The sequence below is a fragment of the Gorilla gorilla genome, chromosome 11 (assembly GCF_029281585.2).
Source record: "Gorilla gorilla gorilla isolate KB3781 chromosome 11, NHGRI_mGorGor1-v2.1_pri, whole genome shotgun sequence".
NCBI lineage: Eukaryota > Metazoa > Chordata > Mammalia > Primates > Hominidae > Gorilla > Gorilla gorilla.
This window is the reverse complement of record NC_073235.2, coordinates 141,399,403-141,471,491: the sequence shown is the minus strand read 5'-3', so window position 1 is coordinate 141,471,491 and position 72,089 is coordinate 141,399,403. Positions and strand designations below refer to the sequence as shown.

At 44.6% G+C, this 72,089-nt stretch overlaps 1 long non-coding RNA gene across 1 annotated transcript; it reads right to left on the bottom strand.

Annotated features, from left to right (window-relative positions):
- Window positions 1-40,566: 40,566 nt before the first annotated feature.
- Window positions 40,567-61,232, bottom strand: LOC134756690 (uncharacterized). Its single transcript, XR_010129733.1, has 2 exons — window positions 61,106-61,232; window positions 40,567-44,963 (listed from the first exon to the last, which is right to left on the bottom strand). It is a non-coding gene; the product is annotated as an uncharacterized lncRNA (long non-coding RNA).
- Between the last annotated feature and the right edge of the window lie 10,857 nt (window positions 61,233-72,089).

The following is a 72,089-nucleotide window of genomic DNA, read 5'->3' as shown; positions in this document are numbered from 1 at the left end:
TTCATCACCCAGGTAATGAGCACAGTACCCAATAGGTAATTTCATGATCCTCTCTCTCCTCTCACCCTCCACCCTCAAGCAGGCCCTGGTGTCTCTTGTTCTCCTCTTTGTGTTCATGTGTCCTCGTTGTTTCGCTGCCACTTATAAGTGAGAACATGGTATTTGGTTTTCTGTTCCTGCGTGAATTTGCTTAGGATCATGGCCTCCAGCTCCATCAATGTTGCTGCAAAGGACAAGATTTCATTCTTTTTTATGGCTGCATAGTATTCTATGGTGTATGTTTTCTTTATCCAGTCTACCATTGTGGGGCATTTAGGTTGATCCACCTCTTTGCTATTGTGAATAGTGCTGCAACAAACATACGCATGCATGTGCCTTTATGGTGTTTTTTTAAGTGAAAATTGTATCAGTGAGATATGGAACAACTTCAAGTGGCCTAATATATGTGTAATTGAAGTCCCTGAAGGAGAGGAGAGAAAGTGGGATAGAAAATAAATTTGAAGCAGTAATGGTCAAAAAATTTTCCAAATTTGATGAAAACTATAAACTGATAGACCCAATAAGCTCAATGAGCCTTAATCTTCAGGAAACTACGTGAAGAAAACCACACCAAAGGCAGATCATAATCAAATGGCTCAAAGCCAGTGATGGACAGGACAATCTTAAGAGTGACCAGAGAAAAGTGGCATTTTGCATGCAGGGGAAGGATGATAAGATGAGAGCAGATTTCTCATCAGAAACAATACGGGCAAGAAGATGGTGGAGTAACACATTTAAATTACAAAAACGAAAATGCCGTGAACCTAAAACTCTACACCTGTCTCCATTACCTTCCAAAAATAAAGGTCAAACAGAGTCTTTCTTTTTTCAGAGGAACTCAAGCTGAAAGCATTTTTCACCAGCAGACACACTACAAGAAATGTTCAAGAAAGTCCCATCAGAAGAAAAATGACACCCAACGGAAATTCGGATCTACACAGAGGAATGAAGAGTACCAGAAACAGTAACTATGTGAGTAAATATATTGATAGCTTTCTTATTATACAGAATCTCTTTAAAATAAAATTGACCATTTAAACAAAAATAATAACAGAGCATGAGGTTCCTAACATATGTATAAGTAAAATGAATGGCAACCTTAGCATCAAGGCTGGGAGTGAAGATGTGAAAGTATACTATTGTAAGGTTTTTATACTATACCTAAAGTCGTGTATTACTTCAAGACAGACCGTCATAACTTAGAGGTGCATATAGACCCTAAGGCAATCACTGAAATAACAAAAGAAAGAATTATAGGGCTGGGCGTGGTGGCTCACGCCTGTAATCGCAGCACTTTGGGAGGCCGAGGTGGGTGGATCACGAGGTCAGGAGATTGAGACCATCCTGGCTAACACGGTGAAACCCCATCTCTACTAAAAATACAAAAAATTAGCTGGGCGTGGTGGCAGGTGCCTGTAATCCCAGCTACTCTGGAGGCTGAGGCAGGAAAATGGCATGAACCCAGGAGGCGGAGCTTGCAGTGAGCCGAGATTGTGCCACTGGACTCCAGCCTGGGTGACAGAGCGAGACTGTCTCAAAAAAAAAAAAAAAAGAAAGAAAGAATTATAGCTAATAAGCTATATGAGTGGATAAAATGGAATCATAGAAACTATTCAATTAATCTAAAAGCGGGCTAAAAGGGGAACAAAAAACAGATGAGACAAATAGATGATAGGCTTAAGCTGAACCATATCAATCATCATATGAAATCTACACTGTCTAAATGCCTCAATTAAAAGGCAGATGTCAGCTTTGATGAAAAGCAAGTCTATGATGCTTACAAGAAACCCACTTTATATAGAAAGACAAAAAATATTAAATGTAAAAGGATGGAAAAAGATACACCATGCTAAGACTAATCAACCATAAATCTGGAGCGTTTACTCATCAAAGTGGACTTCAAAGCAAAGAATATCACCAGGGATAAAGAAATGAATGATCATTTCATAATGATAAAGGGATCAATTCATCAAGAGGACATAACAATCCTAAATGTTCATTTATCTTATTATAGCGCTTCAAAATACACGAAGCGAAATCTGATAGAACCACAACAAGAACTAGACAAATCCATAATTGTCAACAGAGATTCCAGTATCGTCAATAATTGATAGAACATATGGACAGAAAATCAATAATGATATAGAAGAGTTGAACAGCACCTGCTGCCAGGTCTGTCCACCCAGATCGTGGAACCAGCTCCTCCTGGCTTGGCACACAGCCACAAAAGACCTGTCGCCAGGACCGCCTGCAACCGGTTTCCATCATCCCCCAGCACATGAGGTGTATTTCCACTTCCTTCTTCTTGTATAGGACATTTCTGCCTGCAGCGGCCTCCTGACTAGTGTCCAGATTTCCAGGAATTCAAAGACCCAGTTTGTCCTCCCAACCCTTAGTGGGCAATTAGTCTTCATTAGTGGACAATTAGTCCCGACTGAGGTTTGGGATCTGACTCGGGCCACACAGCTGCATAGCTGGGGCCAGCGTCCAAGCTCAGGGGCCTCTGCCTGTGTCTTGTACCCTAAGTCCTGGTGTCCCTGCTGTCCCTGGGTGCAGCTGTTCAGTTCCTTGGGAAAGGGTAGGACCAATATTCAGGACCCACAACCATGGGGCTTATACCCCTTTGGGAAGGGCATTATACCTCTTGGGGAAGGGCATTATCTCTCCACCTGCCTGACCTCTGGCCCTTCATGGCACCATGGCAGGTGCCACATCAGTGTTTGCAAATGAGTGAGGCTTTGGCTCTGAGCTGGTCTTGGGCTCAATGTAAAACTAGAATTCAGTTCTTTTCAGGGTCCTATGCCAGAACCATGACTATGCTGAGCCTGGACCCCTGGGTGGCCCAGTGGGGTACCCTGAAAAGCCTGCCCCAGCTTCCCAGCTGGAGAGGTGGGGCCCCTGGACCGAACAGGTGCTTCCTCTGCTCTCTGCTGTGAGACGTAACAGCGCATCGGGCCAGGGTGGTGGGCGCATATCTCTGGACCCATCTGAGGCATGTGAAGCTTTCCTCAGAGTGCAGAAAGCGTAGAGGGTCCCAGGCACAGCCATGAGGGTGGAGAATTGCCAGCTCAGCCATGCTCTGTCTTCTGAGGAGCCCCCTCCCATGGGTTTGTGCCAATCTGCAGCTCCCTCCCCTCACATGGAAGCTTCCGGAGCTCCTCGCTCTGCTCCATTTAGCAAAACTACCCATCAGTTCTCAAACAGAGCTGCCCCATGTGGTCCCTGCACAGTGGAGGACTCAGTCTTCCTCCCTGGGCAGCCTCGTGGTGAGGCCGGGGCTACTGCTTCAATGTCCCCCAAGGGCCGGCTGTGTGGGCCCAGGGAAGGTGGAGCGACTCGGGCTCATTTGTCCTGGCAGGAAACCACACTGGCCGGAAACACAGGCATGTTCTTCATCAGCCATGCGGGGCCTCGAGGGCCTGGCGGGATCTTACGTGCACTTTTCCACGTTCCCACCTGCTCTCTTCTGCACAAAGTCGCTGGTGAGATGAACCCTTTCCTAAAAGAAAGCAATCTGCTGACACGTAACTGCAAAAAGAGGAAACATTCCCACTGCCTGAGAGAGAAAAGGGCAGACAGATTATGTCTCTGGAATGTTCCACGCTACCTAAAGGAAGGTTCAGGCTTCAACTGGCCCTGGCCACCCTTCAGCCAGGAGTGGCAGACCAGGCTCTGGAGTTGGGCAGGCCCATTTGCCTGGCAAAGGGAAACTGGGCCCTGGAGACCTGTCCTCAGAGGGACAGTGGGGGTCTGCCTCAGAGACTGTGGGGTGACCACACCCCAAGACCACCTCAGAGCTGGTGAGCAGGAAGTCAGGCCTCACATCCAGGGCTTCTGGGTCTCTGGGCCTCCGGGTCTCTGGACCTCCGGATATTCAGGGGTTCCCGCGCAAGCCTGCCCCCGACTTAGTGCTGGGAGCCCAGAGACACAGGCACAGAACCCAGGCCTGCTGGCCTCAGGAATTAGACCACGCTCTGGGATCATGAGCCTCATGGGAGAACAGAGACGTGGAGGAGCTTTCCACAGCCTTCGGGAGCTTCAAGGCACTTCCATGCTGAGTGACTTCTCTGACAAACGTCCTTCCCCTTTCCATGCTGAGTGACTTCTCTGACAAACGTCCTTCCTCTTTCCATGCTCAGTGACTTCTCTGACAAACGTCCTTCGTCTTTCCATGCTGAGTGACCTGACAAACGTCCTTCCTCTTTCCACGCTGAGTGACCTGACAAACGTCCTTCCTCTTTCCACGCTGAGTGACTTCTCTGACAAACGTCCTTCCTCTTTCCATGCTCAGTGACTTCTCTGACAAACGTCCTTCCTCTTTCCATGCTCAGTGACTTCTCAGACAAACGTCCTTCCTCTTTCTATGCTGGGATTTTTCCTCTTAGCACCTGAACCTACCCAGGTTTACAGGAATTGGGAGCAAAGTTGGGAACGGACTCCAGCCTCCAGGTGAGGAGAAGCAGGCTGCAGGTGTGGCTCTCTGGGCGGCTGCAGAGAGGTGTGCACCCTGGAGAAAGGCTCGTTTGTATTGAGAGGTGTTCCATGACTTTTAACAGTGACTTGAGTCAGCCGACATCTCCCCTTCCCCACTGCATCCGGGCCCCCTACCTGCTGTCTGTCCCCACCGCACCCAGGCTCCCCGCCCTGCTCTCTGGCCACTCCCCTTCTCATGAGCAGCCGCCTTCCTCAGGGCTTACTCGACAGGCCCCAGGTAACTCAGGGTTGCCCAGCTTGCCACCTGCTGCATCCCTCTGTTGCTTTGGCATTTCCACTTGCATTGCCTCTCGCTCTCGATGTGCCTGTGACTGCACCACTCCAGGTCCACACGCCATCCAGCTGCTCAGAACAGGAACTGGGAAGGCAGCCGAGTTATCCTTCTTTCTCATGCCTACCTCCAGCCGTTGCCCAGTCCTGCCCATTTCCCCTCCAGATATCTCGAGTCCCACTGCTTCTCTCCACACCAAGCACACTTGCTCCCATCCAGCCTGTCCAATCCGGCCTCTGGGGGGCAACTAAACTGCTGCTGATCCTCCTGCTACAGAGCTTGCTCCACACCCATTGCAACGGGGGTGACCCCCAAAACTCAACCAGGATTGCGCCACTCCTGTGTTCAAGACCCTCCACCGGTGTCCCACCACGCTGTGAGTATAGCTGCATTCTTTTCCTACAACGGGAGTTCGTAAAACCCAGCTCCCGCTCACTCCATCCCCTCTCTCTGGACTCCAGCCCTGACTCAGGGCCTGGCTCTCCCTGGGCCACACTGCCACCTCCCACCCTGGGGGTCTCTGCTGTGAGTTACCCTGCAGATGCCACCCCACAACCACCTGTCTCAGGAAGATCTCCCACCCCAGTGTTCCAGGTCCCAAGGCCTCGGTGCCTCACAACTTATTCCGACTGGCTACTTATTAACCTGCCTACAGTCTCTTTTCACAAGGCATGGACTCCACAAGGCTAGGGCTGTTCTGTTTCCTCTGTCCCAGCACTGACATCGTGCCCTGCCTGCCCTCAGCACTAACGAAGACTTACTGATCAAAAGGAATGAATTCTTGAAACAGCCTGGAGATGTCTGGTACCCTGCTATTTGGCTCATGTTTGTTCAAATCTCTTCCCATATTTTTCTGCCCATTGGAATCCTTCTCATGGATTGCCTCCTCCAGGAAGTCTTCCAGGACGTGCCCTGGTCCTCTTTTGCTCTCTCAGTCACTTTCCCTGCTCTTCTGTTGAGCCCTGGAACAGGAACTCATGGCTTTCCAGCTCCTACTAGAGATGCAGCACCTTGAGATGGGAAATCCAATGTCTGCTTCTCAGACCCTGGTGGCCAGAGGGGACCATGGCAGAGGTTCCTGCGGGCCTTTGGTGGGCTGTGGCCGATTTGGTTGTTGAGTGGTCAAATTGTCTTGAGGAAACAGGGCAACACTAGCTTTCTTGAGAGCCGATGGAGTGTGTGCAGTCCACACCTTGTGGAAACACACTCCAAGGGGCCCAGGCATGAAAGATCCATGACACAGAGTCAGGGCCTCAGGAAGGCAGGTGATATGGTTTGGCTGTGTCCCCATTAAATCTCAACTTAAATTGTATCTCCCAGAATTCCCATGAGTTGTGGGAGGGACCCAGGGGGAGGTAATTGAATCATGAGGGCTGGTCTTTCCTGTGCAATTCTTGTGATAGCGAGTAAGTCTCACAAGATCTGATGGGTTTATTGGGGTTTCCGCTTTTGCCTCTTCCTCATTTTCTCTTGCTACTGCCATGTAAGACGTGCCTTTCCCCTCCCACCGTGATTCTGAGGCCTCCCCAGCCATGTGGAACTGTAAGTCCAGTTAAACCTCTTTTTCTTCCCAGTCTTGGATATGTCTTTATCAGCAGCATGAAAACGGACTAATACAGCAGGGAACCCCTGCAGCATCTGGCCAGGCCGCCACATCCGGGACAGAGTTTGGAGGGCGGATGGCTGTTCTAGGCATTCGCGTGTGAAGCTTTTAACCCAAGGGCTCTGCAGATGGCTTCTTGATTGGCTGTGATTTCTTCTGAAAACATTTATGATCTTTTGAAGTGTTCATAAGTGTAAAGGGGTCTGGGGCGGGAACTCCCCTTTGGCGGTGGTTAGCTGTTTCTGCGACTGAAGTTAGAATTTGGCAAGATAGCCATGGTGGGTGGAGCTGAAGGTCAGAGGTGAAATTCCTCTTATTCTGTAATGAGCATTAATGAAGTGATGGGGCCTGCATTACTGGAGGAAATAGCGGGCTTGGAGGCAGGGCCTCGGCCAGCAGAGGTTGAGTGACAGGTACTGTGTGCAAGCAGGTGACAGGAGCATGAGTCTCCTCCCTGGAACGAGGTGCGAGGTCATTCGTCATATTCACTTTCTCAGGAGCTAATAGGCAGCTTGTGGAAATCATGAAGCAAATAAGTCTGTTTGTAAAAGCAAGTGAAAATCCCCTGCTTGCTGGCCTTTCTCTAAAGAGATTACGTGCTAGGAGGATAACTTGAGGCAAAAACGTCACAAAACAGCCTGGTTTCTACAGAGGGAAAGTGGTGCTGATGCAGCGTCGATGACAGAGGGGGAAGGATAGGAACACCTGAATGCCCCTCACGGCCACCCTGGCCTGCTACCTGCAGCCCGTGTCCCCACCCGCTCTGCAGGGAGAGCCAGGTGGCTCCCTCGGGATGGCGGCAGTGGACCAGGCAGCGAGGGTGGAGGAAGGGGCTGGATACAGGTTTCTGTGGCAGGAGGACAGGAAAGATGAAAAAGCTTCAGCAGCTTGTTCCCAGGCCGGAAACGCCACCTGTCATGTGTTGAATTGTGTCCCCTGCCAAGTTCCTATGTCGAAGTCCTAACCCCAGTATCTCAGGATGTGGCCTTATTTGGAAATGAGGTTTGCAGATGTCATTGGTTGAGATGAGGTCATACTGGAGGACAGTGGGCCCTGGCCCCCTGTGCCTGGTGTCTGTGTGAGAAGATGGCCCCATGGAGAGACATGCAGGTGGGAACCACGGGACGATGAAGGAGCCAAAGGCCTCAGCGAGCCCCGGATGCTCAGGAGGCCTGAACAGATTCTCCCTCATGGCCTTAGAAGGACTCGCCCTGCAGATAGCTTGATCTTGGACTTGCAGCCTCCGGAACTGCAGGGCAATGTGTCTCTGTGTCGGCCACCCAGGCCGTGGCCATTTTCTTAGAGTGGCCACAGGACTGACCCACCGCCTGCAGAGAGTGGTCTCTGTGTCCAAGACAGAGCTGCTCTTCCGGGTCTCCTGCACTGGCTGGGAGGTTGGGGCCAAGCATGGGCTGCCCAGGGTGGGAGAAGGGCCAGGAGAAGTGGCAGAAGTGGCCGACCCTTCTGGCTGGGGTCCCTCCCATCCCCAGGAGACAGGAGGAGCAGTGTGGTCCCGGAGGGGCGAGCTCCCTGGAGGGAAGTTTCATCCCCTGAGCTGACGGGGTCAGTGATGTCACCTGCTGCCCCTCCTTTCCAGACCCGCTAGTCCTCCCTGGCCATTGCATGTGCCCCGAGGGTCCTGCACAAGCCAACAGTGCCCATGAGCCAGCCGGAGACGGAGCTGCCATGACACACACTCCCACCCTACGGATCTGCCTGGTGTGCAGGTGGTGGGGCTGTCCCCTCGACGGACAGGTCTTGGGCCTCCGTGCCTGTGGGGACCCTGTGAGAGGCGCCTCTTTCAGGGGAGGTGTGTGGCTCCCACATCGGCTTTCTCATTGAGTCTGAGGCTGGGGCCAGGCCACCCAAATTCCCACAGGGCTTAAGCCCTCTGTGGTCTAACGGGGGTCCTAGCCTATCTTTCCTGCCCCCACGATCCTCCTCCCATCTCCACCTTCCCATCAAGCGCCCAACTCCTGTCCTTCCAGCCAGGTCTTTGCCTGCACCCACAAATCCATCTTTCACCCCAGCCCACGACACACCCCAACCAGAGGCTCATCCTCCTCAGAGCATCACAGCGCCCTGTCCTTCCCTCCCTGAGTCCTTCTCACATGTTGCTGACTCTGCCTAAAGATGTCCGAGTTCTTCCGCTGAACAGGAGCACCTTTAGGGCAGCAACAGTGCCCAGCTGTCTTTGTGTCAACCCCAGCTTTCTGCCCACTGAACGCTTCACAGGAGAGGGGCATTTCTGGATTTGGAATTAATCCCGAGACGGGACCCACTATTGTGCCCAGTACCTGCTCCCCCAGTCCCCTGGGAGCTATGCTGAGGGGGAGAGTGGAAGGGATTTTTACTCTGAGAAGTTCTCCTTCCTCTCGCTCTGTTTATTTTGTGATTTAAAAATAGTTTGTCTGTTGAGAGCCCGTTTGTTGCTGTGACCCTTCTGCTATTTAAACAGAGCCCCTGCCCCATCCCCCAACACCCTCAGTTTTCCAGGCAGAACATTCCACACGGTTGCAACCTCCCCCGCCCAGCGAGGCTTTCGCACTCACTCCCCTCCGACACACCTGCGGGCAGCTTCTTTTTCACAGTGAGGACCTGGAACTCAGCGCAGGCTCTGTGTGAGGCCAGAGGAAGGGACACGAAGCGCGCTGAGCTGTCGCTCTCCTTCCCTTCCGGACCTCACACTTCTGCTGGTGCCGTGAGCTTTTTCTTGGCAGCACCTTCTCATTACGAATTCAGATGAAGCCTGAATCAGCTGCGACCCCTGAGCATTCTCTTCCAGAGATGGGTGTTGCTCCTGAGCCGTGAGCACACACAAGCCTGGGCAGCTGTTGCTTTTTTCTTTTAAGCACAAAGTAGAGTATTTCATAGGGAAAACTTGTAGGGCTTCAGCTTTACAATGACAAAAAAACTTAGCGTAACAAAACAGTCCAATGGTTATTGCAGAGCAGAACTGTCCTGAATTAAAGGGAATCCTTCCCTTAAGGCTGATGCTATTCCAGGGTGCGGACGAACCACGTGTTGCTTATCCAGTCATCTGTCAGAGAACTCTCGGGCTGCCTCCCCCTTTTGGCGATTATGAAGAATACTGCTGCCAACAAGGATGTACAAATACCCCTTTGAGTCCCTGCTTTCTGTTCCTTTGGGTATAAATCAAGAAGTGGGGTTGCTGGACTATCTGGTAATTGTGTGCTTGATTTTTTGAGGAGCCACTGGTGTTTTCCATAGCAGCTGCCCCATTTCATCATCATCTTAATTCTTCATTTATACCTTGATCACACCATCATTCTGCTGGAATATTACAATTAAGCAATTCATGCAAACATTTTTAAGATGTGAGGTCTTTATGTCACCCATTTTGATTTAATTGCTAACAAATTAATTTTTATAAATATTAATAGCCCAGCCAAAAGTAATTATTTATAAACCTGGAGTGCATGTTGATTTATACATTATTCTTCCTAACCAGTTCTAATTCTAATGTTTTAGTAAGACATGTTTCCAATTTTCTTTACCCCCAAACTAATTTTATAGCCCTGTTTTTATATGTTAAGGTTTATTTACTATAAAATGTGATTTATCTTGATCACAATAAACATATCCTAATCACTGTGCTGTTATTACTTTCTAAACTTGATTCCGTGTATAATTTTGAGATGCTTGCTTCTCAGGACTTCCTTCAAGTTGTTATCTGTAATCCCAAGGGTTCTAAGGTCAAATCCATAGAAATTAAAACAGTAGGACAGATTTCTGCTTCTAGCCAAGGTGAAGTAAGAGGGACTTTATTTATTCTCTTGCATGAAATAAAATATCAGACAAAATATGTGAAAAAATGACTTTCAAAACATTTAACATCAGGCAACAAAGGATAGGGACCCCTGAGAGATGGGAAATCAATGAATCAAGCCACATAATTGTCTTAGGTTATGGCCTGGAGAGAATTTACAGGCCGTGCTCCAGAAGGAGCCCAGTGGTCTCTCTGAATTGAGGAGATGGGGCTGAGAGCCTGAGAAGCCCAAGGTGCTAACCTGTGTGGGGCAGGTTCTGTGGAGGAGAGAGCTTTGGAAGAGAGAGAGCGCACATGCCCTGGAGATCCGCAGTGGGTCCCCCTTAAAACCCATTTATGCCTAGTGTTCCATTATTGGAATGCTAAACATGTGGGACTTATTTATATCCTACTCCTCAAGGTCATTGCCAAGGTCTGATTGCAAAAATTCAAAGCATTGCAACCTCAGGCATAAATGGGTTAAGTCTTTCACTAATCACCATATGCATGAGAAGGCAGGTTTAGAGAAACCATTATCTGAAAAGTTTGGAGAACAACAACAACAAAAAAAATATGTGGTGCTCCTACAGAGCCGGAAACAGTTTCTATTACCAGCAGCCAAAGTGGGAAAAAGAAAAATCAAAGTTCACAGGGAATCAGAGGGAGTCCTCAGAAGGGGTATGTCTCCAAAGTGGGAGAAAATTAGCCTCCAACTAAACATTGATCAGGTCCCGTCTCACAAAGCTCAAACATCAGACCCAAATGGAGCAATCTGCTTCCAAATAACTTACCTATGTGTCATAAAAAAAATAACATTTACAGAAACACACAAGGTGAAATGTACAATGGGTGGCATCCAGTCAAAAATGACCAAGCAGGTAAAGAAGCAGGAAAACATGTCCCATAATAAGCAGAAAAATCAACCAATCAAAACCAGATTAGAAATAACACAGGCTGCCAGGCATGGTGGCTCACGCCTGTAATCCCAGCAGTTTGGGATGCCGAGGCAGGTGGATCACTTGAGGTCAGGAGTTCGAGACCAGCCTGGCCAAAGGGTGAAACCCTGTCTCTACTAAAATACAAAAATTAGCCGGTGTGGTGGTGCGTGCCTACAATCCCAGCTACTTGGGAGGCTGAGTCAGGAGAAATGCCTGAACCTGGGAGGTGGAAGTTGCAGTGAGCGAGGTTGCACCACTGCACTCGAGCCTGGGCAACAGAGTGAGACTCTGTCTCAAAGAAAAAAAGAAAGAAAGAAGAAAAGAAAAAAGAAAGAGAAAGAAAGAAAGGAAGAAAGAAAGAAAGACAGAGAGAGAGAGAAAGAAAGAAAGAAAAAGAAAGAGAAAGAAAGAAAGAAAGAAAGAAAAGGGAAGAGAAGGGAAGGGAAGAGAGAGAGAGAAAGAAAGAGGAAAGAAAGAGGGAGGGAGGGAAAGAGAAAGAAGAAAGAAAGAGAGAACGAGAAAGAAAGCAAAGAAAGAACAAAGAAAGAAAGAAAGAGAAAGAAAAGTTATATAATGACTAGACAAGGACATGAGAGGCTATGAGAACTGTGTTCCATATATTCAAGAAGCTAAAGGAAAGATTGAATATGCTAAGCAGAGATGTGGAGGACATAGAAGGGATAAAAATTGAACTTCTAGATGTAAAAACCACAATTTCTGAGATGAAGATTGCACTGGATGGGACGAAGAGCAGATTAGCCATTGTGGAAAGGAAGATTTGGGAAACCTGAAGATACAGCATGAGACACAGAAAGACAAAGGATTCAAAATAGACACAGGGCATCACTGGGCTATGGGGAACCCTCATGCAGCCTAATAAACATGTGACTAGAGACCCTCAGAAAAGAGGACTCAGAAAGGCAGATAGAAAAAAGGTGAGAAGAAATCGTGGCCAAACTTTTTCCAAATTCGATGAAAACTCCAAACCCATAGATGTAAGAAATTCAGTGGGTTGCAAGCATAAGAAACATGAAGAAAACTAAAAATTGCTTAAAACTAGAGAAAAGAGGAAATCTGCAACTCAGCCAGAGAGAAGACACAGAAGATGCAGAGGGGGAAACAAAAGAATGCCAGTATGCTTCTCATCAGGAAAAATGCAAGCCAGACACACTCAAAGAGAGGAGCAATCAATGAGCACCTATGTAACAGACAAGAACTCACTGAAACGGAAGCAGTCAATGTGTACCTATGTAATAGACGAGAACTCACTGAAACAGAGGAGTAATCAATGTGCACCTGCGTAATAGACAAGAACTCACTGAAACAGAGGAGTAATCAATGTGCACCTGCGTAATAGACAAGAACTCACTGAAACAGAGGAGTAATCAATGCACACCTGTGTAATAGACAAGAACTCACTGAAACAGAGAAGCACTCAATGTGTACCTGTCTAATAGACAAGAACTCACTGAAACAGAAGCAGTCGATGTGTACCTATGTAATAGACGAGAACTCACTGAAACAGGGGAGCAATCAATGTGTACCTGCGTAATAGACAAGAACTCACTGAAACAGGGGAGTAATCAATGTGTACCTGCGTAATAGACAACAACTCACCGAAACAGGGGAGGAATCAATGCACACCTGTGTAATAGACAAGAACTCACTGAAACACAGGAGCAAGCAATGTGTACCTGTGTAATAGACGAGAACTCACTGAAACAGAGGAGTAATCGATGTGTACCTGTGTAATAGAGAAGAACTCACTGCAACAGAGGAATAATCAATGTGTACCTACGTAATACACAAGAACTCACTGAAACAGAGGAACAATCCATGTGTACCTGTGTAATAGACAAGAACTCACTGAAACAGAGGAATAATCAATGTGTACCTACGTAATAGACGAGAACTCACTGAAAAAGAGGAGCAATCAATGTGTACCTGTCTAATAGACAAGAACTCACTGAAACAGAGGAATAATCAATGTGTATCTATGTAATAGACGAGAACTCACTGAAACAGAGGAGCAATCAATGTGTACCTGCGTAATAGACAAGAACTCACTGAAACAGAGGAGCAATCAATGTGTACCTGCGTAATAGATGAGAACTCACTGAAACAGAGGAGTAATCGATGTGCACCTGTGTAATAGACAAGAACTCACTGAAACAGAGGAATAATCAATGTGTATCTATGTAATAGATGAGAACTCACTGAAACAGAGGAGCAATCAATGTGTACCTGCGTAATAGACAAGAACTCACTGAAACAGAGGAGCAATCAATGTGTACCTGCGTAATAGATGAGAACTCACTGAAACAGAGGAGCAATCGATGTGTTCCTGTGCAATAGAAAAGAACTCACTGAAAAAGAGGAGCAATCAATGTGTACCTATGTAATAGAGAAGAACTCACTGCAACAGAGGAATAATCAATGTGTACCTACGTAATAGACAAGAATTCACTGAAACAGAGGAATAATCAATGTGTACCTACGTAATACACAAGAACTCACTGAAACAGAGGAATAATCAATGTGTACCTACATAAGAGACAATAACTCACTGAAACAGAGGAGCAATCAATGTGTACCTGTCTACTAGACAAGAACTCACTGAAACAGAGGAATAATCAGTGTGTACCTATGTAATAGACGAGAACTCACTGAAACAGAGGAGCAATCAATGTGTACCTGCGTAATAGATGAGAACTCACTGAAACAGAGGAGTAATCAATGTGCACCTGTGTAATAGACAAGAACTCACTGAAACAGAGGAGCAGTCACTGTGTACATGTGTAATAGATGAGAACTCACTGAAACAGAGGAGTAATCAATGTGTACCTATGTAATAGACAAGAACTCACTGAAACAGAGGAGTAATCAATGTGTACCTATGTAATAGACAAGAACTCACTGAAACAGAGGAGTAATCAACGTGTACCTGCGTAATAGAGAAGAACTCACTGAAACAGAGGAGCAGTCACTGTGTACATGTGAAATAGACGAGAACTCACTGAAACAGAGGAGTAATCACTGTGCACCTGTGTAACAGACAAGAACTCACTGAAACAGAGGAGCAATCAATGTGTACCTGTGTAATAGACAAGAACTCACTGAAAGAGCTGAAAGATAGGAGTAATCACTGTGCACCTGTGTAATAGATAAGAACTCACTGAAACAGAGGAGTAATCAATGTGTACCTGTGTAACAGACAAGAACTCACTGAAACAGAGGAGCAATCAATGTGTACCTGTGTAACAGACAAGAACTCACTGAAACAATGGAGTAATCAATCTGCACCTGTGTAATAGACAAGAACTCACTGAAACAGAGGAGCAATCAATGTGTACCTATGTAATAGACAAGAACTCACTGAAACAGAGGAGTAATCAACGTGTACCTGCGTAATAGAGAAGAACTCACTGAAACAGAGGAGCAGTCACTGTGTACATGTGTAATAGACAAGAACTCACTGAAACAGAGGAGTAATCAATGTGCACCTGTGTAATAGACAAGAACTCACTGAAAGAGCTGAAAGATAGGAGTAATCACTGTGCACCTGTGTAATAGATAAGAACTCACTGAAACAGAGGAGTAATCAATGTGTACCTGTGTAACAGACAAGAACTCACTGAAACAGTGGAGTAATCAATCTGCACCTGTGTAATAGACAAGAACTCACTGAAACAGAGGAACAATCAATGTGTACCTATGTAATAGACAAGAACTCACTGAAACAGAGGAGTAATCAATGTGTACCTACGTAATAGATGAGAACTCACTGAAACAGAGGAGTAATCGATGTGCACCTGTGTAATAGACAAGAACTCACTGAAACAGAGGAATAATCAATGTGTACCTACGTAATAGACAAGAACTCACTGAAACAGAGGAGCATTCAATGTGTACCTGTGTAATAGACAAGAACTCACTGAAACAGAGGAATAATCAATGTGTACCTACGTAATAGACAAGAACTCACTGAAACAGAGGAGTAATCAATGTGTACCTGTGTAATAGATAAGAACTCACTGAAACAGAGGAGTAATCAATGTGTACCTGTGTAACAGACAAGAACTCACTGAAACAGAGGAGTAATCGATGTGCACCTGTGTAATAGACAAGAACTCACTGAAACAGAGGAGCAATCGATGTGTTCCTGTGTAATAGAAAAGAACTCACTGAAAAAGAGGAGCAATCAATGTGTACCTATGTAATAGAGAAGAACTCACTGCAACAGAGGAATAATCAATGTGTACCTACGTAATAGACAAGAATTCACTGAAACAGAGGAATAATCAATGTGTACCTACGTAATACACAAGAACTCACTGAAACAGAGGAATAATCAATGTGTACCTACATAAGAGACAAGAACTCACTGAAACAGAGGAATAATCAATGTGTACCTACATAAGAGACAAGAACTCACTGAAACAGAGGAGCAATCAATGTGTACCTGTCTACTAGACAAGAACTCACTGAAACAGAGGAATAATCAATGTGTACCTATGTAATAGACGAGAACTCACTGAAACAGAGGAGCAAACAATGTGTACCTGCGTAATAGATGAGAACTCACTGAAACAGAGGAGTAATCAATGTGCACCTGTGTAATAGACAAGAACTCACTGAAACAGAGGAGCAGTCACTGTGTACATGTGTAATAGACGAGAACTCACTGAAACAGAGGAGTAATCAATGTGTACCTATGTAATAGACAAGAACTCACTGAAACAGAGGAGTAATCAACGTGTACCTGCGTAATAGACAAGAACTCACTGAAACAGAGGAGCAGTCACTGTGTACATGTGTAATAGATGAGAACTCACTGAAACAGAGGAGTAATCAATGTGCTCCCGTGTAATAGACAAGAACTCACTGAAAGAGCTGAAAGATAGGAGTAATCACTGTGCACCTGTGTAATAGATAAGAACTCACTGAAACAGAGGAGTAATCAATGTGTACCTATGTAATAGACAAGAACTCACTGAAACAGAGGAGTAATCAACGTGTACCTGCATAATAGAGAAGAACTCACTGAAACAGAGGAGCAGTCACTGTGTACATGTGTAATAGACGAGAACTCACTGAAACAGAGGAGTAATCAATGTGCACCTGTGTAATAGACAAGAACTCACTGAAAGAGCTGAAAGATAGGAGTAATCACTGTGCACCTGTGTAATAGATAAGAACTCACTGAAACAGAGGAGTAATCAATGTGTACCTGTGTAACAGACAAGAACTCACTGAAACAGTGGAGTAATCAATCTGCACCTGTGTAATAGACAAGAACTCACTGAAACAGAGGAACAATCAATGTGTACCTATGTAATAGACAAGAACTCACTGAAACAGAGGAGTAATCAATGTGTACCTGCGTAATAGAGAAGAACTCACTGAAACAGAGGAGCAGTCACTGTGTACATGTGTAATAGACAAGAACTCACTGAAACAGAGGAGTAATCAATGTGCACCTGTGTAATAGACAAGAACTCACTGAAAGAGCTGAAAGATAGGAGTAATCACTGTGCACCTGTGTAATAGATAAGAACTCACTGAAACAGAGGAGTAATCACTGTGCACCTGTGTAACAAACAAGAACTCACTGAAACAGAGGAGCAATCAATGTGTACCTGTGTAATAGACAAGAACTCACTGAAAGAGCTGAAAGACAGGAGTAATCACTGTGCACCTGTGTAATAGATAAGAACTCACTGAAACAGAGGAGTAATCAATGTGTACCTGTGTAACAGACAAGAACTCACTGAAACAGAGGAGCAATCAATGTGTACCTGTGTAACAGACAAGAACTCACTGAAACAATGGAGTAATCAATCTGCACCTGTGTAATAGACAAGAACTCACTGAAACAGAGGAGCAATCAATGTGTACCTATGTAATAGACAAGAACTCACTGAAACAGAGGAGTAATCAATGTGTACCTGCGTAATAGAGAAGAACTCACTGTAACAGAGGAGCAGTCACTGTGTACATGTGTAATAGACGAGAACTCACTGAAACAGAGGAGTAATCAATGTGCACCTGTGTAATAGACAAGAACTCACTGAAAGAGCTGAAAGATAGTAGTAATCACTGTGCACCTGTGTAACAGATAAGAACTCACTGAAACAGAGGCGCAATCAATGTGTACCTGTGTAACAGACAAGAACTCACTGAAACAGTGGAGTAATCAATCTGCACCTGTGTAATAGACAAGAACTCACTGAAACAGAGGAACAATCAATGTGTACCTATGTAATAGACAAGAACTCACTGAAACAGAGGAGTAATCAATGTGTACCTGCGTAATAGAGAAGAACTCACTGAAACAGAGGAGCAGTCACTGTGTACATGTGTAATAGACAAGAACTCACTGAAACAGAGGAGTAATCAATGTGTACCTGTGTAATAGACAAGAACTCACTGAAAGAGCTGAAAGATAGGAGTAATCACTGTGCACCTGTGTAATAGATAAGAACTCACTGAAACAGAGGAGAATCAATGTGTACCTGTGTAACAGACAAGAACTCACTGAAACAGAGGAGGAATCGATGTGTACCTGTGTAATAGACGAGAACTCACTGAAACAGAGGAGAATCAATGTGTACCTGTGTAATAGACGAGAACTCACTGAAACAGAGGAGTAATCAATGTGTACCTACGTAATAGTCAAGAACTCACTGAAACAGAGGAGTAATCAATGTGTACCTGCGTAACAGACAAGAACTCACTGAAACAGAGGAGAATCAATGTGCACCTGTGTAATAGACAAGAACTCACTGAAACAGAGGAGTAATCAATGTGTACCTGTGTAAAAGACAAGAACTCACTGAAACAGAAGAGAATCAATGTGCACCTGTGTAATAGACAAGAACTCACTGAAACAGAGGAGTAATCAATGTGTACCTGTGTAAAAGACAAGAACTCACTGAAACAGAGGAGTAATCAATGTGTACCTGCGTAATAGACAAGAACTCACTGAAACAGAGGAGTAATCAATGTGCACCTGTGTAATATAGACAAGAACTCACTGAAACAGAGGAGTAATCAATGTGTACCTGTGTAACAGACAAGAACTCACTGAAACAGAGGAGCAATCACTTTGTACCTGTGTAATAGGCAAGAACTCAGTGAGACAGAGGAGCAGTCAATCTGTACATATGTCATAGACAAGAGCGGGTGAAGACAATCACCATAGAATTCCATTCCCAGGAAAAGTATCTCTCAAAAACAGAAGTCAAATGAAGATTTCTGTCGACATATAAAAAGGGAAAGAATTTATCACCAGGAGATCTGTACTCCAAAGGCTGTTATGGGCAGTCTTTCAGGAGGAAGGAAAATAATACCAGATGGAATCACGGATCTGCAACACGGAATGAGAGCCCTGAAAATGGTCACCAGGTGGGTACATATAGATACTTCTTAGGTTATTTTGATGCCTTTAAATTAGAAATACCACACTGTCCTGTGAGTTTATAGCATATGTAGAAGTACAATGCAAGCCAAGTGTGCAAAGGCATGGAGGGAGAAATGGAAGTCTACTGCTGTGAGGTTCTTGCACTCTATGTGAAGGGTGTAACTCCACTTAAAGGTGGAGTGTGGTAAAACCATGTCTACCATAAACCCTAAAATCATCCAAAAATCACACAGCATAGACGAATAGCAAATAAGCCAAGGAGGCAGTAAAATAGAACCATTTCAACACAGATGAGAGAATCAGGCACAGTTCCTTGGTAGTCGAGGTGATGGGGCATGTGGCAATTCTCATCTGATTGTTTCTATCTTCCTAGGAACTAGGAAGCCAGGTCACTAATGGCATCCATCTGTCCATTCAGCACATAAGGACTTACTGCTTTCTATGCTGGGCCAGGTGACCACCCCAAACCTGAGGAAACAGCAGTGCACAAACTAGACAAAAGTCATTGCCCTGCTAGGTTCACATTCTAGGGGATAAATAGGCAGAGGACTAGACAAGAAGATGGGGCCAACTGCGGTGAAAGTGAATAGGGCAGGAAAGAGGCAGGAGTGCTGGAGCGGTGCCTCATTGCCAAAGCCTGGGGCCCTGGGCAGGGGGAGGTGGTCAGGACAAAGGATTAGGGGACAAAGGGTGGGGATGAGGCGGTGGCCCTGGCTGGGGACCCATTGAGCTCTGCCCCCTCCTCCTTTCTGCCTATTGTGCTGTAGAGGCTGGACATGGGAGGCTTGTCCCAAATCCGTGGAGCTTCCACATGGTGTCTGGGCTTCTGGGAGGGGAGAATCTAGGGCGGAGGTGGGGAGCCATGGGGAGGTCTGAGAAGGCAGATGTGGTCCCGTGAGGTCACTTTCAGGCCCGTCCCTCACCCCAGATGGACAGGAGGGAAGAAGCAGCCTCAGGGCCCACTTGACTGGGGCAGGGAGGACACACAGAGAGGGACGGACGCATGTCATGCACGTTTCTCCAACACGTGCATCTCCGACTGGACCAGGTGAGGGGGTGAGGGAGTGGCTTTGAAAGGCAAGGGAGGCCATCAAGGCAGGGGTGATGAGGGGCTGTGAAATCGAGGCTGGGGAGGGAGGGAGCACAAATAGGTGACCCCAGGGAATGGAGGTGAGACCCCAAGGCTGGGGTCATAGCACCAGAGAGTAAGTGGGAAAGAGTAGGTGAGGGCGGCCACACTTGGGATGTTTGCAACAGAGACCTTGCAGGGGCCACTGTCACTGGGAATGACCAGGTCAGCTAATGGGGGTGAGGCAGGATCACTGAGAAAAGGGAGACTGCGATCAGAAGAGCCCAGGTCACGAGCAGGCATATCAGTGATGATACTGAAACTGAAGAATTGAGAGGAAGCATCATCATGGAAGGGAAGGCAGCTGCTGGAGGGAGAGCAGGGTAATCAGGAAAGGCAAGGGGGAGGGGAGGACGATGATCTGGAAGCCGCAGGAAGGACACCTGCCATATGTCCAGGCCCAGGGTATGGGAGTGAGGGAAAGAAAACAGCCACCACCGGAGAGGGCTGCAGGACCTCTACCAGGAAGGGGAAGCAAGACAGCAAGGAGCACTTCAGACCACAGGGCCAGACAAGTGCTCCAGAAGGTGAAGAAGATGAGAGTGTGCCCTGGAGTCCACTGGCCCTGGGCTTTTTGAGGGTGCAATAGAATTGGACCACACCATCTCCAAGTCAGGTTGTGGTGCTGAGGCTGTGAGCATCAAGGGACAGGGATCAGGGCTCTTGCTAGGGTGCCCAGAACCCTGGAGCCCTCTCACTCCTGCTAAGAAGGCGTGGAGACTGAGGTCGGAGCTCTGTAGCCAGGTGCACGCAAAGGTACTCTCTAAGCGGTGGTACTTGGTGTCGTCTCAGCACAGGGTGAAGTTGTATAGACATATCTCATGGGCATGTGGGCCACAGAGGAGCCCCTCAGGAGCTGACGCTCTGAGCAAGGAGCACCGCAGTGGCTAACAGGCAAGTGTGTGCGCCACATGCCAGCAACGGCTGGGCGTGAGGACCATCATCATCAACCCCACAGCAATCCCGAGAAGTCAGGTATGATGAGAAACTCAGGCTCGGGACATTTGGACAACCTGCTCAAGCTCATCCAGAGAGTGTCCCTCCCTCCTTCACTTGGCTGTGCCCTCTCTGCATCCTCATGAGCACTGTGAAGTTGAGCTGGTCATTCAGACACCCATGCCTGGTTAGCTTTGCCCACAAGCCAAGTACTACATTACACAAATATATAATAGGAAAATCCCCTGAAATAGAAAATGCTAAGCCCCTGTGTGTATGTCCCCTGCACAGTGAAGGTAAAACCAACTTCTAGTCAGGCAGAAGTTTATTTAAAAGTACGCCCTGGTAGGCTGGTTGCAATGGCTCTCACCTGTAATCCCAGCCCTTTGGGAGGCTGAAGTGGGAGGAAACCTTGAGCCCAGGAGTTTGAGACAAGCCTGGGCAACACAGTGAGACCCCCATCTCTGCAAAAATTTTTTTTTCGAATTAGCTGGGCATAGCAGCAAGCACCTGTAGTCCCAGCTACTTGGGAGGCTGAGGCAGGAGGATCCCTCGAGCCAGGGAGGTCAAGGTTGCAGTGAGCTATGATCGCACCACTGCACTGCAGCCTGGGTGACAGAGTGAGACTGTCTCAAAAAACAAGCAAACAAAAAACCCAAAAGTACACCTTGACTTGGGAATATAATGAGAACTTGAATTTCTCAATCTTTTCAACTTCTGTAAAATAGTTTTATTATCTATCGTAGGACTGCTATGAGGATGTGCAAATCAAAAAGCACCAGTGAAATTATGTTTCAAATATTAAAGAACTATACAAATATGAAGAAAAGATATTGCACTGTGAGTTTATGGAAGTGAGGGCAAGAGAGGAAAGGAAAAGGAAAATGAAGAGGAGTAAATGCACCAAGGCAGAATTGTGCCTCTCAAAAACCTCACTGATTTCTCTCCACCATCTGCTGCCGGGGATGTGGGGCCCACGAGATGCTCAGAGCACTCAACAGAGGACGGGGGTCTGACAGCTGCTGTTCTGCAGCCGAATCTCGTTTCATCAAAGTTTATTTAATCCCATTTTATCCAGGGGAGGCGGGTGGTCAGATCTGCATGATGAAGGGATTTGGAGGAGAAACGGAATAAGATTTAACCAAACAGAGCAAAGATAAATGGCTTCATTTAAATGGATTTCCATGGTGGCTTAAAAAGTCAACTGAGCCCCTGTCTGAGCAGCACTGGCACAAAGGATTTAAAGCACGAATTTAATCTCCATGCACACTGACCACAAACAATGATTAGCTAATATCTAGCTAGAAAGAGATATCGCTTCCCATTTTTGTTGTTCTGAAAACCATTTATTCACAAAAATCGTTAGGTACAGGCAGCTGGGAACTTAGAAAGTGGAATGACTTGGCTGGGCACAATGGCTCATGCCTGTAATCCCAGCACTTTGGGAGGGTGAGGAGGGTAGATTGCTTGAGCCCAGGAGTTCGAGAACAGCCTGGGCAACATAGCAAGAATCCATCTCTACAAAATAAAAGAAATAAAAAATAAAAAAAATAGTGGCGGCACATGCCTGTAATCCCAGCACTTTGGGAGGCTGAGGCAGGAGGATCCCTTGAGTTCAGGAGCTCAAGGAAGCACTGAGCTGTGATCATGCCACTGCACTCCATCCTGGAGCAACAAAGCGAGACCCTGTCTCAAAGAAAAAAAGAAATAAAATATTGACTTATAGTACAAACTGCCTCAACTTATCCAAACGTTCTTCCATGCTTCTCTAGCTACTATTCTCTATTCACCAACCTCAACAGCCAATTAACTCATGTACAGTGTTGCTTTTCTTAAAATAAGTTCTTATCTCATTGCTCTTAAGAGATCCCCCAAACATCTGAATCTTTGCTTTCTTTTTTCTTTCTCTCTCCTTTTTAAATCAAAGTCATTTAATGAACTGATTATGATTCTAAGTGGCTCCATATACTAATTGCCAAATAATTTCTCTTGTAATTGCACAGCTCAAAGTTTTCAATGATGTCTTAGCACATTTTGGGTGGATGAGTAGAATTTATATTAGAAGATTTGGGCATTAAGACTAATGGAAATACCAAGAAGAAAACCTCAAGACCATTTACCCTGATATAATACTGTTAATCTTGTGTTCTAATTCTAAAGACTTTTTATATCTCAATTTCTAAAGGCCATTTAAAAGGCAAAGATAAATACTAGATATTTTTCATAGCCCTCAAATTAATGACATAATTATTTCTTAATAATTTATAAAATATGTTGATCTGTGCTTTCATTTTATACAAGTTATTGGTACAGCGCTTCATGGGATATTATTTTGAAATAAGCTTTAAATTGTTTTCCATTGTTGAAATGGCTAAGTTTCCACATTTACATGACTTTGGCTGGCATTTAAGAACAAGTATCTGCACCATGATCAATCCTGAAATACTGATGCACTCACTGCTTGTATTTCAGATGTCATTCTTCTGACACTTGCAGCCATTTTTATATATTCATCTGTGCATGATCTGGGATCAGAACCTGAGATGATGATGTCACCGAGTAAGGTGATGTAAGCAGGTGCCAGGCAGTGAGTGTTGATTTTAGAGAGTCATTTTCACAGGGGAAGGTCGGGGCCAGCATCTCAGCTCCTGGGAAGCAGAACTGGTACTGAGCATGCTCTTCCTCTCTCTGACGCTGGCTGCTCGCCTTCTGCACCCTGTGAGGGAGAGAACGCCAAGCTTCTGTTGGTGTTGACTGCCATCTGCTAAGGGACCCACGGGAGCTGTCCTCTTCAGCACTACTCTCTAGCGGCAAGACTTGGGCACTCAGATCTGAGCATGCAACTGGACTTTCAGAAAAGATGTGCTGACAAGGTTTGCAGGCCGGGATCACCTGATCCACCGCAGAAGGGTAGTCAGAGGAAACGCTGTCCCCCTGATACGGCCACTCTGTGGCATTCGGGTTCACCTGCCCCTAGAAATCATCATCAAATAGGGAGCTTGCTCAAAATCACAGATGGGATCGTCCATAATTTGTACTGACCTAAAAGTGAAGAGCCAAAACCGGTACCTTGCCACTTTAATGGCCCCCAAGAGCACTGTTCTGACCATAAATCCAACGTCTACCTTGTTGGAGAGACTGTCGCTGTGGTTTGGCCATCAGCAGGATTGTGTCTCGCAGAGTCTCCTATGAAATCAAGGGACACACAGGCTTAAACAGTTTAGGGCTGTCCAGCAGCAGGGGGTTCGCTGTTACACTGAGGCATTCACATTTAACTAGGGCACATGTTTCTTATTTTATCGACGGTGTCCCACAATGAAGGGAAGCAGACAGAAAGAAAGTTCGGAGTTTGAATCAACCTTCCACTGAAAGACTTCCTGAGATCATTCTAATCCCCTTCTTCAGGTTTAATCTCCAGTTAAAACTCACAGAAGGAACTTCATGAAGATGTTTACAGACTTAAGTGTTTGATTAGGGAAAGAGGGAAAGGAGGAAGAATAATTTACCATTCTTAATACAACGGAATGATAGTAGATACAATTTGCTGTAGACCAGGAAACAGTGTGAAAGTAACAAACTGTCAGAACCATATAAGGGGTTGTTAGACTTTTTCGTTATTCTGTTCCCCTTGGCAACAAGGTTACAGCTATGACAAAACAATAGATTGGGTGCCTACTATATACAATACCTAGGAACACCCAATTCTTATCCACATGCAGCCCACAGCCTGTTGCGGAAGCACAAGAAATGCTATAATGCAGAATAAAGTGTAGATCCCAACAAGTTCTCTGAATCATTACCTATATTTAATGGTGGTTTGGATCCTAAGATAAGGTCTCTTTGATTCTCCATCCACATCCCCACTGCCCTCTCTCCTACAACTTGGTCTTAATGTCAAAAAATAAAACTGAAAAATTCTTACTCTTTCAAGAAGTATCAATGTAGTTCCCTTCAACCACATAGGTTACTAATACTCTGGGGCCCCTTAAACACTTACACTGTTTTATAACTGATGGTAGGGTTTCTCAAATCCTTTTCCCATGCTATGCTCAGAATAACCCTAAACGACAATACTCACTTCACAGTTTAGGAGATGTAGGCCTCCTCTATGAAGTTGCCTCACGCCTTACCCAGAGTCACATGGTGGTCGGCAGGTGCACACATACACACACATTCACACACACATACACATACACACCCACTCCACACACACACTCATATGTGCACACACACACTCTCACACTCATCCCATATGCACACTCACACACACACTCACATGCAAACACACACATGCACACTCACACACATGCACACTCACACACACTCTCTCACTCACAATGTACAGCTTTGGCCCCAGTCTTTTCTCAACACAACCCGGGTGATTCTTTCAAAACTTGAGTCTGATCATGTCACTTCTCTGTTAAAAACCACCTGATGCAAAAGTAAAAACCAAGGTCATTCCAAGCACCTTCCAGGTCCTAACTGCTGGTTCCCCAGGACCCTCTGAGGTCATCGCCTGCCACTCCTGGACTCATTCCCTTTGGTGCAGCCACATGGGCCTTCTTCCTGGTCCCAAACCCCCCATCATCACTCTGGGCTCAGAGCCCTTCACCTCCTATTCTTTCTGAAATGCCTGCCTCTCACACTCTTCAAGCCTTTGCCCAATGACTGCACGGTCCTCCTCGTAATCCTATGGAAAGGACCTCCTGAAAAAACTTGATACCTCTTGATTTTACCCACAGTATATGTCACCTAATAAAATATGGAACTTACTTATTTTGTTTTCTGTTTATCTACCCTGTCTATAATATAAACTCTATGAGGACAGAGATTTGTTTTGTATACACACACACACACACACACACACACCCCTAGAATCTTCAACAGTGAAACTTGGCAATAATGTGCATCAATAAACATTTGTTGAGTGAATGAATGAATGAAAGGACACAATTTGTAAAGAAAAGAAAGACCATGTTGTATACAAAGTTGCATATCCACCTGTAATCCCAGCACTTTGGGATCACTTGAGGCCAGGACTTTGAGACCAGCCTGGGCGACATAGTGAGACCTCATATCTACAAAAAATTTTTTTAAAAATTATCCGGACATAGTGGCATATGCCTGTGGTCCCAGCTACTCGGGAAGCTAAGGCAGGAGGATTTCTTGGGCCGAGGAGTTTGAGGTTGCAGTGAACCATGTTCATGCCAGTGCACTCTAGCCTTGGTGACAAGAGTGAGACCCTATCTCAAAATAAATAATAAAAAAGTTACATATTTTTCTATTTTTATTTATTACCATATCAGGAAAATTTTCTCATGTCATTCGATATTATTCAAAAATAAAATTTTCAATGTCTGTAATCTGTTTCATCATCCAGATGTACATGATCTATTTAACCATTTTCCTATATTGGGGAATTTGGATTGCTTCACACTTATAAGTGACTCTGCAAACAATATCCACGAGTCTATTTCCTATGTATTTGTTGAGTGTTTAATATGTGCTAAGCTTAGTATTGAGGCTACAAGGGGCAGCTGGAATCCAGTTCTTATTATGAAGCTCTCAGGCAGGTAGGAAAAAGAGGAAAGGCCGGGCGCGGTGGCTCACGCCTGTAATCCCAGCACTTTGAGAGGTTAAGGCAGGTGGATCACTTGAGACCAGGAGTTTGAGACCAGCCTGGCCAATATGGTAAAACTCCATCTCTACTAAAAATACAAAAATTAGCTGGGCATGGTGGCAGGCACCTGTAATCTCAGCTACTCAGGAGGTTGAGGCAGGAGAATTGCTGGAACCTGGGAGGCGAAGGTTGCAGTGAGCCAAGATCATGCCACTGCACTCCAGCCTGGGTGACAGCAGCAAGACTCCATCTCACAAAAAAGAAAGAAAGAGAGAGAGTGAGAGAGAGAGAAAAGGAAGGAAGGAAGGAAGGAAGGAAGGAAGGAAGGAAGGAAGGAAGGAAGGAAGGGAAAGAAAGAAAGAAAGAAAGAAAGAAAGAAAGAAAGAAAGAAAGAAAGAAAGAAAGAGAAAGAAAGAAAGAAAGAAAGGATGTGGAGAAATAAGAACACTTTTACACTGTTGGTGGGACCGTAAACTAGTTCAACCATTGTGGAAGTCAGTGTGGCGATTCCTCAGGGATCTAGAGCTAGAAATGCCATTTGACCCAGCCATCCCATTACTGTGTATATACCCAAAGGATTATAAATCATGCTGCTATAAGGACACATGCACACGTATGTTTATTGCGGCACTATTCACAATAGCAAAGACTTGGAACCAACCCAAATGTCCAACAATGATAGACTGGATTAAGAAAATGTGGCACATATACACCATGGAATACGATGCAACCATAAAAAATGATGAGTTCATGTCCTTTGTAGGGACATGGATGAAGCTGGAAACCATCATTCTCAGCAAACTATCGCAAGGATAAAAAACCAAACACTGCATGTTCTCACTCATAGGTGGGAATTGAACAATGAGATCACATGGACACAGGAAGGGGAACATCACACACCAGGGACTGTTGTGGGGTTGGGGGAGGAGGGAGGGATAGCATTAGGAGATATATCTAATGCTAAATGACGAGTTAATGGGTGCAGCACACCAACATGGCACATGTATACCTATGTAACAAACCTGCATGTTGTGCACATGTACCCTAAAACTTAAAGTATAATAATAATAAAATTTTTAAAAAAGAAAAAAAAGAAAGAAAGAGAAGAAAGGGAGGAAGAAAGGAAGGAAAGAAGGAAGGAAAGAAGAAAGAAAGGAAGAAAGGCAATTTAAGTGTGGTCAATAGAAAAGAATAATGTTAGAAATGGTTATTAATAGATTTATTATGCCACACGTCACTGAACTCTATTGTTTGCTAGTTTTCTCTTTACTCCTCAGATTGAATCTCTTCTATTTATCTAGCCTCAAGTTCACCAATCTTTATTCTGCCAATGCAAGTCTGCTATTAAGCCCATCCAGTGAAATCTTCATTTCAGATATTGTATTTTCAGTTCCCAAAGTTATGTTGTTTATATACTGTCTTATAAATTGGACCTAACCTAGTACTGCTCTAACAAAAACCTAACTATAATATATGGCTGATTTGCCAAGAAATGACTTGTTTGGTGCCAGTCCTGTCCTTGTTATAATTAGCGTAAGTGAGAGAGGAGACAAGTCATAACAAGTTGGTTGGACAGATGCTCTCCACTGTTCACTGAATAATAAAAAAGGGAAGAATGGGAAGATGGAAATAAATAAAAAGACAAAATATTTGTTGCTGCTGTTGTATGGAACTGTTATATTTTGCAGATTATATCCATACCATCTCTTCTATGCTATATGATATGCAAAGTAGACAAATATAATAATGAAGTCTAGCTGACTTGTGGAATTGTAATAAAGTTGATAAATGGGTTTGTAATCTATGAATTAAATGAAAGTTATTGGCTGGTAAATTTCCACAGCTCAGTTGATGCAACAACACAACTTTCATCAATACATTTCAATCGGGTGCAGGAATCCTGTCCTGGGGCTATTCTGAGAATGGACCTAGAACACTGATGCTCCTTGCTACAATGATGCTAAATGAATTTATCAAAAATAAGTTATGATATTTTACATATTTTTAGGATAAATAATATACCTAGATAAGAGAATATCTATAATAATATACCTAGATAAGATACATTGATACCTAGATAATGTACATTGATACCTAGATAATATACATTGATACCTAGATAATATACATTGATACCTAGATAAGATACATTGATACCTAGATAATATACATTGATAATTAGCTTGCACTGTGGATGTTCAATACAAATATTTCTAGAAACTATAATGGCAATGCAAAGCATGGTTAGAAGATATAAAATATATAGAAAGCCACTCCTGAAAAGCAAGCAAAGAGTATGTTATTGCCAGTAAAACAGTGACTTAAGAACAATATTAAATCACTCACTATTCTTTTCAGTCATACTCTGAGCTTCCTATTCAAAACCATGTTTTCTAATTCAAAAAGTTATTGCTTATTCTTGGAACAATAATCAAGACCCCATGCTGAAGGCTTCCGCCCTCACTCCAAGAACATCAGGATTGACTTAGTAAGAACTTTTTACCCCCAGTCAATACAGATGATGCATTTTCACTGTGTTCCCCACATGCCCACAATACTACCCAGGGCTCACTGACAATGAAGGGGGAATCATTGTAGCCAAAGATCTGGTAGTTCTAGGTTAGACTATTGCAGCATTGGCGAAGCAGGTCCTCATGGGCCACAAAAGTCTCTCCTTCCAGATGACTCTGCACAGAACCATCTCAACAGCGTTGGCCCCAGTCCACATGGATCTCAAGCTTCTTAAATGGCATCTGTGTCTTTATTAAGATAAAACTGAAAGAACATGGGTGGTTTTTAAGGCATGGAAAGGAAGACTGTTAAGCTGTTTCCAAGGGGCTAATAAGAATTGGCCTTCAAATCTCCCCCAAAGAATGAAAATGCCTTTGAGGATATAAATGGATTAGAATTCCCCCCCAAAAAAGAAAAGACTGGTGAGAGTGACATTTCCTTTTTCTATTGTTTGAAGAAGAGAATGTGTTTCTTTTTATCCTAATATAAGAGTTAATGCAACAGTATAATAAAAACCAGAGGTGGAATTTCTCCTATAACGGAATTTCAAAGGGACGCAATCTGCTTTTGAAAAGCTGGTATGACTTCTAAGTGGAAGCTGCTCGAGATGCAGGGCGAGCTGGTGTTTAAACACACCCCACACAAGCAATTCACCTGACAGCTGAGTGATTTGTCCAAATGCAAATGGGCGGGATGGATCTTCGAGGTTACTTTTGTCAGCATGAGAACTATGAGAAAAATTCACCTTTGAGAGTCTTAGTTTTGCTATTTGAAAAAGAACTTGGCCAGTTCAGCCCTCCGTTTCTATTTTCAGGGCTACATAAATTAATTCCAGTCTTTTTCAGAGGTGAAGGAAATTTCTCTAATAAAAAGTCATTGATGTTTTCACATTTTTCATCATCTTTTTAAAAACTGTACTGCAACATTTTATGGAGGCTAATTTAGTGGAATGTCATGTTATTTATTTTACAGTGTGGATCTGAGGATAGACCAGCCTGCCTTTTTTGATAATGAAAAGCAGAGTTTTAAACATTGAAAAAATAAGGGAAGGGCAAAATGTTATGGGATGTTAGTGTTATGGTATATAGACGTAACTATTTTTAAAAAGAAAATGCAATAATCAGGGTTTCTCAAACTTGAAGAATACATGCATCCATTGAAGGAAAAACAATTTTTATGGACACCCAGCATTGTCTTACATTACTTTTATTGTATTTTACAATGCTTCACATATATTTACATTACTTTTATTATATTTTATTATAATGTCATTTGAATATGCATAAATATAAACCAAAGTGCTGGCCTTTTACAATAACTTGTATGCAGCAAAATGAAAAGAAATATATATAATAGGAACAGATACAATGGAAACCATGAAAGTCCATGTTGACAGCATCAATTGAACACAAAGGATGATATGATTTTGCTGAGATTCATCCGTATCTTCCGAAGAGAATGTGGCACTAAGCGACTTGCTGCCTGTTCCTGTAAGCTCTGCACACCCATGGTGCTTTAGGAAAGGCTGTTTCTCTCATGACTATTTCCTCGTTGAGCCACAGACACCTCTGGTTTTCACCCAGTGTAAATGCATTGCTTACTTGTAGTCGGCCTTTGTTCTTCCTTTTTCACCTTGAGCAATTAAATAAGGACTCCCCCTGACTGTGAACACTAAGGCAAACATGGGGCTGACATGACATCACTGTGTTGGTGATCAGTTGGCCTTCTTGTCAGTCCAGAACACAAAGGCAAAATTCAGCTACACAGTGCTTCTGTAGGCCCCAGCTTGATCAACACTGATGTAGTTGCTGGACCCTGCTCTGGGAAGAAATCACTGAAACACACATTGGTTGTGAAAATCAAGTTTTCATCTTTTGCCTCAGTTCTGCCTTTTATGCAGCAAGTCCTCCTCATTTGCCACCCAGAAAACTGCTAGTCACCCTCCAGGACTCCACACAATGTCACAGCTTCTGCAGAGTCTATGCCAATGCAGGCACACCAACCACGCCCAAATGAGGCTGATCATTTCCTACTTTGGGCTTCCACAGCCCTTTGCACCAGCCCCTAGGGAGCATTTCTCACTACTGACCGCTTTGCCCCATATCCATCTCCTCCAGCCTTTCAGTCTGTGAGCTTGAGCTCTTCGTAAACTCAAGAACAAGAAACTCTGTTTTTCCATATTCAACTCACTAGAGCCCAGAGTTAGCAGGCCCTCCGTAAATGCAGAAGGAATAAACTGTTGCAAAACAATGTTTGTAAAATGTGAAAAGCAACCAGCAAATAAATCAAAATGCAATGGAATAAGAATCTGTGCTATGGACATATGTGGTCCCTCATCAGGGCCACCACCACCCACCGCCCACCCCGCCCACCGCCAACACATACCTCACTTCTACAGACCCAGAAGATGCGGTCTATAACCACGCATAGAGTGTGGGAATGTTTTCTTTTGTTTCAGTGGACATTGCAGCATGGGATATTGCAGGCATGCACTTCTCTACAGACCCAGAAGATGCGGTCTATAACCACGCATAGAGTGTGGGAATGTTTTCTTTTGTTTCAGTGGACATTGCAGCATGGGATATTGCAGGCATGCACTTCACTGTCAGGCAGAGATTAACTCTGTGTATCTTCACTGAATCTGCTTATAAACTGTAGCTGAAAGCAGAAAGCCTTGGAGTTGTTTTGCCCCACGCCTGGGGTGGAAATGGGATATGGTGGTTTTCTGGAAGGTTGGGCAGCAGGAGCCTGTGAGTAATTCCTCTCAGAGAGCAGAGGGTGCACCTGCCCCCTGTGAATGCCAGGAAGCAGCCTGCTGGACCTCCCGACCTGGGGGCCCTGAAAGGAAAGAGTGGAGTGGGACAAATGGCTCCCAAGCCCTAGGGTAGACTAAGTCTGTGCCGAGTCCCGCCTGTGAGCTAAGAAAAAACAAGTAGGCAGAAGGCAACATGAGAGAATTTTCCATTTCGGAGATTTTGATAGGTATCCGTTGACTGAGTGTGTGACAAAGGGAAGAACCCTCCAAGCAGGATAATGGTGAGAGAGCATTCAAGAAGAGCAGTTTGCAAGCAGCCAAAACAGCCAGTCTAAACTGGAGCCAAAGGTTGTGTCTAGTCCATCAATGGAAGTGATGGTTTAAGAGTTGGTCTAGGGCCAGGCGCAGTGGCTCACGCCTGTAATCCCACCACTTTGGGAGGCTGAGGCAGGTGGATCACAATGTCAGGAGTTTGAGACCAGTCTGGCCAACATGGTGAAACCCTGTCTCCACTAAAAATACAAAAATTAGCTGGGCATGGTGGTGGGCGCCTGTTATCCTACCTACTTGGGAGGCTGAGGCAGGAGAATCGTTTGAACCCAGAAGGCGGGGGTTGCAGTGAGCCATGAGCCGAGATAGCACCATTGCACTCCAGCCTGGGCAACAGGGTGAGACTCTGTCTCAAAAAAAAAAAAAAAAAAAAAAAAAAAAAGGAAAAAAAAAAGTTGGTCTATCGGGCCGGGCACAGTGGCTCATCCCAGCACTTTGGGAGGCTGAGGCGGATGGATCACCTGAGGTCAAGAGTTCGAGACCAGCCTGGCCAACATGGTGAAACCCTTTCTCTACTAAAAATACAAAAAAATCAGCCGGGCATGGGGGCACACATCTGTAATCCCAGCTACTCGGGAGGCTGAAGCAGGAGAATCACTTGAACCTGGGAGGTGGAGGTTGCAGTGAGCCGAGATCACACCATTGCACTTCAACCTGGGTGACAGAGCGAGACTATGCCTCAAAAATAAAAATAAAGAGTCAGTCTATCAGTGACACACAGCTGACCCTTGAACAACATGGGTTTGAACTGCATGGGTCCACATATATGCAGATTTTTTTCAATAAATATATTGGAAACATTTTTGGAGATTTTCCACAATTTGAAAAAACACAGGTGAACCGTGTAGCCTAGAAAGAGTGAAAAAATTAAGAAAAAGATACGTCATGAATGCACAAAATATATGTAAATACTAGTCTGTTTTATCATTTACTACCATAAAATATATACAAACCTACTATAAAAGTTAAAATTTATCAAAATTGATGCACTCAAACACTGACAAACTGAAGTACATACTCCACTACTGGAATAATTCTGTAGCCACCTCTTGTTGACATTGGTGAGTTCAAGTATTGAATCTGTGGAAAACCAGTGTGCCCCAATCACCTCCACCTCAGCAGTTCATCTCTCCAGTAAATTGAGTATTGCAGTAAAAAGTGACCTCTTGCAGTTCTGTACTTTTCATTGTGTTTAGCGCAATACCATAAATCTTTTTTTTTTTTTTTTTTTTTTTGAGATGGAGTTTCACTCTTGTTGCCCAGGCCGCAGTGCAATGGCATGATCTCGGCTCACTGCAACCTCCACCTCCCAGGTTCAAGCAATTCTCCTGCCTCAGCCTCCCAAGTAGCTGGGACTACAGGCACACTACCACATCCGGCTAATTTTGTATTTTTGATAGAGATGGAGTTTCACCATGTTGGCCAGGCCGAGTCCATTTTTGAGTCAATTTCTTGGTGGTCAATTTTTGGAAATTCCCCACGTGTTCTTGAAAGAATATTTTCCAGTTTTGGGGTGCAGTATTTTATGTATGCCTATTGGGCCCAGATTTTAAATTATGTTGTTTAAATCTGATACACCCTTGCTGGGTGGTATCTTCCTGATGTATTGATTACTAGGAGTGGTGTGTTAACATATTCAGTAGGTTGTGTTTTGTCCATTTCTCTCATTGGTTTTTATAATTTATTATAATGGAACAACAAATTTCTCTTAACAATTTATAAGTGGGTCTGTCCATTTTTATTTTATACATTTTGAAGCTATGTTAGCAGGTTACAAAAGACTTTTAAAATAATCACATTTTCCTGGTAAATTGACCGTTTTGTCAATTTACAGTGACCCTCTTTATTTCTAGGAATGCTTTTTGCCTTAGGCTGTATTTCATCTGATATTAATATAGTTGTAACAGCTTTCCTTGGAGTATTTGCCCTTTTCCATCCCTTTATTTTCAAACTTTAACTTAATTAAAAAAATAATATCATTACCTTTCTCTCCAAAAACAAAAGGGCTTTAGAATGCTTTAACTCTGATAATCCCTTCCCAATTTACATGCCATTGCTTTCTTAGTTTCTGGCTATTCTGATTTCATTTTATCCCCCAAATTATACATTATTATTATTGGGTTTTAAATCAATGTTTAGATTTACCCACTTGCTTATTATCGTAGCCCTCATCATTTCTGCTTAAATTCAGATCTTTTTTCTGAAACTATTCTTCCTCCACTCTTTTAGAAAAGTGTGTCAAAAGCATATCTTCAAAAGAGTGTGTCAGCTGTAAATTCCATTTTTGTTTGTCTGAGGAATCTTTATTTCATCCTTATTCTTGGAGAAGAGATATTCTGGGCATAAAATTTTAGATTAAGAATGATTTCTTACAATATTTTGAAGATATTATTTTACCGTCTTTTGGCTTTTATGTTGTTGAAATGTCAGCTATCAAACTGTTCACCTTTAGGTAATCTGTTTTTTCTCTCCATTCTTAGATGTTCCCATTATCTTTGGTATCCCTCAAGGCACTATGATGCTTGTAGAGTGCTTATTATTATTATTATTCTGCTTGGTGTTCACTAGTTTCTTAATCTGAATATTAGAGTCTTTCAATAATAATAGAATATTCTCTTCAATTATCTCTTCAAATATTTCCTCTCTCACAGTCTGTCCATCTCCATCTCTTTATCTCTTTCATGTTTTCCATCTCCTTTATATTTTATATTTTACCTAAATTATTCAGATCTATCTTCTAATCTACTTAGTCTCTCTTCAGCTTTATGTATGTTTTCAGATCTGCCTTCAAATTTACTGAGTCTCTCTTCAGTTGTATTTAATCTGTTGTTTACTTCATCTATTGAGTTTCTGATTTTAGCCATTGTATTTTTCATATTTTGTACTTTTATTGGTTCTGTTTGTAACTGCTTGTTTATTTCCTTGATAATTCCTTACCATCATACTTTCAAAATCTTATTTTACTTCTTGAAACATATAAAAGAGATTTATTTTGTATTCTAGCATCTGATCATTATGACACCTTTGATTTTTGTGAATCGCATACTATGTTTTGTAGTTTCTGCTTACTCTTGCTCATGGTGGCTTATTTCCTTGTGTGGATTGTGTTGTTTGATAGTTAACTTATGTTCCATAAAACTTTATCTGTTAAAGCCTGAGTTTAAAGTTTACTCCTCCAAATTTGCCTGGGGATTTGACTCACCTGAGACTTTATTTAAACTGAAGTTTAAGTTCTTCATCCCCACACAAGTAGTATGAATTCCAGTCCCAAGCTCCTGTGAGTATGAGATTTAAGAATTCTTTGGAGATACTCTTTGTTTATTCAGGTCGGTCTAGGGCCGGACCATCTCTTTTAGCAGGGTGTGTTTTCCCCCTCCCCCATTGCAAGTTGTACTTTTTGAAGTATCACATTTTAAAGATTCTGGCCTTATTTGAGATTCTCCAATTTGACTTGGTAATTGGCTCAGGCGCCCAGGTTTGTGCTCTGTCCCTAAGCAAGTGGCCTATTAAATCTAGGATCTAGGTCACCAGGGGTTGGCAGATGTCCCCAGCAAAGGTCCATTTTCAGCTGCTGGACCACCCCTCCAGATTCATGCTTCCTTGTTTCAGGATGAGACAATTTCCCATACTTCCCCACTAACCTAGCCATGCATAGGAGATGTTTTCTTTCTATACTGTATCCAGTGTTTTAGGTGTTCTGCAGTGGAGATTTCTCCAAACATGATAAGGAATAGAAGAATCACTGCTTCCATGTTTCAGTATTTCTAAAATTTTGCTTCTAGGTATGACATTGGCAATGTAGTTCATTTTTCCCTTTCTGAGCATGTCTCCTTCCTTGGTTTCTGTGACCATATTCTTTTACCTCATTTTTCCCTCTTTTCAAGAAAGAGTCCACTCTTCCTTCACCTTATCAACCAAGATCAGCATCTGGGAGTCATCCTTGACTTTTCCTTGCCCCTCTCACACATTTGGAGTTGAACTCGTATTGGTGTTTCCCCCTTGTCTACCTGTCCCCACTCTTCCTCTGTCTCTGCTGTTCCACAACCTCATGCCCCGTTGCATGACTGGATTCAAAATCCTCCTAACGGCGCCCCCCGCCTTCTGGTTATGTCCTTCAGCCCATTACTTTCCTTCTGTTCCCAGAAGAATTGTTTGATGCCCTCCTTACTCTTGCCAGCATCTTCTCTCTTGCAGACAGTGGCCTCTACATATTGCCTGAATACCAGGCTGTAAGAGAATGGCTGCCCACTGTGTGCAAAAGGATGAGTCCCTGCCACTTGCTGAATCCATACTGATGGCAGTGGCAGGGCTGGAGCCAAACTTGCTTGCTGATGCCAATGTCTGTGCTTGCTCTAGTACATCCTACTGTTGTAACAGGTGTTTATTAAACTGCCAGTGAAACTTGGCTACATGCTTAACAAATCCCTTCAAAATGTAATCAGTATTTACAAAGGATATGAATTATGATGAAAATGTATAACTCTTTAAAATCCTTCTCTTGACAACATTTAATTTTAGTTGGAGGTGCTGTCAATTCATGGTATCTATTCAACTTCTTTAATTTTTATAGCTTATAGCATTGAAGCTGGGAGATTCCAGCTTGGGGACTTCCCCATACCTCAACCCAAAACTCCTCATTGAAGATACTCATCAGATGTTTAATAAAAGAATGATAAGATAAAGAAATAAATGAATAAAATAAATTCTTCTCAATTTTGTCATTAAACAAGTGGGTACACAATTGTCAAGTTCAAGATTATGGAGAAATGAGCCAACATGTGGCCTGAAGGACTATCACTCTGGCCTTCATCATCAGTGAAATGAAGGGCATGAATCAGTAGAGGGTCAGTGGTACCCAGCAGCCTGAAGTTGGCGGGCTATAAACCTCATTCTCAGAATGCTATAAACCTCATTCTCAGAATGCTATAAGCCTCATAATGCTATAAACCTCATTCTTTTCACTTGGAAAATGTGGGAAACAATGTCTCTTTCAGAGAGTAGCTGTGAATATTAAAAGACATGACAAATGTAAAACAATGGTGGGGTGGGGTTCTGACACATAGTATGTGCTCAGTAAAAGTGACGCCCTCTCCTTTTCCTCTGCTTTCTTATTATGAGCTATGTCTAATAGATTTTTTCAAAGTGTATCTATTCAATGCCCAAATACCTAAAACAAAATTCCAACACAGAGAAAATAATGCACAGTGGGTGTGTCATCAATGCAAAGGCAAATGTCTGGATTTCCGGTTACGTTTCTCCACTTTTTAATTGTCTATTCTAGCACTGGTTAGACATAGCCCAGGAAGTAAATTCTGAAAGGAAATGCATTCAATGTCCCTGGCATAATCTGGCAAGGCCTGAAATCCCATGGGTGTGTATGTGTGTATATGTATGTATACACCAGTGTGTGTGTATATGTGTGTGTGTCTGTGCATGTGTGTGTATGAGTATATATGTATGCATGCATATATAAAAATATGTGCATGTACATGCATATGTATGTGTACGTGGGTATGTGTGTATATGTATGTATGTGTATGTATGTGCACATGTATGTATGCATATGTGTGTATGTATGTGTTTGCATGTGAATGTGTAGGTACACGTGCATGTGCATTGTGCATGTGTAGATATGTGTGTACATGTGTATATGTGTGTGCATGTGTATATGTGTGTATATGCATATGTATGTATGCATATGTGTGTATGTATGTGTGCATGTGAATGTGTAGGTGCACGTGTGTGTACATGTGTATGTGTGTGCATGTGTGTATATATGTATGCATACAGATATAAGTATGTGCATGTATATGCATATACATGTGTATATGTGTGTATGTATATGCATATGTGTGTATGTGTGTGTGTGCATGAGACTGTGTAGGTACATATGTGTGTGTGCACTGTGCATGTGTATATGTGTGTGTATGCATGTGTATATATGATGTGTGAGCATGCACTCACACCAGTGTTTGTTCTCTCATCCTCCAACCCCCCGTTCCCGCCTGCACAGCCTCCTGGCCCCATTAGTCACAGACGTTGCACCTCGTAAAGCTGCCGTCCCCTCACAACTTGCCGAGCCATCGTGCAGATTTACGGAGTGATGTCTGGGTGACTGACAAGTGCTGCTGCTTTACGGGGTGCGGCAGATGTCCACGCCGTATGACCAGAGCAATGGCTTTGCAAGTGCTTGTGGGAAAGCGTGGGGCTGGGGCCTGGAGAGGAGCAAAGTCCTCACTCTCAGAAAGGCCTGGTGCTTCCTGCCTTGGTCTCGTAGACCGAGACAGGGGGACAAAGCTAAAGGTCATAACATACGGGGCAGGACCAGGAAGAATCTGCCCTCTCAGCTCCTGACTCAGTGTCCTTTGCCCTGCTCCACTGTAGCTGAGAAGTGCTCACTGAGGATGAGCAACTTCATGCATTGCTTTACAATCTGTCCTTTCCCAAAGTAACAGGGAACCCAGCCGAGACCTTCCCTGATCTCTCACAGTGTGGCCTTGGAGGAGCTCTCTGGTGGGCAGTGGTACCAGCAGAGGCTCTGCGGACACCCAGGAGGGCAGGCTAGAGCTCACAGGGTGTGGGTCACATCTGTGATTCCCACCATGTCCTGCCTTCTCCAGGTCAGCTCCTCTCCCCCGGGTCAGGAAGGGCCTTTGTCATCTCTGCATGCCAGTGACTCTGCGCACCACTCCAGTGCCTGGCAGATGGGCCATGATTACTGGTGGAATTGCATTGGCAAAGCAGACAGGAGGGGGCACAGGGGTTCCCTGGAGTGTGGATGGAGCCCTCACCTGGGCTGTGCATGGACAGAGCTGCATCTGAGCCTGGCTTGCAGACTCAATCCCGAGGTAGTGCCAGGCACCATGGAGGATGAGCAGAGACGCCTCAGCCAGTCTTGGGGGTGAGGGAAGGTTTTCTAGAGGAATCAAGAGCTCACCTGAGATCAGAGGGATGAGAAAAGCTGGCTTCAGAGGGAGGAGGGGTGGGGAGCGAGTGCTGACCAGCCAGGCCTACATGCTCAGGGACCCAGCAGGCAGCAAAACAGCCAGGGCCCTGTTTCAGGAGCGTGGGGAACTTAGCCTGGCTCAGGCAGCATCAGGGCAGGGAGAGGCAGTGAGAGAGGAGGCTGCAGGGGACCTGGAGCCATCAGAAGGTCTCACTGTCATCCTGGGGGCACTGGGAAGGCGCATGAAGGGGAAGGCAGGGACAGGACAAATCGTTCCTTTGGAAGAATCATTTGGCCACAGTGGGGGGCACAGGCTGGAGGGGCAGGACCAGACTTCAGGCCAGAGAGGACACTGGTGCGATAGAACAGGTGTGGCAACCAGTCCCCAGCGGGGGCAGGTGTGTGGGGAAAGGAGAGGAGGTGCAGCAGCACTGGGCAGTGGGCTTGGAGGATGGTGGGAAGATGAGACACCAGGTCTGCCTGGACCGTTGGTTTCCATGATTTCCTCCGTGGCATGGCTTGCAGCAATAGAGCCCAGGCCCCCTTAACTCCCACCCCAGTGCATTTCATGTCACTCCACCCGCTCAAGCCATGAGCCTGGACCCTGGTGTCTGGCTGCAGGGTCCCCACTGAGTGCCATTGATGTGGTCAGCATAGGCTCCTCCCCTTCCTACCTACCCTAATTGACTGTAAAATAAGGAAAGTGCCAGTCCCTTCCTCATCGGGACGCTGCATCATGGTGCAGACGCAGAGCGTCTCTGAGCCATGCCTGGGACCTGGGAGCCCTCCTCACCATCATCGTCTCAGCTCATCTGGAATGTTGAGAGCAGGGCGTGCTCCCCTCTTCTCTCAGAAAGACCCCTGCAAAACTCAGCAGCGGGTCCTTCCTCATCTGGACCCAGATCAGCCCGCTTCCTTCCTTATGGGATCCCGGGGGTTGAACCTGGTGCGTCTCGTTCCGAGTCCCTCCCTCCCAGGGGCTGCTCTGGGAGCCTTGCTGGCATTCCTGTCCCTTAGGTAACCAGGGTTCCTCACTGCTGTGAACATCAGCCATGATTCAGAAAGGAGGTGGAATTGGCGTGGGATCCTGAAGGAGCCTGGATAGCAGGCAGCAGAGTGAGGACCCCCCGAAGGGTGTGCCCCGCAGTAAGGAAGGAAGTGAGTTTGGGCGAGCTTTGGGTTGTGCTGGGAGGGTGGGTGGGAAGGCGGAAGTGTGGGCAATGATGGAGGGTGGCACTCCGAGGTCCCACAGTCACGGGGAAACACATGGCACCTTAGAGCAGGTGGCGAGGTGGACAGCAGTGTGCCCAGGGAAGCGCCGCAGTAGGGAGGCCAACAGGGGCTACTTCTTTGTTGAGATGAGACTGGAGCCCAAAGTGGGAGGGTGGCGGAAGGGCAAAGGGGGAAGCGCATGACCATAGTGCAGAACAGAGTCTCGAGGTCTAGGCAACCAATCAGGCTATGAAAGGTGGTGCAGACTCCCAGGGGCTCCGAGGCCAGGACCTGGGGGCCTGCGAGCATCAGTCTGAGAACAGCACCACCCTGATGCGGATAAGGAGAAGCTCCTTCTGCTCTTAGTTCAATCATCAGACGCCTTCAGCGAACCCATGGACAGGCTGGACCGAAGCTTCTCCTCCCTGCACCTGGGATTGTGCAAGTCTCTGAAATTCGTTGACATCTTTTGGAAAAGCACTTTTAATTATAAGGCAGTTGTTTTCCAGTATTTTTAGTTTGAGATATGCTCACTAGTCTGTGAGCTTCTGGAAATCTGGGACCATATCTCACCACGCCTTGCTCCAGCCATCTCCTGGGAAGCACAGCCCATCCTAAGTGCTCATTAAAACCTTCCTGAATGAACGCACTAGTACAGCCGCTATGGAAAACAGCGTGGAGATTCCTTAAAGAACTAAAAGTAAATCTATCATTTGATCCAGCAATCCCACTACCGGGTATCTACCCAGAGGAAAAGAAGTCATTATTTGAAAAAGATACACATGCATGTTTACAGCAGCACAATTCACAATGGCAAAATCGTGGAACCACCCCAAATGCCATCAATCAACGAGTGAATAAAGAAACTGTGGTATATATATACAGTGGAATACTACTCAGCCATAAAAAGGAATGAATTAACAGCATTTGAAATGACCAGGATGAGACTCGAGACTATTGTTCTAAGGGAAGTAACTCAAGAATAGAAAACCAAACATCGTATGTTCTCATTGATATGTGGGAGCTAAGCTATGAGGACACAAGGCATAAGAATGATACAATGGACTTTGGGGACTTGGGGGGAAGGGTGAGAAGGGGGCAAGCGATAAAAGACAACATATGGTGCAGTGTACGCTGCTCGGGTGATGGGTGCACCAAGATCTCACAAATCACTGCTAAAGAACGTACTCATGTAACCAAACACCAACTGTATTCCAATAACTTATGAAAAAGTAAAATAATTTTTAAAAAATAAAACACACACACACACAAAATCCAGAGGCTGGCTTTATCATCTTCACACTGGAGAGTACCGTCTGTGCAGGGCATTCCTGCATACCTGTTGTTTGAGGTCTCCATGTCCGTTGTTGCATGAGCGTCCCCGACCCGCCAGCAGCCACCTGCACATTTCATTAGCTGAGTCACTCTCCTCCGGCCCATTAATCAAGCTGTTAAATACAGGACTTAACACCACGCCAAGCCACTTATCTGCTGAGGCCTGGGCTCCGGCCCCTCTGCTTCCCCCATGGCAGTTGAGGAAATCATTAACACTTCACATGCAGCCCCACTGCTCTCCTGCTCTGCATGTTAGCCAGAACTGCCCGGCCTGAGATCTGCTTCCCCAGAACCCCCAACCCTTACTCACCTCTCCCTTCTCCCCCTTTCTGCAGCAGATGTGGAGAGCCTCCACTCACACATGCCCTGGGCTTCGAGGTCAGGCCTTTGACTGGGACGTCAGTTTTACTGAGAGCTTCACAGCCTCCTTCAATATCCACTCAAATCAGTGGCTTGGAAGATACTGCTGACCCACTGTGTGATGGGCTGGTGGCTGTGTCTGCATGAGCAATTAGTCCATTGACTCAGCAGAAACACCGAATGTCCCCAGAGGGGTCTCTGTGTGGTCTGGTCCCCTATTTCAGACGAGGATCTGAGGCCCCAAGAGAGCAAGCGTTGGGCAGGGTCAGGCCTCTAGGGGCGTCTCCTGCTCCCAGAGTACGGCTTTTCCACTCGCCACAGCAGCTGCTCCCAGCCTGGCTGGCACGTGGGCCTGGCTTGTCCTTTCTAGGACAGTTGGTAGGAGCTCTACGCTTTCTCCTAAGGGTCCAGTCACAGGGATTGCCTGGTCTGGTTGCCATGGCTATGGTGGTAGATTGTATTTTCCCAGAGACAGCCACAACACTATTGTCCATCATTGTTCATCACGTAGGTTCTTTGGAAGTTGGCTTTCTCCCTCACCCAGTGAAGGGGTGGAATGTATTTCCTCTTACCTGGCCCTGGGCTGGTCCTGGGGCTGTTTTAACCACTCGCATGCAGCAGAGAGGATGCCCGGCCGTCCCTGGCATAGCCCTTACCTGATCTGGCCATTTCCACTTCCTGCTTCTTAGAACACTGACTTCTGGTGGCATTTCCTCTCAGTGCACATCTACCATGCTGTGAGAGGCCTATGCCACGTGGAGAGGTCACATGATGGCCCCAGTGGAGCTCTCAGGTGACAGCCAAAGTCAACTGGCAGCCACGTGGAGGCACCACACTGGACGTCCAGCCCAGTCAAGCCTTTAGGTAGCCCCACTGGACTGCAACTGCAGTGAGATGCTTAAAGTGAGAGCTGCCCAGCTAAGCCCTGTCAAGCCCTATGACCACAAGAAATAACTAATTGTCATTGGGAGCCACTGAGTTTTGGGGTGGCTTATTACAAAGGGTGGCTTGTTGGCCATGCTGGTGGTCAGCAGCTGTAGCCACACCAGGCAGATCCTGGTACCCGCGGTAGACAAGGCTATGCTGAAGTGAACCCAGGAGACCTGGTTCCAGCCTGGCTCAGCTACCGACCAGCAGTGTGACCCTGAGCAAGTCACTTTGCCTAAGTCTCAGTGTCCTCATCTGTTAAGTGGGGATTTGCCACTCATTTGGTATGGGTTTTGCCTGAATGTGGTCATTTGCTTATCTCGATTGCTAGAACCCTGGGTTGGTGATGTAATTTTGAGGCTGGTTAATTTTGCTTTGTTCTGTGGCCTCACCTGGATTCTCTTCCTGGGCCAAATGAGCCACGTGGGTCCCTGGCTCAGCTTAGGGAAAGGCAGATTGGTGTGAACCCACAGCTGCATGCTTCCACAGTGCTGGGTATGTGGACACCAAGGTTTCCCCATAGGAGCTCTGTCAATAGTCTGTTAATGTCTCTGGAGCTCCATTTTCCCTCCTGTGAATCTGAATTCCACCCTGCCTCTGTTCTTTTTCATGTGGAGTCCAAGCCTGCAATTATGCACTTCTGGAATTCCTTTGTTTGAACTTCTTGAAGTCCAGACTCTGGTGCTCAGCTCTGTGTGGGGAAGCTCTTGAAACGGTTGAAGTCTCCATCCTTTTTTCCTCTAGCTCCTAAGGGCTGTAGCCCCTTCTGATCAGGCAGGACTCTCATTCCATGCCCCTTCCTTGGAAAGGCAGCTGTGCAAGAGGAAAAGCCCATGGGAAGCGGGCCTGGAGATGGGGGGATCATCCTGGCTCTGTCGACAGGCCTTGGAGGACCTTTATCTATAAAGTGATGGAGTCATCAGTCCATCCCTTTGGCAAACATTGACTGAGCATGGAGTTTGTGCAAGGCACCCTGGAAGCCAGGTTCGGTGGTGGGAAAGAAAAATGCCATCCCTGTCCTCATGGCGCTTAGGCTCTAGAGGGAGTCCAGCATTCAAGAGTTCATCACCTGTGTAATCAGGACACAGAGGAGAAACACAGAGGCTAAGGGAGCAATAGGAGGTTGCTCTGACCTGGCTTGGCAGGTGCTGATCTGAGAACACCAAGTTGTGTATAGAATGGCTGGAAGTGGGCCCATACTGTAGAATGGAGGGTAGCAGAGGTCAGCCAGGTAGGCCAAGCAGCATGTGCAAAGGCCCTGAGGCCTGGAGTGGCTGGAGAGGAAGAGAAAGAAATGCAGGTGAGTCTGGCAGGCCGAGTCACTGGTGAGCACCCGGGGCAGCCAAGCAGCTGATTTTGGATTTTATCCAAAGAGCAATCTGATATTTTTTAGTATATTTAATTAACATACAGTAAAATTCATTCTTTGTGGTGTTTTAACAAGTGCACACTGATGAACCCACCACCACAGTGGAGATGGAGCAGTTTTATCACCCAAAATATTCCCTCCTCTGCCCTTTACTGCTGCTAACCACTAACCCGCTCTCTTCTCCTATAGTTCCGCCATTTCCAAAATGTCATATAAATGGAATTAAACAGCATACAGTATAGCTTTGGGATCTGGCTTCTTTTGCTTAGCACAAAGCATTGGAGACGCCCTCGTGTTGTTCCATGGGTCAGTAGTTTGCTCTTTTTTTATTGCTGAGTGAGTGGTGCTGCCTTGCGTGGATATACCACAGGATGCTCATCTGTTCCTCAGGTGAGGCACATTTAGGCTGTATCCAGTTTCAACTGTATCCAGTTATGATGATGAAAGCTGCCATATACATTCACGTACAAGTTTTTGTGTCCATAAGTTTGTGTTTCTCCTGGGTACATGCCTAGGAGTGGGATTGCTGGATCACATGGTAGCTGCATGTGGGACCTCATTAGAAATTGCCATACTGTTTTCCAAAGCGACTGTGCCATTTTGCATCCCCACCGGCAGTGTCTGAGGGTTTCAATTGCTTCACGTCCTTGACAACACTTTAAACAGTCTTTGTAACGTTTGCCATTCTAGTGGATGGGAATGTGGTGTCCACACGCACGTGCCTGAGGCCCTCTGGGCACAAGACAAGGTCTTGTGGCAGGAAAGGCAGAAAGTAGACCCAGCCTCCAGGCGGTTAAGAGGCATACTGTTGAGCAGAGAGGAAGGTGAGAGGAGCAGACATATTCCATTTAATAGTTTAGTAGCTTCATTTAATAGACTGGCAGGAGGGTTTCTATTTGAACACTTGCCTCAGGCCCCCAAATGGTAAAAGCAGAACTGTTTTTTATTTTCAGGAAAGGTTAATGCAGCCTTGGTTGGTTTGGGAGAGACAAAGATCTAGGAGAGAGAGAGAGAAGTGAATGTCTCAGGGTGACTTTGGCTTCCTTCTCCCTGTTCTCAAACACAGCAGGAACCTCATGTCTCTCTCCCCCCGGCTCTCTGGCCCTCGGAGGTCCACCTGCCATGACACTGCCTGGCCTTGGTGGCCATTTTTTCTGTGCTTCATGCTGGAGCAGCCCATCTAGAGGGTCTGAGGGTAGCAAGCTCTTCTGTCCACATGAGAAGCAGACCCTAACCTGGACTTTTAGCAAGCCCTCCTCCACTTCCTGCCCTGGCCCAGGGGCTTTAAGTGCACTCTTTGAATCAAAGTGAATAAAAATTCAGAATTTGCAAACTCAAAATTCAGCTACAAGAGCCTGAGGTCCAACCCCACTGTGCTTGGTCTAATCAAACAACATGGGGGGAAATCACAACGATAGGCACCTTCTCCCAGGCTCCAGAGGGCGCTGTCTCTAGAACACACTCTACAGCTTAACTGGGATTGGCTACTATATAGTTTAGCTGTGCCCCTATCCAAATCTCATCTTGAATTGTAGTTCCCATAATCCCCACGTGTCGTGGGAGGGACCCAGTGGAAGGTAATTGAATCACAGGGGCAGTTACACCCATGCTGTTGTTCTCATGATAGTGAGTTCTCACGAGATCCGATGGTTTTATGAGGGGCTTTTCCCCTTTTGCTTGGCACTTCTCTTTCCTGCTACCATGTGAAAAAGGACATGTTTGCTTTCCCTTCTGCCATGATTGTAAGTTGCCAAAGGCCTCCCCAATCATGCTGAAGTGTAAGTCAATTAAACTCTCCTTTATAAATTATCCAGTCTTAAGTATGTCTTTATTAGCAGCATGAGAACAGATTAATGCAGCTAGTAAGACTACAAATGTAACTTCCCCACAACACACACTGCCCAACATCACCTAATTTGTTCTAGACGCTCCCATGGGCAATCCAGGTAACCGTGTATATGCAAAAGAAGATAGGTCTGCAGTGGGGGAAATGGCAGTTGTTGCTTACTTAGATTTTGAACAATGATTCCTTTCAAGGTTCTGGAGCTGTCCTCCACATCACCCCTGCTATCACCAAGAAACTGACACCTTCCGTTAATCTCCAACAAAAACAGCAGGGATTTCAAAACAAGGGGTCCGATTTTCAGCTATCCCTGACTGCCAAGTTACACTTGAGTAGGTTTGGCTCCATGGGAGACGGGGCCAGGAGTGGGCCCTGCTGCCCACAGACCAGGGCTCCCAGTCTCTGAGATAGATGTCGAGGTGGAGATCCATTTTAGGATGCTTACTCCTGCAGGATCCACATCCTGAGAAGTCCTGCTGTGACGGAAGAGCCCTGTGAAAATATCCCTTGACAAGGAGAGGGTTTGGGGAGACACATACAGCACTCAGCTGTCCTTCTTATTTTTCAATGCCAACGATAACAAGGCTAAAGAAAAGAAGTCAGGAAGAAGCCCTATTCTCCAAAATGTGGCATTGTTAAATGCATCCAATTACTATGTCGGAGCAACTCCAGAGAGCATCCCACCCACCTGTTATTTTTTCTTATATCATGCAGCTCAGGTCATGTTCTCTAAGAAAAGAATACAAAGTGTGTAATAAGAAAAACACCTTGAGTTAAGAGAAAGACAAGCACTGGAAGGCCACGTGTGGTTAGAGCAGCTCGGGTTGCTGCAGGATCGCCTTCAGCCAGGCAGAGGAAAGCATCTGAAAGCGCAATTCCAACCTCCTAGTAAAGTGTCAGTGAGATCCCAGGAGAAAGGCAAACATTGTCAGTGGCGTGGGAGAATCGAGTAACAGAAGAACAGGCATGGCAGAGCCTGGGAGGAATGGCCACCCACCTGCCGGTTTGCCCAAGCCCCTTGTCTGCATGCACCTTCCTCTCTTCATACATCTAAGAATCCAACCCAGGAAAGAGGAGGGACAGACCCCAAATTAACAACTTAACCTTAAGACCCTGGAAAAGGGTCTTACTACCTTATTACCTATTACCTTAATACCTACTATCTTAAGACCCTGGAAAAGGGTCTTACTACCTTATTACCTATTACCTTAATACCTACTACCTTAAGACCCTGGATAAAGGAAGAAGAGTAAAATCAACCTTATCCATTGCAGGTGGGATTGTAAGATGCTGCAGGCACTGTAGGAAACAGTCTGGCAGTTCCTCAAATGGCTCAACACAGAGTTACCACAGATTCCACTCCTAGGTATGCACCCAAGAAAAATGAAAACATACGTACACATGAATACTTGTATATGTACGTATGTATCATGTTCATATGTTCATAGCATCAAAAACTACAGCAAACATTCAGCATCAGTTGGCTTCTAGCCAACTTAGTGAGATTACCTCACAGTAGGGCCTGTTTGCATCAATTCCTATAACTAGAGATATCATCACAAACTCCAAGGTATGCTAAAAGGCAAGAAAAAAGAGTCTAAAAAGACAAATCAAGCATCAGAACAACAGACTTTGGAATTCTCATAGAGGGATGATTGAAATAGTAAGGGCTCTAATGGAAAAAGTAGGCAACATGCAGGAACAAGTCGGCCCTGCAAGCAGAGAAATGAAAACGCTAAGAAAGAATCAAAAGGAAATGGTAGGAGTCAAAAGCACCATAGCAGCAGTGAGGAATGCCTTTGCTGTGTTCATCCACAGACTGAGCACAGCTTAGGAAGGAAATCAGTGAGGCTGAGGAAATGTCCATAGAAACTTCCAAAACTGAAATGCAGAGAGAAAAAGGAATTTTAAAAAGCAAAGAATAATCCAAAAACTGTGAAACAATTGCAAAAGGTGTAATATACATATAATGAGAATCCCAGGAGGAGAGGAAGAACAAAAGATCTATTTGAAGTCATAGTGGTTGAGGATGTTCCAAAATTAATGAAGGACACAAAACCACATGTCCAAGAAGCTCAGAGAACACAAAGCAGGATAAATACCACAATGTCTACCTAGGCATATCACACTCAAATTGCAGAAAACCAATGGCAAGGAGAAAATTTTGAAGGAAGCCAGAGGTTAAAAAAAAAAAAAAAAGAGAGAGAGAGAGAAAGAAACACGTTACCTATAGAGAAACAAAGAGAAGAACTACCTCAGACTTCTCTTCAGAACCATGTAAGTAAGAAAAGAGGAAAGTAAAGCGTTGGAAGAAAGAAACCACCAAACTAGAATTCTATGTCGAGAAAAATTATCCTTAAAACGTGAAGGAGAAATAAAGGCTTTCTCAGACAAACAAAAACAGAGGTCGGCAGACCTGCCCTCCACAAAATCCTACAAGAAATTCTTCAGGGAGAAGAAAAATCATATAGGCCAGAAATTCAGATCTACATAAAGAAAAAAGTATTAAATAAAAATAAACGAAGATCAAATAAAACTGCCTATTCTTTCCTGTTTTTAACTGGTCTGATAGGTAATGGTTTGCTCTAAGTAATAATTAATAATGCAGTTTGTGATTATAACATAGATAATTGAAATAGATGACAGCAATGTTATAAGGGATGGGAAGGAGAAAGTGAGAATACTCTGTTATAAGGCACCTACACTGCCACGAAGCTATATAGTGTTATTTGGAAGTGGACTAGATCCATTATAAATGTATGTTGCAAACTCCATGGCAACCAATAAAAAAAATTAAGTATATAATGGACATGCTAAGAAAGGAGAGAACATTTAATTATACAAAATGCTCAAAGAAACAAAGAACATCTAAATTGTTAGAAAATAATCATGAACATGGTAGATATTAATCCAACTGTATCAACAATGATCTCTCTTACTGTGCATGATCTAAATACACCAGTTAAAAGACAAGTGGTCAGAGTAGATTAAGAAACCAGACCCAACTATATGTTGTCTGCAAGAAAGCCACTTTAAATGTAAACACACACATAAATGAATGGATGGAGAAACGTATACCACGGTAACATTAATAAAGAGAAAGCAATAGTATCCATATTAATTTCAAACAAAGTAGACTTCATAATAAGGAAAATTAACACAGATAAATCAGGGCATTACATAATGATAAAGGGATCCATTCTCCTAACACTCCTGAAAGAGGCAAAGCTGATAGAATTATAGGGAAAAAACATAGAAATCCACTAATACAGTTGGAGATTTCAACATCCCTCTTTCAGTGATTGATAGATCCAGCAGACAGAAAATCAGTAAAAAATATAGTTGAACTAAGCTACAATTAATCAGCTGGACCTAATTGACTTTTTTTTTTTTTTTTGAGACATACCCTCACTCTGTCGCCCAGGCTGGAGTGCAGTGGCACGATCTTGGCCCACTGCAACCTCCGCCTCCTGGGTTCAGGCGATTCTGCTGTGTCAGCCTCCCCAGTAGCTGGGATTACATGTGTGCATCACCATGACTGGCTAATTGTTTGGTATTTTTATTAGAGATGGGGCTTCACCATGTAGGCCAGGCTGGTCTCGAACTCCTGACCTCAGGTGATCTGCCTGCCTCAGCCTCCCAAAGTGCTAGAATTACAGGCATGAGCCACAGCGCCCAGCCCTAATTGATATTTATAGAAGACTTCATTCAAACACAGCAGAATAGACATTTATCTCAAGATCACATGGAACATTTTACTCAGGTAGACCACAGTCTGGGCCATAAAATGCACCTTAACATATATTTAAAAATATAAATGTTGCAAAGTATGTCTCCAGCCACAAGGGAGTTAAACTAGAAATCAATAATAAAAAATAGCTGGAAAAATCCCAGAATATTTGGAAATCAAACAACACACCTCCAAACAACATATGTGTCTCACGGGTCAGAACATTGCAGATAATATGTGTTGCCTAATCAAAGAAGATCAAGATTCTTACAAGAAACAATCCTTTCAATACATCAAGAACAACATTAACTCCAGACACGACAGCAGAGATGTATAAGAAAACTCACGCTGCTATATGACAAAATACAGTCTAAGAGAAGCCCAAAAAAGAAGTTAAAAGAAGAGGTGGAACCATTCCACAATATCCCTTGCCCAGAAGAAAAAGCAGGTAGCTCAAAAGAAGGCAAGCTTCTTCAGAGCCCAGGAGTGGACTGCTGAGATGAGAGCTAAACCAAACCATAATTGTCTATAAGGACTTTGAAGATAAAGACAATAAACTTGCTGACAGATAAATAAGTCAGCTAACAAATAAATAAGTAAATAACGTGTCAAGAAGTCTAAAGAGAAATATTTTGAAATAAATGAAAATATAACTCATCAAGATGTGGGGAATGCAGGGAAAGCAGTGCTCAGAAGAAACTTGATAGTAGTTAATGCACATATTAGAAAGGAAGAAATGCCTAAAATAAGTAACCTAAGTTTCCCACTTAGGAAATCAGGAAAAGAAGAACGAATGAATTCCAAAGTAAGGAGAAGAAAAGAAATAATAAAAATTAGTGCAGAAGTTAATAAAATTGAAAACAGGAAATCAATAAAGAAAATCAACAAAACCACAAGTGGGTTCTTTGAAAACTCCAATAAATTTGACAAAGCTCTAGTCAGGCTAACCAAGAAAAAGAAGACAGAAGACACGTATTATTAATATCATAAACAAAAGAAGATGATCCCCACTGATCTCATACACATTAAAGGATAATAAAGAAATACTATAACCAACTCTTTGCCCACAAATTTGATAATTGAGATGAAATGCGTTTTATCAGAGTTTTGCAGTTTTATAAGACACAAACTAACAAAATTCCCACAAGAAGAAACAAATAATCTGAATAAGCCTATAAATATTTCTAAATGAATGAATAAATAACAATCTTCTGAAAAGACAGCACCAGACCTAGCTGGTTTCACTGATGAATTCTACCAAACATTTAAGGAAGACCTACTGCCAATTCTCTACAAACTCTTCCAGAAAAATAGGAGAGAAAAAAAAATCACTCTCTAATTTATTCCATAAAGCCAGCATTACCCTAATGCCAAAAACAAAGAATTACAATAAACTACAGATCAATATGTCCCATGCGTAGGCACAAAAATTCTCAATAAAATTTTAGCAAATCAAATTCAACCGTGCATAACATGAATTATACATCACAATCAAGTGGAATTTATTCCATGTATTCAAGGCTGGTTCAACATTAAAAAATGTTTTAATGTAATTCATCATATCAACTGCTAAAGAAGAATGATTATATAATCATCAATTGAAGAAAAAAAAACTGTTGACAAAACCAACATCCATTCATGATCAAAGCTCTTAGTAAACTAGAAATGTAAGGGAATTTCCTCAACTTGATAAAGAACACCTACAGAAATCCAACAGCTAATACGATACTGAATGGTTAGAAACTGGATGCTCCCCCCAAAATTGGGATCAAGGCAAGGATGTCTTCTCTTACCACTATTTATAATTAACATTTTTACCAGAAGTCCTAGCTAGTGCAATAAGAAATAGAAATAAAAGATATACAGATTGAGAAGGAAGAAATAAAACTCCTTATTCTCAGATGATGTGATTATTTATGTAAATAAAGTATCCCAAAGAATCAACAACAAAAAACCCTGGAACTAGTAAATGATTATAACAAGGTCAAAGGATATAAAGTTAATATGCAAAAATCAATTGCTTTCCTATATACCCACAATGAACAATTAGAATTTGAAATTTAAAATTAAAAAATTCATATGAGTATAAAAACTAAATACTTAAGTACAAATCTAACAAAATATGTACAAGACCTATATGGGGAATACTACAAAAATCTGATAAAAGAAATCAAAGAAGTTCTAAATCAATGGAGATATATTTCATATTTATGGATTGAAAGGCTTAATATTGTTAAGATCTCAATTCTTATCAACTTGACCTATGTATTCAGTGCAATCCTGATCAAATTCCCAGTGAGTTATTTTGTGGACATTAATAAATTGATTAAAGCTTACATGAAAATTCAAAACACTCAGAAGAGTCAACATAATACTGAAGAAGAACAAAGTCAGAAGACCGACACTACCCAACTTCAAGACTGACTATAAAGCTATAGTAATCAAGACAATTGGTATTGGTGAAAGAATAGACAAATAGATTAGTGGAATAGAATAGACCCACACAAATATAGTCAACTTATCTTTGACAAAAGTGCAAAGGCAATTCAATAGAGAAAGCATATTCTATTCAAAAATGATACTGGAACAATTTGGCATCCATATGCAAAAAAAATCGAGACACAAACTTCATGTCTTTCACAAAAATTAACTCAAAATGGTCATAGAGCTAAATATAAAATGTAAAACTATAAAATTTCTAGACTATCACATAGGAGAAAAATCTAGGTGACTCTGGGTTTGGCAATGAGTTTTTAGATACAACACCAAAAGCACAACCTATGATAGAAAAATTAATAGTTTAGGCTTCCCTAAAATTTAAAAATTCTGCTATGCCAAAGACACTATTAAGAGAGAAGAAACAAGCCACAAACTGAAGAAAAATATTTGCAAAATACGTAACTTATAAAGAACAAAATATACAAAGAAGTCTTAAAATTCAAATCTAAGAAAAGAAACAACTCATTTAGAAATGGACAAAAGACTTGAACAGATATCTCATGAAAAAAGGTGTACAGACGGTGAATTAGTATATAAAAAGATGTTCATATCCATTTGTCACTATGGAATTGTAATTAAAACAACGAGACACCACTATTCACCTGTTACAATAGCTAAAATCCAAAAATCTGACAATTTCAAGTGCTGATGAGGGTTCAGGGCAACAAGAATTCACATACATTATTGGTAAGAATGCAGAATGGTACAGCCACTTTGGAAGGCAGTTGGCCATTTCTTACAAAGCTAAATACAGTCTTACCCTAAAATCCAGCAATTGTGCTCCTAAGTACTTACTCAATTGAATTGAAAAAGTATATCCATACAAAGACCTGCACAAAAATGTTTATAGCTATCTTATTCATAATTGCCAAAAACTGGAAGAAACCAAGATGTTCTTTAATGGGTTGATGTACAAGCAAACGGGTACATCAATACAATGGAATATTATTGAGCAACAAGAAGAAAACCACAGAACTGTGAAGACAGGGAGGGACCTTAATTGCATATTGCAAAGTGAAAGAAGCCAGTCTGAAAAGGCTGTGGTCAGTATTTCTGTAAATCTAAAACTGTTCTAAAAAAATGTGTATTCATTTTGTAAGAAGTTTTAAAAAGAGGGGAAAAAACCCAGAAACTTTATGAGGAAGTTATAGACTTTCCGAAACAGCATTAGATTGTCCCAGGGCTTGGAACTGGAGTTTGAGTCAGTCTTGCTCAACTCCCAGGTGGCTTCTAATTCACACCACAACCTTCTGAGACTAAGCGTTGGCTTTAATGCCCAGTTGTAAATAAAAGTCTGGAAGTCTGGTTACTGCACGCCTTTTCACCCAAGAAGTCCTCATGACAACTTCCAGCTTTCTCAAATTCAGGGCTATGTTGTAATTGTCAATAGATTTCACGAGTCCATACCTAGTTCTGCCTTGACCATACACTCACAAGCTCATCATTAGTGGTGCAGACTGCCCAGTGCTTCCTAAGGCCGTTCTCCACCTGCCCATTCCATTCCCAGCATGCATTGTGCCCGTACCACTTCCTGAAAGTCTCAGTCTCCTTGCTCTTTCACCAAAAGTTCATTTATCTGTTGTTTTTTTGTCAACTTGAAATACTTTAAAGTGTAACATACAAACTGTAAAATACAGAATTTTTTTCAATGTTTATAGACATATAGGCATAATTTATATTATTCTTCGTGAGAAAGAGTCTTGCTCTGTTGCCCAGGGTGGAGCACAGTGGCGCAATCAAGGCTCACTGCAGCCTCGACCTCCTGTGCTCAAGGGATTCTCCCATCTCAGCCTCTTGAGTAGCTGGGATTACAGGCATGCACCACCATGCCCAGTAAATTTTTTTTATTTTTTATTTTTTGCAGAGACAGGGCCTTGCTATGTTGCCCAGGCTATTCTTGAACTCCTGAGCTCAAGTCATCCTCAACCTCTCAAAGTGCTGGGATTACAGGCACGAGCCACAGTGCCTGGACAATTTATATTCTTTATATATAATCTTAAGTGCATTCATTCATCTCAATGAATTTTTTACAAATGAATAAACTCCTGTAACTATCACCAAACTCAAGATATAGCACGACCAGCATTCTGGTTTTTTTTTTTTTTCAACTTGCCAGATGGAGATAGAATGTATCTTTCTCATCTCTGTTGTTTTAAGTTTTATGCACATTTCCAATGCAGTCCCAGCATTTTCAGCGCTCCGTGTCTTGGCTCACTGGTGTCCATTTTAAATGTTTCCTGCTTGCTGCCTGCATTGATTCAATGTTGCTTTTTACCAAAACAGAGGAACTATAGTAAACTTCTTCAACTTAGAGCCTTCTATTAAGGGGGCTGAATTTATTAGATTGGTGCAAAAGTAATCGCAGTTTTTGCACCAACCTAAGAATTTTATGATCATGATTGCCACATGGTTTAACTTCAAAGCAATTCTGTGCTTTTTGCAGAGGTGAGCTGAGGCTTCGTGGAGTTGAAGGTGAATTTCCCAGGCAGGCGGGAGAGACTGTACTGAGAGGGCTCCCAGGGAACCCAGCTGCATTCAGCCCAGCACTGTCAGCAGTGGAAGGACTTACCTGACCACCCACAGGGGCTTGCCTTCCACCGGCATGTTCTCACACTCCAGCCCGCATCGGACTCACCTACAAGGCTCTTCCTAGCACAGGCTTCTGGGCCCTATCCCCAGGGTTTCTGATGCAGCAGGTCGTAGGGTCTCAGATTTTGCATATTTAACAGGTCCCCGGGTGATGCTGGTACTGCCTTTGGGGGACCCCACTCTGAGAACCGCTGTGTTGCAGCAAGCTGGGTCCCAGCAGTGATGTAGGGAGGGGCAGTCTGTGCTAAGCCTCAGCTAACAGAGCGGCCATCCACGGCTCCTTCTGTCTGAGGTCCCTACTGAGGAGAGAAGGAATTCTTCCCAGAACTCAGCAACCCAGGAGCTTTCCAGGGCTCTGGGTACCTCTTCCTGATCCGTGGTTCTGGAAGACTTGGGGTAAGAAAAGTGCCTAGGCAGCGAGGTCCTAAGGCGTCTTTATGGAGACATTGCCTGGGATCATGGCCAAGGCTCAGGCTTCAGGGGCAGGAGCTCCAGGCTGGCCATGCACTAGCTATTGACTGGGCAGGGGCAGGAGCAGTGCTAGCATGGTGCGTGGCACAGAGCAGCTGTCATACTTTGAACACGTTTTGGCAGATTTTTCTTAGATGGTGGTATGGGGATCGTTGAAGGAGCCCTCTTGTGTGCTAAACTGGGCTTGGACCACCTCAGCTCTCCTGAAAAATGGGCAGGGACTGGGAGCCTCATGGGTGTCATACTAAGTCTGACCCAATGACTGAGACAGAGTAAACAAGGGGTGGTCTCTCTGCCCCCTGAGTTCACCCTGTTACTAAGACCCTCGTCATATTGAATTTCAACGGCCTGGTCACCCATGAAGTTCTTCAGCTGGACCGGGGTTTCTCAATCTCGACACTGTTGACACTTGGGCCTGTGTAATCCTTTGCTTTGGGGGCAGGGCTGTCCTGTGCATTATAGCGTGTTTAGCGGCAGCCCTGGTCTCTACCTACTAGATGCCAGCAGCAACTCCCTGACATCAAATCACGACAGCCAGAAATGCCTCTAGACGACGTCCAGTGTCTCCTAGGGGCAGAACAGCTCCAACTGGTAACTGCTGAGTTAGACTGGGAGCTCCCAGGAGGGAGGAACCACACCTTCCAACCCTGCACCTCCAGGACTAGCACATAGTAGGTGCTCACTAAGGGGACATCGAATGTATCCAACCTGCCTGCTCAGATATTCAACATTTCATGCTCATTATGACATTTGAGTCTCAAAACCACCCGTGAGGAAGACTCATGTGAGAGATGAGGAAACCGAGGCACTGCAGGTGGGGCCACTTGCTCAGATTTCCTGGCTAATTAGCAACGGAGGCGGGACTTGAACTCCATGCTCTGTGCCTGACTGATTGGCCCTAAGACCAGGGAGACACCCTCTGTCCCACTGGCTTCCTCTGCACAGGAAAGGAGCTCATGCCTGTGTCTGGACTCATGGCCTCAGGCAGGTCCCAATTTCTTTGTCCTTCCCAGCAGTCTCTCCACGGGGCACTTTGAATTCTGCCAGGCACAGCCTCCCAAGTTCACGTTGCTTTTTGAGGAATGACTTCAGCACTAAAACATGTTTCACGTTTAAGGTTAGGCAGGCCCTGCTTACAGCGGGAGCTTACAAGATCTCCAGCCCTTCTGGGGAAGGATATAAAAGGCTGACTTGAATGTTATGAAAGCTTAGGAAAAAAGGAATGCTAATGATCATACAAAAATAGAATGCCAAAGGAAGCTATTGCCAAACTGAAACAGGACTCTGATTCTGGGATAATGGACACATGAATCACAGCAAAGGGAAAAAAAAGTGAACTGGCGTTTCCCCTTTCATCGAAGTACTGATGATCATAAGATAAATCATGTTTGGAGAAGAATCAGAATGATTGGATTAAGTTTTACTGCAGTGTTTCTGACTAATCTTGGACCCGGGCAACCTAATTGAAAACTTACATCTGCACGGAGCTGGAGAGTTTGAACTCTCCAGCTTTAGTAACTCACCGCTGCGAGGCAGGCAAAGGCCCGGGAGTGCCTTCCTCCACATAATGGCATCGTTCTGAAGACACAGATCCAAAAACTCGATTTTCCCACTATGATTTTACCCAGAAACTTCTCTGAATTCGTAGATTACAATCAGATAACGGTCCATGATGTGAGCATCCCTTTGCCTGGCAGGCTGAAAGCCAAGATAGCCCTAGCTCCAAGCAAGCATTCCTTTTTTTTTTTAATGAGAGAAAAGAGGCAACAAATTTTAAGTGACCTTGCTGTTTGCTTTTGTGAAGTGAAGTGATCTCCCCACTGCTGCGATTTTAATAAGCCCGAAAGTTCTCCTAGGTGCCCTCCAGGGAGGAATTTCATTGTTCATCTGCACTCAATGTTCCAGAAATACCCTGCACCCATGAGCAAATCCTAACATGACTTCCAACTTGGGAGTGGAATTTGCCAAATAAATGAGTTGTTCTAACTGAATGTCCCGGGCGAAGGCTGGCTCCTGTGACGATGCTCTCTGCTGGGTCTAGAGGCGGACCCTGTGGTTGACAGGCTCCCAGATGTGCACCCCTGGGCTGAGCTCTGCAGCCCAATGCCCCTCCCTTCCACTGAACAGACCTGGACCATTCCAGAGGGGCCAGCTTCCCTCTGTGACCCCCAGCCTCATGCTTCCAAAGGAGGGCAGGAGATGACAGTGTGTGGGGGCACAAGGGTAGAGAGGAGACAAAACAAGAGCTCACTGAGAAATGAGGCAGAGGTGTTGTGCAGGTGCCAAGGGCCTGGGTTTTTGACTCCTACAGAGCTGGGTAGGAACCCTGGTTCTTGTCTTTCCCAGCTGTGACACCCTCAGCAAATTACGTAAACCATGCAACCTCCAGATATCTCATCCATAAACCGGGTGTTGTCATGAGAATGGAATAACATGATGTGCTTAGTAAAATGGAATGTCAATTACATCCACATCCCTGCACAAATGAGTCCACGAAAAGCATGGTGCAAGTGGAATCTATAGTCACGTGTAAGTCTTGTTATATGCAAAAGCATTACTCCTTGCTGGGAGTCTCTCTCCACAGGACTCGATGTGCCACACAGACAGAAACAGTCCCCGTTGCCTTGTCCTTTGCACCTAATGTCACACCGACACGGAGGAGATACTCAGTAAACATTTGTTAAGGGAAAGAAGAGCTTGGCACAGGTTCCCTTTTTCTTCCACCTCAACCCCAGTGCTATCCTCGGGGACCCCTCATTCCCACCTTGCTCTGCACACATCTCACCTGGCCCTGGCCCTGTGCCCTCCTGACACCTACTTGGGACATTTCCCCAACAAACCTGGTGTTCCAGACTCGGAAACCGGCTGTCAGCATTGGTCCTGCCACTGTCTGCCTGCCTGCTTCCGGGTGTATTGCTTCACTGCTCAGAGCCTCAGTGTCCTCGTTTGCTCTTCCATGAGACAGTCATAGTGCGGGTTTGCAGCAGACCTACGGCTCTTGAACTGTACTCCACAAAATCCCACGTGGTTCTCCCGCCAGAACCTCTGGAGGCCTTATCTCTGGGACCCCACCCTTCACATTAGCCAAGGCACGCTACTTTTTCAGTGAACAGCTGCTGAATTGCTAGAAATGAATTGCTTCATTTCTAGGTGAAGTTTCATCCCTCTGGACTGAGAGGTTCCTCCTCAATTCTATCTGTGCTGCACAGGGCCCAATTTGGGACCATGAGGGATATGAGGTGTCCCAGAACGAGACCATTGCTTCTTTCAGGACAAGAGGTTAATTCAGCAACGGGGAACCCTGCTCTCTGTGAGAGGCTTCCCCACATCCAGAAGCCGGCCAGGCTCATGTTTCCTTGGGTAGCGAGACCTCCAGAGAGTTTGGGTCTTTCCTACAGGACACAGGCACATGCAGAGATGCTGGTCTGTTCTAAACTACCCATTCTAGGCCAGGCATAGTGGCTCATGCCTGTAATCCTAGCACTTTGGGAGGCTGAGGCGGGAGGATCACTTGAGGCCAGGAATTTGAGACCAGCCTGTGCAATGCAGTGAGACTCCCATCTCTACAAAAAAAGAAAAGAAAAGAAAAAAGTAGCCAGAAGTGCTAGTGTGCACCAGTAGTTCCAGCTACTCAGAAGGCTGAGGCAGGAGGATGGCTTGAGCCCAGGAGTTTCAGGTTACAATGAGCTATGATGGTGCCACTGCTCTCCAGCATGGGTTGCAAAGTGAGATCCACTCTCGAAAAAAGCAAATAAATAATTTGAAAAAATATTAAACTTTCCCTTCAAAACATTCACCATCTCCTGAACTTTGTCTTCACCACTGCCCTAGAACACCTTGCCTACTTCTCAGACAGAATGAGCACCATCTTGCCCACCCCCTTGCCCACACTTCCTGTCAAGCCTTACACTATCCCCAGCAGCACCACTGACTTCATCACAAAATTGAGCGGCCACACACCTTAGACCATGCAGGCTACCATAATAAAATACCACAGGCTGAATATTTACAAACAACAAAAATTGATTTCTCACAGTTCTGGGGACTGGGAAGGCCAAAGTCAAGATGGATTTGGTGTCTAGTGAGGGTCCACTTTCTGGCTCACAGATAGCACCATCTTGCTATGTCCTTACTGGGTGGATGGGACCAGCTAGCTCTCTGGGGTCTGTTTTATAAGGGCACTAATGCCACTCATGAGGGTTCTGCCTTCCTGAGGCAATCACCTCCCAAGGCTGTTCTTTCTAATACCATCGCATTGGATATTAGGCTGCAACATGAAACCTACATTCAGACCACATAGATCTGGTCAATATGGAGATGGTTTTAGATGGTTTACCACTTACACTAACGGCATAAGCAACATCATCATAATATCAGCTTTCCGCATCCCTAGGATGACCCCAAATTGGAGAAGCCAGATGACAGACATGAGCAGTGGGTTGCTCCATTGGGATATCTCACTCTAAAATACAACCAAGCACCTTTATAGCTGGAGCTATGCCCTAAGGGGGGCATGTGGAAAGTTTTACTTCTCACTGGAACCAGAGAAGTGGATAAGACAGTGTCTTGTGGCAGCCCCTCACAAGACAGGGAGCCTCCTATAGGACAGGGAAGTGGATGGAAAATGACCTAGAGATGACCCTTACGAGACTGCCCTGCTTGCTGAATCCCAGGAAGGATCACAGAGTGTTCTGCCAAGACATGGGTCCGACTGAGGCTGAGACTCACCTATGCAGAGATGCCCAAGAGCTCCATGGGGGAGCCTTTCCCTACTCTGTCCTCCTACTTTCCTTCTCGTTGAGGACAAGGTGTCTGTCCTCTTGTCTAAGGAGAAACTCACCCTTAGAGCCTTGGATTTACTCTCATTGAAAACCTATTTAATCAATGATCGTCCTCTCTTCTGAATCTCCTTCCTACCCAGCCCCTTAGCCACACCTACCTTAAAAAGCAAATAATCCACCAAAACATATACCTCTAAGTCTCCCCTGGCTGCTGATCCTCTCTGGTCCTTTCTGAGTGAACCCTCTCACCATCCCCTGAGTGAATCCATTCACACCGCAGGCTCCAGCTGCCCTCTTTTTGCTGGAAATGCCTAACCTGACTCCTGCCCTGTCCTCCTCCAAGCTGCTGCCATGGAACTCTTGCTGATGGAGTTTATCCACCTGAATGCCAGAAAGGCATCTCAGATCCCATGAGTCTGTGCAACAGCCACGTCTCTGTCCCTTGAGCCTGCTGCTCTTCCTGCCTACACCTCCAAGAGCACGCTTACAGAAGCCAGAAATTCGGCAGGCAGCCTAGACATTCTTCTCTTGTAGCGCTGACATCCAGTATTTATTTAGGGCTACGCTTTGTTAATTCTTAAACATATCTCTTTTTCCCCCTGTACTTCCCTTTAGTATCACTATAGTTTTTGCATCAAGATATATAACCTCATCAGCAGGTTTCTTTTGAAAGCTTAGTACTAAATATGTTTTAGTGCTAATATGTACTATATACTAAAGTATTTTATTAGATAAGTATTATTAGAAATAAAATGTCTGAATAGTCCTATATCTCTTTGAACGGTTTGAACTCATAACTAAGGACTTTCCCTCTAAGAAAACAGCAGCCTTAATCGTTTCACTAGAAACATATCAAATATTCAGGGAGCAAATACCACCACCCTTACACAAATTATTTCAGAACACAGAAAAACAGGAACACTTTCCAACTCATTTTATGAGGTCAATATTATCCTGAAACAACAACAAAAAACAGACATGACAAGAAAAGTACAGAACAACTTCCTTCATTAACATGAATGCAAAGATCCTTAACAAACTAACGGTGAAAAAATTAATGAGATTTTTAAAATGACAAATATAAGATCATTTTCGCAGATAGTCCACTGATGCTTTAAGTAAGGGGCATTCTATCTTTGAAACACATTTCAAGCTACCAATCTGAGAAGGAGTCTAAGAAAGAGAAAAAAAAGCCTCTGACATTGGCAGCAGGCTGGACACTCACAGCTCAGTCCTGGTGTTCCTTGTTGAACATAAGCAATCTTAAAGAACACAACATCAGAATGATATGGTTTGGCTGTGTTGCCACCCAAATCTCATCTTTAATTGTAGCTCCATAATTCCCACATGTTGTGGGAGGGACCTGGTGGGAGATAATTGAGTCATGGGGATGGTTTCCTCCATACCGTTTTCGTGGTGGTGAATCAGTCTCATGAGATCTGATGGTTTTATAAGGGGAAATCCCTTTCACTTGGTTCTCATTCTCTCTCTTGCCTGCTGCCACGTAAGACATGCCTTTCGCCTTCTGCCATGATTGTGAGGCCTCCCCAGCCACGTGGAACTCCGAGTCCACTAAACCTCTTTCTCTTTATAAATTACCCAGTCTCGGGTATGTCTTTATCAGCAGTGTGAAAATGGACTAATACATCAGACGAGTTCTTTCATTACCATGATAAAGTGAGGCAACAAACACCACCACTCCGGAGTCTTGTCTAAGCAGAGACAACACCAGTATCACGTGCAAAGTACCAAAACGTGCCCTTCTCCCATCTAAGAAGAATGGCCGGTGCTTCCTTACCCATCACAGCCTCACTCTGACTTTCCTCCCCTACGTAAGATTCCTTAGGTTACACAGAGAATTACCTCTGCAGAGAAAAGTCCCCCTTCCTTAAACCCTTCCCCCAAATCACCAAGCACAAGCCCAGATCACCATGGCGTACATTCTCCTTTGTGACGCTGAGCGATAAATCCGACTTGCTTAACTATAGATGTGTACTCAGTGGTCTTCAATGCTGGAGGGCACTGAGAAATTAAACTATATTATTTTTTGTTGAAATTAAACTATATTATTTTTGTTGTTTTTCGTCCACTTTGTGTGGCAAAAGCCCACGGTACTGACAGGTGACAACGTGCTAGCAGCCCTCGCTTGCTCTCGGTGCCTTCTCGGCCTCCGCGTCCACTCTGGCCGCGCTCGAGGAGCCCTTCGGCCCGCCGCTGCGCTGGGGGGGGGCCCCTCTTTGGGGCTGGCCGAGGCTGGAGCCAGCTCCCTTTGCTCGCGGAGAGGTGTGGAGGGAGACGCGGGGCTGGTCACGGTGCTTGTGGACCTGCACCGGTTCTGGGTGGGCGTGGGATCAGCGGGCCCCGCACTCCGTGTGGCCTGCCAACGCCTGCTGGGTTTGACTGGAGGCTGGCTCCCATGCGTGGACCCCCGTTCCCTCTTCTGGCTCCCATGCGTGGACCCCCGTTCCCTCTTCTGGCTCCCATGCGTGGACCCCCCTTCCCTCTTCGTGGGGTCGTTGGCCACGATGAGGGGCCTCCATCTCTTTCTCACTTCCCCCCTCTTCCTCTTGGTTGTCTGGGATGAGCTCCCTCTGGGCTGCCAGAGTGTCTGGGCTAGGTGTGGCAAAGTCCCGCTGCAGGGCCAGGGAGCGGTGAAGCCAGCTGGGCTTCCAGCACGGGTGGGGACTTGGAGAACTTTTGTGTCTAGCTAAAGGATTGTAAATGCATCAATCAGCACTCTGTCTAGCTAAAGAATTGTAAATGCACCAATCAGCAGTCTGTCAAAACGGACCAATCAGCTCTCCGTAAAATGGACCAATCAGCTCTCTGTAAAATGGACCAATCAGCAGCATGTGGGTGGGGCCAGATAAGGGAATAAAAGCAGGCCACCAGAGCCAGCAGCAGCAACCCGCTTGAATCCAGTTGTATACTCCGGAGGCTGTATTCTTTAGCTCTGCATAATAAATCTTAATGCTGGTCACTTTTTGGGTCCGTGCTGTTTCTCTGAGCTGTAACACTCTCCGCGAAGGTCTGCAGTTTTACTCTTGAAGTCAGCGAGACCACGAACCCACTAGAAAGAAAAAACTCAGGACACGTCTGAACATCTGAAGCAACAAACCCCGGGCACGCAATTTTTAAGAACTGTAACGCTCACTGCGGGTGTCAGCAGCTTAATTCTTGAAGTAAGCAAGACCAAGAACCCACCAACTCCGGACACAGTACTTTGATATCTTTTGGTCTATTTGCGTTTTTATATAACCTTATATTTCTGACTACTTTAAAGCTTACATATTATTAAGTCAACAAAGTTTAGCACTTTTTATATTCATGAATTTTGTCTTTTATTATCACGTGAGCTTTTTTCCATTTGATGCTTTTCAAATACTTCTGAAACATTCTTAAATTTTTGCTTTCTTTGTATTTGTGTCAAGTAGACGCACTTTTTCCCCACTCTTCAATTTTTTCTTTTATGTGTTAATACATTTTTAAGTGTTACTTTTAAGCAATTCCTCCTCTTCCTCGTATTTCTTGATACGGTGTTGAGCATCGATTTGCTTGGCACTGTTTGGTTTATTTGATGTTTGCAATCCTCGAAGGCACAGCTATGAGCTCCGTTTTTTGGTTGAGGTAATTAAGTAGCAGGGTAAAGACTCAACAGCTAATCAATGGCCAACTGAGATTTGAACCCAAATTTATCTGGTTCCAAAGCTCATGCTGTGTTCCATGCTGCTTGGAGATTTTTTTTTTCCATCAAATCTGAGATTGTCGGAATTTTGATTAGAAAGAATGAAATATCTATTTATGACTATAATGCTATTATGACAAGAAATCATTTAGCCAAATTTGCCTTTGGATGAATTGTCCGTGCCAAAAGGCCTTTGTCTTTTGGGCAAATTGGCTAATTGACAAACTACCAATTAGCCATTTTATTTGTTTTAATTTCCAGCTTTCTGTACTGTGTCTTTTAAGTTGTTTGTGCCAGAACGGTGCAATGTGTATCATAGATGCTCAGTAATTATCTGTGGAACGAGTCACTGGTCTATAATGATATTGTTGCTGTCAATCTACTTAAGAACCAAAAATAAACTTCTCTTTTAATTCCCCCCTATATAGAATAAGTCGCTTTGCATGTTTCTCATTCTTCTTTAACAATCCGTGCTCTTCCTCCATCTTCTATAATTTACTCAGATGTAAATACGCAGACTCTTTTATTATTTTTCTCATGTACACTTTTCAAGTTATTTTCATCTTTGTCCTTCCATTTTATATTCTGCTTTGCTTTGGTGTATTTCCGGTTCCTCTCTAATGCTTACTAATTTCAGTATCCACCTCTAGTCCTATACGAGGACTTGCTATTTGGGGGTGGTTGATTGATTTTTATTTGCCCCCTGATGGTCTAGTGCAGGTTTGGAGAAACTCAGGAACGAGGAATAGTCGTGCAGTGTCTGAGCCTTTGCGCTCCTGAGAACTGCTTTTCAGTTGTTTTCATGCACACAGGTTGCAGTGCTCAGCCCTGCCCCATTCAGCTCTTGAGAGGCATTCTTCTGGCTCCAGCAGACTCAAGATGGGAGAGAATGGAGACAGGGTCTCCAAAGCACTATGGAATGCAGTGCATTCTGTAGGTTTTTCATTTGTTTGGCCGATACAGATGCAGAACATGCAATGCTATGCCACCTCCCTGGCCCTCTGCTCCTCCTGCCTTGCCTCATGCTTTGAGGATTCCATCTCTTCTGAGTTGGAGGAGCCGCCACCTCCCAGCGCCCTTCTTCTGTGTAATACTGGGTTGCACAATAGAAATCGTTATCCTCGTCTGAGTGTTGAGCTGGGAAGAGGGAGCAAGTATGGACTAGTAGGGTGGTGATTCACCTACCGTTTTGGTGACCCTGTGCTTGTAACCCATCATTGGGATAGGGCAGCACGTCTACATTAATGACTCAACCTCGTCCTATCCATTGGAATGTGGGGCTCCGCTTCAGAGGGAAGAGAACGCATCACCTGGAGCTGAGCTGCTCGAGCTTACCCTGCACCGTGAGGCGGCTTCATCAGCCGTTGTCCCCAGCAGCCTCCACTGCTGATGGGTTTTCTACGCTTCATTTGCTAGTCACACCGCCCTCTTGTGGTGGGGCCGGGGGAGTGTGCACACCGATTGGTTACTCGGAAGCATTTGCATTTGCTGTTTCCCTAGAAACATTTGCTAGGTGGCACAGGTGTCTCCTGTAAGTTTCAGGGGACGTGAAACTTACAGAGAGCATATTCTCTCCGCAGACCCTCTCAAGCTTAAAAGGCTTTGTTCGGTTCATCCCTTTCATTCTTTGTTGAGGAGACCGAGGCCAAATCACCAAAGCATCTTGCTAAAGCCTTTAAATGTCCACATCAAAACCCAGGTCACTTTTCCAGGGTTCTTTCCCTTTACATACAACCTGCACCTAATCACAGGAATTGTTTCTGCCATTTAGATTTGGTGCGGCATCCAAGAAAAAACTTTCCTGAAGGGATTAGGATTCCAAATGTTTGGAAATACGCAGCAATTTGGCGTCTTCTGTGCGTAATTGCAGTCTCCAGGCGACAGGCCGGGGCGCCGGGATGTGTGAGGACCAGGCTGCACCACCCCCATGTGGATGTGTCTGTCCATGATGGGCGTCCGCCAAAGCCTCCGCCTCTGCTGAGACCCAGACACACAGGGACCCTACAGGATGAGGATGTGCAGCCCAGGCAGACACCAAAACATGCTCAGTTTCTCCAGTGCCACAAAAACTGCTCCTTTAGCAAATTCAACCTATCCTGCACATTAAGCTTTCGATACTTTTAGCTGTTGTCCTGTTTTACTAAATGTTTTAGCATTGTTGAGCCAAACCCACACATCTCCATTGTTTAGAATCTGAGCAAGAGAGGCAGAGGCCTAGATTCTTCAGCAGTTCTAGAAACTGGAGAGTTCTCAAAGCTTCAAACAATAACCCATATACTGCAAAACGTGTGAATGTGTACAAACCAATTTGTTAATTAGAATATTGCCTTAGGGTCAGGCATGATGGCCCACTCCTGTAATCCCAGCACTTTGGGAGGCCAAGCAAGAGGATCGCTTGAGTCCGGGAGTTTGAGATCAGCCTGGGTAATGTAATGAGACCCCATCTCTACAAGAAATGTAAAAATTAACCAGGTGTGGTGGAGCATGCTTGTAGTCCTGCTACTTGGGAGGCTGAGGCAGGAGAATCGCTTGAGTCTAGGATGTCCAGGCTACAGGGAGCCATGTCATTGCGCTCCAGCCTGGGTGACAGAGTGAGACCCTACCTCAAAAACAAAACTATGTTGCCTCAGAATTCACAACTTTTCTGGAAACTGTGAGTGAGGCTCTTGGGAAAGTATTTGTGTGCCTGTGTTGGGGGTTTAGATATATGAATTCTTCACATGATGTTGCGTTTGCAGCAATGCAACATTTCAAGGTCTGGAATCCCTTTACTGGTTTAAGAATATTAAAAGTTAACTGAATTTTCTTTAAAATCATCATATCTGATATGTTTACATGAAAAATCATTTTTTCTTGAAATCTAGTAATTTTTAAAAAATAATTAGTTCTTAGAGTCTCCTTTCTAAAAAAATATTCCTGACCTTCAGGAGTCCATCCACCTGCCCTGCTCTGCCAGCAGAACTGTAAAGAAGCATCATCCTCCCGGGCTCCAGAGGCTCCATGGCCCGTGCCGCTTCTCCTGCTGTGAACCCTGTTCCCGTCCCTCCCCATGCCAGTCTGTCCTTCCCATCCAGAGCCACCTCTTCCCCTTCCAGGGGCTGATGAGGACATCTGCTCTGACCAACCCCTGAGGGTCCCTGCCCCAGTCACTGTCACCCTCCACTGAAATCACAGCTTGAAATGCTGTTCCCCGCACTGAGGCCTTCCTCCAGGAAGCCGGAGTCACGTCTGCTCTGCCCATCCCTCCTTACCCAGGGCCCAGCTGTGTTGGGCAAGGAGTGGTGTGAAAGAAATGGTAAAGGAGCCCCTGGGGGAAGAAGGGAGGGGGTGGAAGGCAAAAGAGGGGCGGGAGAGGGCTGAGAAAATGCAAAAGGAACAGGACCTTAGAAAGGAACAGGACCTTAGAGAAAATGTGAAAGGAACAGGACCTTAGAAAGGAACAGGACCTTTCTCTTACAGAGTCTCTCTCTGTGTTCCTGAAAGAAGCACTGCTCCTTGATCACGGGGCCTTGCCGGGTAGCTCTCCTGGTCCCGCGGCCCCGCTGCTCTCCTGGACACACTTCTTCCCTTGCAGGGGCTCCTCCATTGGTGCTGCCTCTCACCCCACCCCCAACCCTCAACTCCGTGCTGTTTGCTCACCTGCCCCTCCTCCTCTCCACCTCTCACCACGCCGTCATCACAGAGACCTAGACGACGCATCAGATCAGACAAGCTTGGAAAACCCCCTAGAACTCAGACAGAATGAAGAAATGAAGACGCCGAGAAGAAAGACTGGAAGCGCATGGAATAAGCAAGATAAAGTTCCAGGAGGATAGGATTCGGGCATCGGTGCACAGCGGGTCTGGTCGGGTGGGAATCCATGGTCTGAGATGAGATGCTGGGAAAAGGGCTTCCCAAGCTGAGTAAAGGTCGTAAAGGATTCACAGGGCACCAGGAAAAATGAATAGAATGCCCCACCTGCATTTATTCTGGTGAAATGTTTGAATGAAGAGGAAAATGTTCATCCATGTTGTCACATATAACAGGATTCTCTTCCTTTTTAAGACTGAACCGTCCCGGTGTACATAAGACATTACGCGAAGGGAAACCAGTCAGCCACAGGACGTATTCTACGTGATTCTGATCATATGAGGCACCTAAAGTAGCGAAGCTCTTACACACAGGAAGTGGAATGGTGGCTGCCAGGAACTGGGGGAGTTCCATGCAGTGGACAATGATATAATGATTTTCCCGTGTGAGAAAAAAGACAACTGCCTGTCCAACCTCAGACTGGTGCCACACTTGTTATTCTTGTTATTGACTTTGCAGCCAGTGATGATCTCGAAACAATGCTGTAATCCTCTCCATTTCTCCTTCACAAACCTTTGTCCTTCCTCACCTCCCTGGGTATGCACACAGCTTACTGTGGCATGCATATCCCCACTGCAATACTCTATTCCCAAATCAGTACCATTTTCTCTTACAGAGTCTCTCTCTGTTGTTTAGGTTGACAGCACACATCAGAAACATTGAGAAGAGGAACAGACCCAAGCATGAATGAGGTGAGGACCTGATATTTGAAACAAGACAGCCCATCCAATCAGTGAGCAGAGGATGGGCTAACTGACTAACTCCTTGGAGGAAAATGAGGTTACATTCTCTGCCATAATGGTAGGCAAATTCCAGATTACTTAAGGAGCCAAATTAAAAAAAGAATTCTATATAGGTACTCAAAAAATAAAGAAATATATTAATAATCATGGGGTAGAGAAAATTCCTAAGTACACTAACTCCAGAAGGTATAAAAGAAAGGTTTAACAGATTACGCAAAAAAAAAAATTAACAGATTTTTAAAATAAAGTTAAAAGACAAGTGACAGCTTTTATGGAAATATTCACAATATATGAAAGAAAAAATGGGTATCTATGATTTATACAAAAGGCTGCAACAATCCAAAGAAAAAAGATAACTCAAAACATTGGCAAAGGATATGAATAAGCATTTTATTAAAGAAAGAAAAAGACAGATGACCAATACATGTGTGAAAAGAAGCTAACCTTATTTCTAGTTAAAGAAATGCAGATTTGAACAGCTATTGTATTTACATCTATGTTTTTATAAGTGCATGCATACATATATGTACATATGTGTGTTTATGTGTATGTATATGTATCTACATACCATACACATCTATACATTTGCCTATAACATTAGCAAAATGTATAAATAATGGTAATATTCACTGGTGACAAGAGTGTAGGAAACAAGTGCTCTATCACGTAGGATTGTAGGATTATAGATCAATAAAACCATTTTGGAAATTAACTTGGCAATACCTATTAGCATTTCAAATGTGGAGATACTCTAATCCCACAGTTCCACATTCAGGAATGTACCATAGACAAATAATAAATGAGTGAATAAAGTTGTAGGCATAATGATATTAACCTCAACATGAGTGGCAATAAAAAAGGTTGAAAAGGGGCTGGGGATGGTGGCTCATGCCTGTAATCCCAGCACTTTGGGAGGCCGAGGCAGATGGATCACCTAAGGTTAGGAGTTCAAGAACAGCCTGGCCAGCACGGTGAAACCCCACCTCTACTAAAAATACAAAAATTAGTCGAGCGTGGTGGCGTGTGCATGTAGTCCCAGCTACTTGGGAGGCTGAAGCAGGAGAATCGCTTGAACCTGGAAGGCAAAGGTTGCCGTGAGTGGAGATTGTGCCACTGCACTCCAGCCTGGGCAACAGAGTAAGACTCCGTCTCAAAAGAGTGAGGCTCCGTCTCAAGAAAAAAAAAAAAAAAAGGTTGGAAAAATGCCAAGTGTCCATCATTAGGGAATGGTCACATACATTTTGCTCATATTCAGGAATCCTGTGCGTTGGGGAATTTCCTTTCTCGTTCCTTGGAGTTTCTGTGTAGACAGAGGTTGCTTCAGGTAACAGTCCCAGCATGTCTCTGCCCTTCTTCAACCCCAGAGAAGGAAGCCTGAGTTCTAGTTGGTAGATTTGGAACAGGACCTGAGCATGCATCTTTTTCCTGGCTCATAGCCAGGCCAGACCCTGAGCTTAGCAATCGAGGCCCCTGCTGCTGGGGCGGGGTCTTCGGGGCGCAGGTCTTCCAGCAACTGCACAGCCTCAGAGCAGTGCCCCCAAAGCACGTTCTCCAGCAGCCCCAGTCCGGAAAGGGGTCAATGCGACCTCTGGCTGCCTCGCTGTTCCTCCACTCTCAGTGGGTTCTGAGTCATAACTCTCAGAAGAAAGAGGCTGGCTCCTACTTCTCGAAATGGGAAGGTATTTATGATGTCCATAATAAATTTTAAAAGCAAGTTAAAGATGATATGTAGAGAATAAATTCTGTTTTTGCTTTACACGTGGGGTGTGTGTGTATATGTGTGTATGTGTGTGTGTGGTGTGTGTGTTTGCGTGTGTGTATATCTGTGCGTGTGGTGTGTATGTGTGTATATGTGGGTGTGTGTATTTGCATGTGTGGTGTATTTGTGTCTGTGTATATTTGTGTGTGTGTGTGTGATGTGTGTATATGTGTGCATGTATTTGTGTGTGGTGTGTGTATTTGTGTGTGGTGTATGTGTGTATTTGTGTGTGTGTATTTGTGTATGTGTGTATTTGTGTGTGGTGTGTGTGTATGTGGGTATTTGTGTGTGTATGTGTGTGTGGTGTGTGTGCATATTTGTGTATTTTTGTGTGTGTGGTGTGTGTATGTATGTGGTGTGTATTTGTGTATGTCTATGGTATTTGTGTGTGTGTGTGTGGTATTTTTGTGTGTGGTGTGTGTGTATGTGTATGTGGTTGTGTGTGGTATGTGTATGTGTGGCGTGTGTGTGGTGTAGTGTGTGTACTTGTGTGTGTGGTGTGTGTATGTGTATTTGTGTGTATGTGCATGTGTGTATTTGTGTGGTGTATGTGGGTATTTGTGTGTGTAGGGTGTGTGTATGAGTGTGTATTTGCGTGTGGTGTGTGTGTATTTGCGTGTGTATTTGTGTGCTGTGTGTATTTGTGTGCTGTGTGGTGTGTGTGGTGTGTATGTGTGTGGTGTGTGTATTTTGTGTATGTGGTATTTGTGTGGTGTGTATGTGTGTGTGGTGTGTGTGGTTGTGTGTGGTTTGTGTGTGGTGTGTGTGTGTGGTTGTGTATGGGGTGTGTGTGGTGTGTGTGCTGTGTATGTGTGGTGAGTGTGGTGTGTGTGTATGTGTGTGTGTAGTGTGTGGTTGTGTGTGTGTGGTGTGTGGTTGTGTGTGTGCATTCACATACAGGTCCATTTACAGATACATGAATTCACATACAGAATACCTCTGGGAGGAGTCTCTTTACGCCAAGTTATTAATAACAGTGGTGGCTGCAGGCAGGAGACGGGATGTTTGAGATGCAAAGAGGATTTTCATTTTTGTACTTTATTTGCTTCTTGATAATTTAGTAGGATTGTGGATTATTTTTCTATTTAGAGAAAAACTAACTTTAAAACAAAGAGTAAACATCTTACATATAGCAACAAGATTTGAAATCATTGCTTTATGCTTATAGGAAGAGCAAAAATATCCCTATGTTAACAATGCAAGAAACCTACTGCATGGACTTTACATCATCTTATTTTATTTGATTAGAGATGTCAGTCCTTTACTTAGTGAGGCTTATGTCTTAACAGGATTCATTTTCATATCTGGATCTCCAAGCACTTCAGTTAAAGGTGAAGAGCCGCCTTCTCCCAGGTGTTGCAGTGGATCAGGAGCTGCACTGTCAGAAGGGATGGGCACCACGCGGAGACTGCCCACTCCCTGCAGTGCACAGCACGATGAAGACTTACTGAATTGCACCTAAACATATCAACAACCCACTGATATAGCTTGGACATTTGTCCCCTTCAAACCTCGTGTTGAAATTTCATCGCCAATGTTGGAGGTGAGGTACAATGGGAGGTGTTTGGGTGATGGGTGAGGATCCCTCATGAACGTCCTGGTTGGGTCATGGGTGAGGATCCCTCATGAGCATCTTGGTGCAGTCCTTGAGGCAAGGAGTGAGTTCTCGCTCTATTAGTTCCATGAGAACTGATTTTGTAGAAGAGCCTGGCACCACCCCCACCCCTTGCTTCCATTCTCACCATGTGCTCTTTGCACATGTCAGCTTCCCTTCACCTTCCACCATGAGCAGAAGCAGCCTGAACCCCAGAATCAGCCTGAATCACCAGATGCAGGTGCTGGCGCCATGCTTCTTGCACAGCCTGCAGAACCAGAAGCCAAATAAACCTCTTTTCTGTATAAATTGCCCAGCTTCAGACATTCCTTTACAACAACACAAGTGGACATCTTAATGCCGGTGTATCTTCTTCCAGTTTGCTACGACAGCCCCACTTTGGTGGAGGCACTGGCCAGCTTCTCTCTGGCCCCATCATTTGGGTCTTTTGATTTGCCCACTTCACAGATAGCTCCCTCCCAACCTGAAACAGACTATGGATGGTTGGCACTGCTTGGCTTGTCCTGCCATGTGATCACAATTCTTCACATCTTCCAGAAGTTTCTAAAAAAAATATCT